The following is a 72,089-nucleotide window of genomic DNA, read 5'->3' on the forward strand; positions in this document are numbered from 1 at the left end:
GCATCTTTTTTACTTCTACTTGGATGCTCTCTCTGACATGGTCTGACTGCCTGCAGATTTTGTTTTTGACAGGTAAGCTGTTGCCAGAGTCTACTTCGTGGGTACACCAGTTATTCATACCAAGGGTCAAAGAGAATGAATCAGCATACTGGTTGAGGATCTACCGGCCATCAGCTTGCTGTTGGCCTGTGAGGGTGTCTAATAAGACCACTCCATCCATAGAACCATCTTCTGGGTTGCTGAAGAGGAGATCAGGGAGCGGTTCAATCTCTCCTTCCTGCCCCTCATTAGTAACCATGAGCATGGTCACATCAGTTTTATAAAAATCAGGCAGTTGACATATATTATCCTTTTGAGATTTGTATAACTGGCAAAGTCAACCAGGTAGGTGACTCACCCCCCCTACATTTTCTCTCAAGTATGGGGTAGGGCCAAGACCACTTGTCTTGGAGAGCCCTAGGAGCCATAGGCTCCAAAACCCAAACTTTCTTCCCTGGTTGAAACACCACTGTTACAGCTTATTGGTCAAACCAGTGCTTATGGAGATCCTGCTTGGCCTGAATGTTTTTGCTTGCTTTCTCCATATACTCAGCCATCCTGGAGAAAAGGCCTAGTACATAATCCACAATTTCTTGTTTAGGCTCTTTGAGAGGCCTTTCCCACCTTCCATCACAAGACTTAATGAACCTCTAACAGGATTCCCAAACAAAAGTTCAAATGGGGAAATCCTACTTCCCAAAAAAAGCAGACATGGAAGTAAAACATTGCATCTCCTTCTAAGATTTTCAGGGAGTCCTCCAGTCCTGGCTTTTAATGTCTGGTTGAACCTTTCAACCAGTCCATTGGTCTGTGAATGTTATGGGGTAGTGAACTTGTAAGTTACTCCACACTCCTGTCACATATGTTTTAAGTATGCAGAAATGAAGTTTGAACCCCTCTCTGATACTACCTCCTTAAGAAAGCCAACTCTGATAAAATACCCAGGAAGGCCTTAGCCACTGCAGGGGCAGAGATGCTCCTTGGTGGAATTGCTTTAAGGTATCTAGTGGCATGAATCACTACCACCAAAATGTATCTGTTTCCTGAAGCTCTCTGAGAGTCAAGGGGGCAAACAGTATCAACCTCTACACTATGGGCACCCCAACCACACGGAGTGGTATTAAGGAGGCCTTCAGGTGGCATCCTGCTTTACCAGTGGCTTGGCAGGTGACACAGGACTGACAAAAGTCCTTCACCTTATGGGACATTCCATGCCAGTAAAAGTGATTGACTAGCCTGCTCTAGGTTTTGTGGTCTCCGTGAATCTAATTCTGTACTCTTCAGTTATTATCCCAAAGTCTTAAATCAGGGTAGCTTTCATGAGGTCATAGGACTTGGCATCTGCCTCATTCAAGGTCAGGAGTCTATCCCTGCACTTGCCTGAGAACATTTCCAATAACAGAGAGTCCCAGTGTCTTCCATCTACTTCCCTGGTTATGCAGGCTCTCCCATAGGCAGAAAATCACTTGGTTACATCATCAACCTCTGCAAAAGGTTGGACACCTTTTGGGGGTTTTAGTCAGTCAGTCAGTCAAAAACATATACTTATTTAGGCCATAGCCTTTAAAAGACTTCAAAAACACTTTGGCCCTCATTATGACTTCGGCTGTCTATTCCGTAGACCGCCAAAGTCACCACCACCATTGGTGGTTTTCAGACTTATGGTTGCTGGCTGCTCTCCGCCACTATCTGGTGGTCAGCAGTCTAGTGGAGCTTGCTCTGTCGCCACCACCATGTCACTACAACACCACCCGCCATATTACAACATTTTAAACGGCATGACGGTGTTGTGCTGGCAGGGCGCTGGTGTCGGAGCAAACTCCATGGACCCCGTTTCCTCCCAGATGACTACGGCGACCACTAGATAAGAAGATCGTCCAACACAGAAGGGGGGGTGTTGAGTGTTGTGTGCATGAATGGGTGTGTATGTGTGTGTGAATGGAGGGGGTGGGGTGTTGTGTGTGTTTGTGTGTGTATGCAAGTATCTGTGTGCTTGTGTGAATGCTTGTATGTGAGGTGGTGGGGGTGTACCATGGCTGTGTGTACATGTGTGTGAATGAGTGAGTGTAGATGTGTGGGTGTATGTAAGTGTGGTTTGTGCGTGCGTGGTTGGGGGGTCAGAATGGAGACCGGGGGAGGAGGGGTGTCGCTGCTTGAGGGGGTAGGGGCAGCTGATGGGGTCAGATGGTGGTGGGGCTCCTTCATGGAGGAGGGTGTGGGAGTCCTGTTGTAGTGACAGGAATGAGTATTCCTGTCACCAGTATCCTTACCATCAGGAATTACGTGGTGGGGCTGCCACGACAGAATCCCTGGCAGTAAGGATACTTAAAATTCCCCAGTCGGTGTTAGGTGGACCACAGGGTCAAAGGTGGTCAACCTTCCACCAGGCGGTCCCACCCCTCTGGCTGTACAGGTAGTTAAATGACTGCGATGCAGCCAATTCACTAGCGCTATCATAATTTGGCGGCCCTGCAATGCCACCCTGTCGGCGGTCTGACCGCGACCACTGGTGTGGTGGGGCATGACCACCAAGGTCATAATGACCACCTTTATCACATAATTGCAGTATGCACAATTAAATACTGTACCATAAAATGCAATAAACATATCCCAACCATGTAAAACTACAATATACAAAATCCTGTTATATTAAATCATTTTTCTCCCTTAACCTGGTGAATAAATCACATTATTGTCTTTTAAAGTGATACCAACTGAAATTAAAAAACCAACCCACAGCATACGTCACATTTAAGAATCTCATGTGCATCAATAGGTCATTTGCTTGTCCCCTATCTCTAATACCATATTTAAAAAAAATAGGCTTTAGAAACTTCACCCGGTAAAAACCACATTAAGACCACATTGCCAGATTTTCCCTTCATTTTGTAGAACCTTCCAATTCCCTGACATAAAGACTTGGTTTATTCCACACCGAAACCTTAATATACTATGACACATCTTAATGATCGGAATCTTTTACAAATAGGGGAAAATGTATTTGTTCTCCGAAGAATTTAGCAAATGTGAGACCGAACATTTATTATTCAGGTACAAAAGTTCCTCTTCCACAGAGACATGCTTTAATAATCTTTTAAACTCTGCCTTACTTACTCCCATCTCATCAATACTCCTTGTTACCTATATTTTTAATGCCCTAGTGTAAGCCTGAATTCTTCCTCTTACCCCCCGTTCCCAAGAGAGTTTGCTTTGTAGTATTTCCTTTTTGCATAACAGGGAGATTTTCAATATTCCTGCATTGTCAATTCCTGTCTAAAATTGTAATATCTCTACACAAGCAATCTGTGTCCTCCCTAATAGACCTGTCTCCTCCCCATGTTGGAGGATGGAAGGCAGAGTAGCTTTTTCAAGCACCTTCCTTCTTCCAGGTCCCAGCACTTTTTACCCCATATGTGCATTACATCATCCCTACACATGAACTGTGGTCTTACCATGGCTTGATAAGCCCGCAGTACCATTCAAAGAGAAGGACCTTCATATTGTTTGTCAAATTTCCTTAGCCCGGCTATTGTGAAGAGGCAAGGTGGTCCTTCCAACCTAAATTATGCAAAAACCATATACCTAGGTATCTATATTTATTCACTCTCTCTATTTTGGCTTTATTAATTACCCATCTCATACTCTTCCCATAGTTTTCTATTGGGAGCACTTTGTTTTTTCCACATTTATTTTCATTTTTTTCTCAATGCAGTAATCCCTGAATATATTTAATTTTTGTTGTAGTCTGATTCCTGACCAATCGAAAATCATTAAATCATCCACATATGAAAGACAACTAATATGTCTGCCATTCATTTTAGGGCTGAGAGCATTTGGCAGGCCTAAAACCTTGTGAAGATTATCCAGAAACAGGGAAAACAACGTTAGGGCCAATACACACCTTTGCTTAAAGCCTTTTCTTAAACAAATGTCCCTCAAGAGTGAGCCACCACTATCCAGCTTCACTTGGGCCCAGTTGTCTCTGTGGAGTTCCTGCAGAATTAAAATCAGGTACTTGGGTATCCCATATCCCTTTAATACCTCCCACAGCAATACCTAATCAACAAAGTCAAAAAGGGGAAGTAAAATCAAAAAACAATAATACAGTGTCCGCCCTGCTCCAGGGCTTTCTTTGCAGTGGCCCACAAACTAAAACAGTGATAAGTTGTCTCTCCTTGAAACCACCCTGCTCTTGGGGTATGATAGAGTTTACACCCACCCACTTCTTAATGATCTCCAATAAAATTTTGGAAAAAATCTTAACACCTAGGTCCAACAAATTAATTTGCCAATAGTTTCCTGGGAGGGTATAGTCACCTTTTTTATGGATTGGTTTAATCACTTTTCTTCTTCCAACTATACGGAAATCTTCCCATTGGCAGGATTTCCTGGAAGAGGGTATAGAACAGCATGGACCACCCTACAATATTAGTTTTTTATTACCACTGCAGGCATATTATCTGGGCCAGCAGCCCTTGTAAGCTTTATCCTCTCAATAGTTTCCTTAATTATTGCCTCTGAGAATCCCTTCTTTGTTTCCTTATCAATACTGAAAGGGGTGAGGCTCTGTTCTGTTAGGATAGCTTGATTTTACACCTTCTCTTGATATTTTACCCACACGTCCGCTCCCTCCTGCCACATGGACCCCTTTTGCGAGTAACCTGCCCCACACTGTATCAACCTCCAATCGCATCCCAACATTTTGCATTTGTTCCTGTTTCTATCAAGCTACAAAAATCCTAAAATTCCTTTTTAAACTAAGGAGCTGGCAACTCCTCCTGAATTTGTTGAGCACCTTTGGTACCTTTCCAATTTCCTAATATTACTGTTTAATATCCTACATTCTTTATCGAACCAAATATTTATTTCATGCTTCCCAGCTTCATTTTTAAGTTGTCTAGAATTAAAAATCCTAACTTTGTTTTTAAGGCACGCAAACTTTGTTTATTACATTCACATACCAGCTAAGGGATCTGAGGGAACCACCCCACAATCTAGGTCACTATAATTTTATTGCAATTCCTTTAACAAGCTTAGGTGCTTTTCTGAAAGTCTTGTTCATAACTGCTTTGAGCAATCAATATTCAGCGTTAAATCCCTCATCTGTCTTGGGGCAATATCCATTTTAATGATAGTTCTTAGCGAATAATAATCTTTTCCCTCCACCCGCAGGACCTCAAAGTTCATAGCCAGATCAAATGCTCATAACAGCACAAACACATAATCAATTGAGCACATCTGATAGCCTTGTATAAAAGTTTTTCTACCCGGGTTATCTGTGGGCACATGACTATTTAAATTCACTAGTCCATTTGACAAAAGAAAATCTAATAGGGCAATATTCTTCCCGGATGCCACCCTAAGTGGCATACAAACATGTTGCATATTAAAGGTAACTAAGCACTCCCCTTACTTTTCATCCACAAACTCGGAGAGCAATTTGTGATTAAAATCTACCATCATAATGGTCAGAGTTTGGGGGTAGGAAACACCTATGGCAATAACATCATCCTTAAACAATTCAATCTGTCCGATATAATCGGAGATACCAGTCATGTTCATATATACATTTACAATTATGATATTTTTCTTTCTTCTACCTATATACAACAATTGCATGCCACAGGCTGATATCCAGTTACACCGAGTTTCAATCTTGCATACCCTGGAGGCATTTTGGGTAGAGACCAGAGTAAGCAATCCCCTTGAAGGCTGACCTGCGTTATTTTCTGTGGTGTTAGAATTGGCATCCTTGGCGTGATCTCCCCTAACATTTTGCCTCTGTTTCCCAGGTTGTTGATGTGTGCTGTTTTTTTGATACTCTGGACACTTTACCACTGCCATCCAGTGCTAAAGTGCAAGTACTCCTATGTAAAGTGTATGTATAATTGGCTTTCCATGATTGGCATATTTGATTTTCTACTAAGTCCCTAGTACAGCGCACTACTGGTTCCCAGGGCCTGTAAATCAAATACTACTAGTGGCCCTGCAGCACTGGTTGTGCCATCCACATGTGTAGCCCTGTAAACATGGCTCAGAACTGCCACTGCAGTGTCTGTGTGTACAGCTTTAAACTGCCAATTCGACTTGGCAAGTGTACCCACTTGGCTAGCCTAAACCTTCCCTTTTCATATATGTAAGGCACCCCTAAGGTAGGCCCTAGGTAGCCCCATGGGCAGGGGCAGTGTCTTTAAGGGCACACCATAAGTAGTCCGAGAAATAAATCCGAAGTGGAAAGAAGAGTCCAGAGTCCAATCAATGTGTATAGATTGATGAGGATTCCTGGTAGATATAGTATAGCCTGTGAACAGCCGACACTTGTTTCGTCACATGGACTTTTTCAAGGCCGAAATGTTGATGTGGGTAGCTCTTGCGAAGAGATCTGGAATGTTTCCGAGAAACCAAATTATTTCATGTGGTCAATCTGGGAGAATATGCACCATGAACTAAAGGCAGTCATGGCAGTAGGGTTCTGAACGTGGAGTCTCTGATATCATTAAATGAGATATCGAAAAGAGAGCAGAGCCGTGATAAGCTTGAAATGAACTTCAAAAGTTGGTCCACGAAACAGGGAAGTTAGGATAGAGATTGAGGCACAAATGCCTTGAAAAAGTCCATGTGACGAAATACGTGTTGGCTGTTCGTAGACTATACTATATCTACAAGGAATAAAGGGCCATATGTATGAACACTTTTTCCCATAGACACAGAATGGGTAAAAACCTTTGCTACATCTGGCCCAAAATCCTCATCAACCTCTAAGCATTGATTGGACGCTGGACTCTTCTTTCCACTTTGGATTTATTTCTCGGACTACTTATGGTGTGCCCTCGTTTTCTTTGATTTTCCTCTAGCACAGATTGATTTTTTGATCAGTGCACTAACACCCGTGGTGGTTGGGTGTCTTACCAGGTTGGCAGCCACAGCAATTATATTGAACTTGAATCTACTTGTCAGACATCTGAATGCGGATGTGCAAACATTGAGCATTAACCACCAATTTCTGTTTTGTTTTATGCAGTGTATTTAAGGTAGGACATATACTAATGTGTTTTATATGTCCTAACAGTAAAATACTGCCAAATTTGTTTTTCACTGTGCAAAGCCTATCTCTCTCATAGGTTAACATGTGGGCTGCCTTTAAATATTATTAAAGTGTGGAGTTTAGGTTCTCTGAACTCACAATTTAAAAATACATCTTTTGGTAAAGGTTGCTTTTAGATTGTGTGTTTGAAAATGCCACTTTTAGAAATTAGGCATTTTCTTGCCAAAACCATTCTGTGACTCTGCCTCTTTGTGGATTCCCTGTCTGGGTCAGTTTAACAGTTGAGCTGTTTACACCTCTCCTCTAGACAGTGACACAAAGGGAGCTGGGGTGTAGCCTGCATATCCTGATGAGCCATCTGTGCTGGGAGTGAGGGGAGGAGTGGTCACTTACACCTGAAAGGGCTGTGCCTGTCCTCACACAATGCAGTCTCCAACCACCTGGTGTGTGTCTGGAGCCTGGCTTGGGCAAGGGATCTTACAACCAAGAGAGACTTTCCTTTGAAGTTTGTCTACTTCAAAGGCAGAAAGGGGTATAATTAGTGGACCCAAACACCTTGAAAATTAGATCACTTCTGGAATCAAGAGGAACTTCTGTCACGGAGAAGAGCTGAAGAGATGAGGAGACGTGCTGCTCCTGCCTGTCACTGTGCTTTGTTGGGCTATTCTGCAGTTACTGCTTCTGCCTGTGAAAAGGGGAAAAGACTGGACTTTGTTGTTCATGCCTGCTTGAGAATAATCTCCAAGGGCTTGAACTGAGCTTGCTTCCTGTTGTTGAAGTCTCAGGGCCATCAAAGACTTCCCCTGCCAGCACCTGGCTGATACTCCTGCCCTGCCAAGTAGTGCCCTATCCAGTCTCTGGGCTCTTGAAAGGTGAAGTTGACAGACAAGAGCTAAAAATCCACTCAGAGAATGTCGTGAGGGGATATTTTCGACGCGCCTTCCGCAACGCGGCTGATAAACAACGAGCCACTGGCCTCGTGGCTAAAATCGATGCTCCACCTGCATCGCAGCTGGGAGATCGAAGCATTACAGTTGCAGAATGGCGAGCAACACCCGCCTACGCAGGATGATAACGACACAAACCTCATGCAGTGCAGTTTTCTGATACCGTTCAACCGGATTTTCCACACATAATCCCTGGACATCCAAGTCAACCCGACTGTGCATGGATCTGAGGTGCCCCATCCAGAAATCGATGCATCGCTCTCTTGCGTGGGAGAAAAACAATGCATCGCTGACCCAACCAGAGAAGGAAAAGACACACGGCCTCACTTGCGAATAAGAAATCGACACATCGCTACCTTTTTCGGATGCACACTCGCCCGTGCGGCTTTATTTCTTATGATAACCTGGTACTTTGTGTGACAACAGCATTCTCACTGTTTTCTAAGGATAAAGACTCTTAGGGCCAGATGTACAAACCTTTTTGCATGGAATTCGCTGTTTGCGACGTGCAAAAAGCACATTGCTATGCCCAATCCCCGTATTGCGAGTCGGTAACCTGGTTACCGACTCGCAAAACGGGACTGCGAGTCGCAATTAGGAAGGGGTATTCCCCTTCCTAACTGCGAGTTGCAGCGTGATGATGTATTGTTTAGTGGTCGCGAACGTGGTCGCAAAGCAATCGCAGTTACCACCAGTGTCACTCTGGTGGTTACCCATTCGAAAAAAGGGAAGGGGTCAATTTGCGAGTCGCAATCCAGATTCTTGCTACATCTGGCCCTTGCTCTTTTGAAAATTCATAGCTTGACTTGTGTATGTTGGATTTTTGTTGTTTTGGTCTTGTTTGATTCGGATAAATATTAACTATTTTTCTAAACTGGTGTGTTGCCCATTTTGTGGTGTTTTCACTGTATTACTCTGTGTTGGTAAAAATACACAATTCTTTTGAAGTTAAGCCTGCCTGCTCGTGCCAGGCCACCAATGGGGTGAGCAGGAGTTAACAGAGTGTGATTCTATTTTACACTGACTAGAGTGAGTGTCCTTGCTTGGACAGGGGGTAGCCTGATTGCCAACCAGAGACCCCATTTCTAACATACAGCCTCTTATAAATCCCCAAGAAACCATCTGACCATGGGGGTTCTCTACACAGCCATGTCTCCTGGAAACATAAAATAGTATACTGCCTTATAATTCCATCAACCACTTGTGGTTTCCTTGGTGTATTAAACCCATGTATGTTCCAGGAGGACAAACTAATGCTGTGCAGAGAAGCCTGCCCCTAATCCACCTCACTTAAATCATGTGACACCTCCTCCTCTCCAAACAGTCATATCTATTCAGTTCAGAAGGAGTCTCCCATATTCATGTTCATCCTCTATAGGGATATGACTTTAATCCTACCTACTCTATTTTTATAACTAATCTATTATTAATAGAATATTCCTGCAGCCCCCATTTTACTTGGTTTACCTTAAGGCTGCTCTGATGATTAAAAAAACAGAGGTTGTGATTTAAGGGATGTTCCCCATCTATTTCCCCAGCCAATTCCCCAGATATTTTCACACCATGAACCTATAACTTGCTTTCTGAATTGAAAATGATATCTCTTAGTAATCCTGAATACAACAGCAGCTTTGTTATACCTCTACCATCTCTATTCTGCAGAAAGCCTACCCGTTTCAGGTCAGTTGTTGAGACTGACTTTAAGTTGGGGGACAGGGAAAATGCTTTGAGGAGCCATGACCTATTTAAGGGATATAACTTCCTTACCCGTTTCCCTTGACATCTGCCTGGTGTTGGCGCCAGATAAACCCAGAGTTTACCTCCTTCTCTTTACCTTTAAATCTACTCAGGGTTGGACCCCCTTCCTCGGGTAGCCCACTAAAACATTGCTCCTGTAAATATATACTTCTTGTCTCAGTGGTGTGAACTTTTCTACACCCTTTTGCCTGACCCCAAATTTCACGTTCATCGCATGGTGCCACCCACTGCTCATCTTCACATGCTACCTGTCCTTTTGGGCATCTATAGCTCAAGTCTACTTGTGAAAGTACAATTCTTTATCATATGTATACAAGCACGTTCCTTAACCTTAGCCTTAACCTTAGTCAGGGCCAGAGTAGTTGAACCTCATTTAACCGAGGTACCACCTTTACTCTTTGTGCTACCACTCAATAGGTCACCCCCTATAGATTTCCATACTGGCTTCCCCTTCTTTTTATTAACATATACCATTTAGAGATACACACAGAGGGCTTCTCCTCTAATGCCGGGGCTTGATCCCTTGGTCTAATGGATTCACTCTCCTCACACATAGAGCTTCCAGTTTCACCCTCAGCTGCCAGACCTCAACAGGTCTCACTAGGTTAGGCAAATTATTTATTTGCTTTAATTCTTGGGTTATGCATTGCAAGTAAACCTTATGTGACTTCAGCGTATCTGAATTTCATACCACAGCTTTAAGAGTATCCTGTAAGGTCACATCTAACATTGATGCCAAGGAGCAAGGACCAATCGCAAAGTCTTATGTAAAAAAGGAAGTGAGATTTTCATTCCCCCCAAGCAAATTGGACTAAGAGGCAATTCCCTCAGCTCCCCAATTGCACTGTGGCCAGTGTCCTGAGTTTTGGGTGGGGCTCCACTCACAGCAGATTCCTCCAAACTCAATATTTCTTGGCCCCACAAATCTTGCAGATCCTTGTGAGAATGAACTCTCCTAGAGCCCTGAGTTAAAGACAATGTGACAAGGATAATATTGGTGCGTACTCTCCTCCATTGGGGTATGGGACGTGAAGCTCCAGGTCTTTCCTTATCTAGTGACTGGGAGGTAACACTGTGGGACGTAAGTGACATTATTTTAGACCCCTTTCTAGATTGCACTTGGGAAGTTTACTTGAATGCTTAGTTTCCTCCCCTTCCTCGCTCCTGCGGCCCTTAGGGCTTTACCAAGCACCATTATGTATAGAGTATATATTCATGACTCCAGCACCGCTTACCTGACCATCACCTCCACCCCCTAAGTCACCACCAAGTCCAAAAAACCAAGAACCAGTCACTTGAGTGTTAGCTGTATCAATAATCAATACACTCGGTTTGCTGTAGGATATGTAAAGTTTTTTGCCAGTCCTTTCAAGGATCTCACAGCCAAGCAAATGTGGTTTAAATACCCAAAATGTCTGAAGCAGAGTACCAGTCACAGGAGCTTAACCTAGCCCCATGGATGGAATTGAAGTATTCCTAAGGGATCTCTGCAAAGGGTACCAAATCCAAACTGATGCTCATGCTACCACAGAAAAGCTTGGACAGCTTGTGACAGAATATGAGACCGCTAACCCATTGGAAGAGGGAGAACCCCCAGGTACTCAAGACAACTCAAAAGAAGCAGAGGAGGAGGAGGTAGAATCCTCTGTCTCACAAGTGAGAGCCCCCCCTCAGAGGAGCATTAGGCTCTAGTTAGGTTGACCAAAAGGATGGCTTGAGAAGCTCAACTTGGGAAACAGAGATAAAAAGAAGGAAAGTGGGCCTAGGACCCATCTCTGGTGGCAGCATTCAAGTACATAGGGAGAAGGAGAAGTCTTTTAACTTAAAACTCCCAGAGAATCATCAATCCAAGCACACATCAATCATTTCCAACATTTTGCTTTCTAAAGTAGGGAGCTTTTTAACTTTTTGGAAAACTTTTGCAAACTTTCAAAAACTTTGCAGACTTTTACTAAGGCCGTACTGTAGTAAAATACTTTTTAAATTCTAATCAGTGTATTAGGGACCTCACCAGGGCTCTAGCACTTAACTGAAGAAAAAAAAATAGTCCAATTGCAAAAAATACAACTACAGACAATTTATTGTCACTTAGTGACAGAGTGGTATCAGTAAATGCAAAGTTTTGTATCCCACCACTGTCCCACCAAATGTATAAGCCTGGTTCTCTATATAGTGTACAAACATTATGTGCACTGTGCAGATAACCCCAGCAACCCCACCTTGGTATCCAGAGGTATTAAGTAGACTACCTAATGCTCTATTTTGTTTTATCCTTGTAATTGTTTAAGACTAAGATCATCAAAACCAAGTTAGTATGTTTTTTAGTTAATATTTGTCAAAGTTTAGTAAAAATAGTCTTTTGGCGTAATTACACACCATGGAACTCAATGGGAGAAAACGTTAAAAATGCATATAAAATCAATAGTTCTCACAAGTGTCACCTTCTGTTTTTAGGTTGAGGTCATCATGAAGTCCTGTGGGCCAGCTGGAGAAGTTCAGGCGGTTCCAGGTTCAAGCTGGAGCAGCCGCTGAAAGCCTTGGAGATGGTGCAGAATGGAAAAGGGAACAACTTGAAAACACACTGCACAGGAGGACTTAAGTCTGGTGGGTCCCCTTAGAATGTAGAGGTCACAAGGGGTTAGGGATCCCTAAAGCACAGCTGGTTTTCCACTGCAGGGGCCAGGGAGGCAAGGTGGAGTGCAGACAGGTCAGCCAAGGGTCATGCATCCTAGGGTCCTTGGAGCCAGGTGCAGGTTACTTTGAGGGTGGATTGAAGGTTCGTAGGGCCACTAAGGGAGTGGTTTTTGGGTGTCCTAAAGTCCCTCAACTGGAGCTTGCTTCTGGTCCTTGGAGAGCCCAGAGTGGACTTTTCTTCTGGGTGTCCGATGTTTGGGGTCCAGTACCCCAGACTACAGCACGTCTCACCCACTGGAGGTTGCAGTGACACCAAATTTGGCACACTGGCAGGGTGTGTCCTCCTGGTTCAATGGGCAGAATTTGGCCCAGCTGCTGTGTATGGTTTGTTGATCAGCAACCGGTCAGTGAACTGGACTTCATTGGATCTTGCTCGCTGGGTGCAGAGAATGATGCCTTGACTCTGGAGGGAGGTTCTCGGCAATTTGTAGAAGGTTAGAGGCCTTCTGGGTTTACTAAGAGTTTGTCTGATGTCCAGTCGTCCCCTCAGCCACGATTGTTAAGACCTCTGTGCAGCAGGAAAGTTTAAGCACCTTTCTCTTCTTGCAGCAGGAGTTCTGTTCTCGAGTCTTGGTCTTCTTTGTCGCTGGCCATCTTGTGTCCATCAAATCTCATCTTTAGGTCTAGGGATGCCCACTAAATATTACTTACAAAGGGTAGCCAAAGTGCCAATGTATGGTACAGTTTTGGGGAAAGAGATCTGGCCTTGGGAACCTCTTTAGCAGGGGCCCAGAGCTCTTACAATTTTGAAACCACATCATTTTCCAGGCAAAAAATGAGGGCTAATCATGCAAAAAGAGGCCCTTTCTCCCAGTTAATCATTTTATCAAATAATATATACCTTACTGCACAGGGTGTTTAAGAGGAACTGAAACTCTGCATCCACTCTTATGTGTACTAATCATATACACGCAATAAACACTAAAGCTCTTCTTAGAGCCACCCTATTTCCCAAACACTGTTTAAATTGGCATGAGGGGGCATGAGTATCTGAATGTGTCTGTGAGTTAGTGCATGAGTGTTCCAGTGGATCTGTGGTTGGGTGCATGAGTCTGTGATTGGGTCTGTGAGTGGGTGCATCGTCTGAGTGAGTCTGTGAGTAGCTGTGACTGTTTCAGTTGGTATGTGAGTGGGAGTATGACTTTCTGTGTGGGTCTGTGAATGGGTGTCTGAGTGGGCCTGTGAGGCGTGTACAAGTATATGTAATGGTCTGTAAGTGCGTGTGTAAGTGTGAGTTTCTCAGTGACTGGGTGCATGAGTGTATGAATTTGTCTGTGAGTAGGTGTGTGAGTGTCTTAGAGGGTCTGTGAGTTGATACTTAACTGAGTGGGTCTGTGAGTGGGTATGTAAGTGTGTGAGTGGGTATGTGAGTAGGTGTATGAGTATTTCAGTGGATTTGTGACTCGGCTCATAAGTCTTTGAGCAGGTCTGTGAGTGGGTGCATGAGTGTGTGAGTGGGTTTGTGAGTGGGTGTACAAGTGTCTGTGTGGGTCTGTGAGTGTCTAAGTGGGTCTATCAGTTGGTGTACAAGTGCCTGCATGGGTCTGTGACTGTGTGAGTGTGAATAGGTCCCTGAGTAGTTTTGTGAGTGTGTGAGTGGCACTGTGAGTATATGTGTGAGTGTCTGAGGGGGTCTCTGAGTGGGTGTGTGAAAGTGAGTAGGTCTGTGAGTGGGTGCATTAGTGTAAGAGTTGGTCTGTGAGTGAGTGCATGAGGGTGTAAATGGGTCTGTAAATGGGTGTGTTAGTGTCTCAGTGTCTCTCTGAGGGGGTTTGTGAGTGTAAGTAGGTCTGTGAGTGAGTCTATGGGTGAGTGTGTGAATGGGCTTTGAGTGCGTGCATGCATTTGTAAATGGGTCTGTAAGTGGATGTGTGAGTGTCTGAGTGGCTTTCTGAGTAGGGGTGTGAGTGTGAGTAGGTCTGTGAGTGAGTATATAAGTGTCTGAGTGGGTCTGTGAGTGGGTGTACAACTGTTTGTGTGTGTCCATGAGTGGGTGTGTGAGTGTCTGTGTAGTTCTGTGAGTACATGCATTAGTGTATGTGTGTGTGTGTGGGTAAATGGATTTTTGTTTCTGTAGGGTTTGTGACTGTCACAACATTACACAGGTGCCGCACTAAGCACTGTGTCAGAGTCATGACTCCACTCACGTAGAAAAAAGTAGTGTTTTCAGTTTTTTTAAACTAATGATTAGTCTCTTAAACACCCACTATATACACTCAATGGGTCAGAGTATCTCTACCTGACACCTTCTAACCTTTTTAGCCTCTGTTGTCATCCCCCAGGACTGTGCCCCAGTTCACAAAATGGCAGCCATAACTTTCTTTACAGGTTTCGGCCAGACAACTACAGTAATGCTACTGGTGTCCGGAGCATGTGACGCTTTGCGCAGGAGTGTTGCTGGATCTTTGTTTGTTTTTCATTTAATAATTAGAAAACCAATGACCGTATTTACACCAAATCACAAAGAGTCACTTTCTGGACCAAGAGCTAGCTTTCTACCAAATTTGGTATAAATCCTGGTGTAAATTTAGTGTAGCTTTAACATAGAGAAAACACATTTTGAGACCCCCCTTTTTTCCTCAGTCCCCGCTTCATGGATCACCCCAGTATTTTCCAGACAGCAGCTGACATGAGCATCAAATATTAGGGGAAAATCTTTGTGAAGGTTCATCAACTGGCACCAAAGATATAGGCAAGTAAGAAAATGCTTTTTCTATCAAAATTAGGTACTAACTATAACTAGCTAGTGATGAACACCACTAAGTTTTAGATATATATATATATATATATCGACACACACACAGATACATTTAAATTGCCTACCCAGGGTGTAATAATATTTTTGAGTGTGATAGAGATGATGAATAGAAGGTAAATTATGATTTATTATTGTGAAGAAAAGTTGTCAAATGGCAGAAAATGTTTCTCTAAAAGCTATGTTGCAATAATCTATGTTTATTCATCCGTGTTTTGTGTTGTAGAGAATACATTAACCAATCAGTTGTATATAAAAAAGTATGACTCGCCGCAAGATGCCGACACTGACAAAGGTGCTTGTCAACACATTTGTTTACTTCGCCAGTGTTCAAATAAAGAACTAAGGGCCAGATGTATCAACTGATTTTGCACTCGCAAACTGCGAAATCGGCTGTTTGCGAGTGCAAAATCGGGGTCTGCACTGCATCAAATGCATTCGCAGACCAAAAAATGAAAATCGCAAAAATTGCGATTTTCTGTGTTGCGACCTGGATTTTGCGAATCACAATTTGCGATTCGCAAAATCCAGGTCGCAAACCAATTCTGCAAAAAATCGCAAATTGCGATTTTTCACAGAATGGTATTTTGCAATTGCAAAATACCATGACCTGCAACCAGGTGGTAACCTGGTGCAAAATTTAAAAATGCAGTATCAGAAATCGCAATTTAGGAAATGCAAAAAATTTGCAGCTATGGGCCAACAGGCCCATAGCTGCGAAAGGGGCCAGTATCGCAATTTGCGATTCGGTAATTGCATTTGCGATTTTTAAGAAATCGCAATTACCGACTCGCAAATGTGATACATGGCCCTTTGCGAGTCGGTAATTGCGATTTCTTAAAAATCGCAATTACCGAATCGCAATGGGCCAGATTCATACATCTGGCACTAAGAATATATTCCCTGGATTGCGGTCTCATTCTGTTTTGTGAAGAGTATTTCTGCTGCGAGTCCACCCTCGCATGAGACTCCACCCGCTGGAGAGTGCAGAAGCAATTGGTGACCCACAACAGGAGATAACATATATATATACACATATATATATATATATATATATATATATATATATATATATATATATATATATATCCAGAAAAATGGTGTATTTAAATCGCACACCAAGGGCTGCACATCATTCAATACCAGCTGGTAAAATACTCAAAAAACCACTTATTCTCGATAGATTCATCGGCTGCTGTTTATTGAAAAAAGATTAGATTGCAGGTAAATCACACCAGCAAAAGTTGGTACAAAAAGCACAAAAAAACGGTCGACAATGTGCTCACCATTCAAAAGACACACACGCTGTCCCAACCAAATGTCTACGCGTTTCGGCCGAAGCCTTCAACAGGACATTGGCAGACATTTTACACTCAACTATTTAAACCATATAGTCCTTCTTTGATGTTCATTGCATAGCTCAAGAGAAGTGCAAATGGAGCGGCCATTTTATAACGTCACAATTTCAACTTAAAAATGAGAAACTCCTAATCCTGTGCATGTTTTGAAATAAACTATGAACTAAAAATGTGACATTATATATTTCTCTCATATTATAATACATTATCACAAATATAGTCTGGTCACCTGTGAACACTAAAAAATTAATTAATTGTAATCACAGTCTACAATTCTTGAATACAAAACAAATCCCATGTATGCTATTTTTTTCTCTTCTCTTTCTCAATTTTCATTTTTCCTTTTTCCTTTTACTCTTGATGTCCACATATTGCCCACTTATACCTAATAATTTTAATTTTGATTTTGATTTCAATTATAATTTTAATTTTAAAAGCCTGATATATAAATGTAATTAATTAATAATATAAATAAATATATAAATATATAAATATATGTACTGCCAATTGATTGCAATACATCCACTTCATATACAGGCTATAAATAGATAACAAATGATGACAAATAAATAGAGTAAATTCAGTCAATTCTGAAAATACAAAATAAAATACAGGTAAAAGCGATTTCAACGTGGAATAAATAAATAAATGGATATTCATCATCATAATTCATTAAATTAGTCATAGTCCTATAAATTAGTATATTCTAAAAGGAATCTGAAGAGATTAATTAATAGATCCATATCATAGGTCAAATTGTTATCGATTAGGAAATTGTAAATAAACCCCACAAATTCAGCAACAGGAGAATGTATATGTGCGCCGCTATCCTCCCCAAGGACCTATGCAACAGTATAGGAATAAAATAGATGAGTATGACACCCTAAAAGTGAATAAATTATTAATAAAAAATTATTACCAAAATACACTAAGTTTCAATCCGGCAACATGCTAATAATAGTAATAATAACAATAATGATAAAATCAATCAGTAAGGATCCTAACAAAGCACAATATTCTAAAAAAGTCATCAATTTCATTTCATGTTTTCTATTGGACAAAATCTATGTGTGAGAAAATGTAAAAAAATGTGTGTATATCTCTGTATGGGAAAATCTAAAAATTTACAGATGTACATGAAGCTCTGCGTCCAAGTTGTGACCCCAAGGGTGTTCTGTACCTAAACGTAAAATAGTTTTGGACTCCATTTGTCTCAAATGTGCAATTCTATTGCCTCCTCGGGGATGGGCCGCAATGTTTTTAACACCATAAAATGTTAGGGAACTACAGTTACCTTCATGTACATCCCAAAAGTGTTTAGCTAAAGGATAAGATGGATCATGATTCTTAATGGCTCTGAGATGTTGCAGGAACCTGACTTTCAGTTTATGAATGGTACTGCCCACATATTTTTTGCGACACCCACATTCAATGACATATACAACGTATTCAGTTTCGCATGTGATACGTTCAGTTATGTCACAAATTTTTCCTTCGAACGTGGTGTATGTCTGAGTATTTTGTGCATACAAACATGATTTACAATGTCCACATTTCCAAAAGCCCAAGCTTTTTTTAGCCAACCATGACATATTAGTTTTGGGACTCTGAAATAGGCTTCTGGTAAGATGGTTACCCAAAGATTGAGTTTTGCGATATGTGATACATGGATGTGGACCTATACTGTCCTTGATGGCAGAATCATGTCTCAAGACATGCCAATTTTTCTGTATGATATTATTTAAATGCGAATGTTGAGAACTAAACTCTAAGAACAGTCTAGGTGATGATACCTTATTGTGATCTTGATTCTGAATATTATCAGGCTTGAAAAGCAATTTTTCTCGAGACATATTCAAGACCCTCAAGTGTGCATCTTTAAGGATCTTCAAAGGATATCCTCTCTCTAAAAATCTCTGTGTCATCGTCATGATTTCAGTCTTGAAGCAATCATCATTAGAACAGATTCTACGAGCCCGTAGAAATTGACTATATGGAATACTCCATTTCAAAGCTTTTGGATGACCACTATTGCCATGCAAGATTGAATTACAGGCTGTTGGTTTACGAAAAATGGTTGTCTGTAAGACATCTTTTTCAATAGAGATCTGGACATCAAGAAATTCTATAGTTTGTGCACTATATTTCAAGTCTAAGTGAATGTTCAGCTCATTGTTGTTCAAGATATCAACATATTGTTTGAGAGAAATCTCGTCACCATCCCAGATAAGAAAGAGATCATCAATATATCTGACCCATAGTATCACTTGTTCCATGTATTTACCATTAGAGTCAGACCAAGCTATCTCCTTTTCCCTCCAGCCCATGTAAAGGTTGGCGTACGTGGGAGCAAATGAAGCTCCCATTGCAGTCCCTTGTTTCTGCAAGTAATGTTGATTGTCAAATAGAAAGGCGTTGTGGGTGAGGCAAAATCTTAACATGCTGATTAGCATGTTAGTGTGTTGAAGAAATTCAATTTTACGAGTGCCCAAGAAGTGACAACATGCTTGAATGCCAAATTCATGCTTGATGGAAGTGTATAATGCAGTCACATCCATGGTTACCAATAGATAGTTGGGTTGCCATCGAACATTGTGAATCTTAGCAAGAAAATCATTGGTGTCTCGAAGATAAGACGGTAATTCGGTGACAAAAGGACATAAGAAAAGGTCCAAGAAACGGGAGGTATTTTCTAATAGGGATGAGTTCATACTCACTATAGGTCGACCCATAGCTGCGAAAGGGGCCAGTATCGCAATTTGCGATTCGGTAATTTCATTTGCGATTTTTAAGAAATCGCAATTACCGACTCGCAAATGTGATACATGGCCCTTTGCGAGTCGGTAATTGCGATTTCTTAAAAATCGCAATTACCGAATCGCAATGGGCCAGATTCATACATCTGGCACTAAGAATATATTCCCTGGATTGCGGTCTCATTCTGTTTTGTGAAGAGTATTTCTGCTGCGAGTCCACCCTCGCATGAGACTCCACCCGCTGGAGAGTGCAGAAGCAATTGGTGACCCACAACAGGAGATAACATATATATATACACATATATATATATATATATATATATACACACACACACACACATATATATATATATATTTATTTTTTTTCACTGAAAAAAACAAAGCTCACAGGGGCTTAATAGTTAGGTTCTGAATTTACTTGTATACAAACATGGAAATTCAGCAGTTAAAGAGTTATTTCAAGTAACTATAACTCGCGCCCTAAGGTAACTATAACTTGTGCCCTTGCCATGCACAGTTTTCTTATCAATAATTTTACTGCAAATGTTGCGGTGATAATATCAAAGATGCCACACAAGATTTCATCAATGATATAATATCTGGAGTAATTATCTGTGCATGGTGAAGGTGCGAGTTCTCGATAACTTATGGTGCAAGTTATAGTTAATTGAAAGAAATCTAACTATAACTGCTGAATTTTTATGGTTGTGCACAAGTAAATTCAGAACCTAACTCTAACCTTTGTTTATTGCAGTGAATTTCTATGGTTTGAATGTAAAGTAATTTTAAGTATAATACTTTATTCCAAACTTTGGCCGTGCGCAGCAGGAGTTGATCACAAGGCCTGCCCTGTAGCCAGGCCTTGCAGCCAAGCCCTTATAACCACCAAACCCCATGCCATGCACGCCCGTTGGACATGCCCAGCTCAGGTTGGCCACATGGCCTATCTCTCTCATTGGATCTGTGAGTGAGTGTCTGAGTGTCTGAGTGGGTCTGAAAGTGGGTGTGTCAGTCTCAGAGTGGGTCTGAGTGGATGTATGAGTGTCTGAGAGGCTGTGTGAGTTGGTGCATGAGTCTCTGAGTGCATGTATGAAAGAATGGATTAGTGTTTGAATGAGTCTGTGATTTCTCTTTCACATTTGTTTCACATTCGAGAATATTTTGTGAATAATATTGTGCATGTGACACAAAATTATTTTAAACCCATAATTTGCCTCTAAAACACATCTACATTACACCTCTGGTGTCAGGGTACCTTCACCCTGACCCCTTCTTCCACTTTCAATTAGTATTTTCACTCCTTGAGACCGTGTCCCATGAAATAAAATGGTGGGCACAACGTGTTAGTCGGGTTGTAGTCAGCAAATTACAGTGCTTCTTTTCGTATGTGCATTTGTGAAAATTCACAACTTTTTCGCAAAAGTCAGAGATATACACATTTGGATTTCCCTAAATTTCTCAAAAACTACTTAGTGGACTTACATCAAATAGGCAAAAGCACAAGCTGCATACCAAAAGCTAGCTTTCTACGCAATTTGGTGTAATTCCGTCTAGTGGTGCGGGCTGTAGACGTGTCTAAAAGTCCTATGGGAATTAACATGGGAAACACAACTTTTTTTACATCCCCTTCTTGTCAGCCCTGCTTTACAGATCCCCCTGAAACTTTCCATGCGCAACAAGGATCACTGAAACACTTTTTTGGGGGAAATTTCATTGAGGTTTGTCAAACGGTGCAAAAGATATAGGCAAATCAAGAAAAATATGGGCCTTACTATAACTACCTAGCGGCAACCGCCACTTGGTTTTATATATATATATATATATATAGGTAGATAGATAGATATTTTATTTTTATTTTTATTTTTAGTTTTAATTTTATTTTTATTTTTATTTTTAAAATTTTCCACTAAAAAACAAAGGTTACATTGATGCTATGCTTAACTTCAGATTTTTGACACATAAAACTATAGAACCTCAGCAGTTAAAGGTATCTCAAGAAACTATAACTTGTGACCTAATGTAACTATACCTCGAGCCCCGGCCATGCAATGTTCTCATCAATAATTTTACTGTAAATGTTGCTGTGCTATTATCAATGATGTCATAGAAGATGTCATGACTTATGTAATATGTGGGGTAATTAGTGGTGCATGGCGAGGGCGCAAGTTAAAGTTACCTTAAGGCACGAGTAATAGTTTCTTGTGATAACTACAACTATAACTGCTGAATTGCTATGGTTTTATGTGCGTAAAATCTGAACCCAACTATGACGTCTTTGTAGCCTTTGTTTATAACCAGCGGCAGCTGGTAATTTTAGGAGGGATGGTGGCGGACGGGATACTAATACACATACACACTGACACTCATTCATACAGATATATACGCACACGCACACACCTCCAGTCACAACTCTCATTACCAAATGTTCTAACATACAGGCATGCACGCACCAAACATTCATTAAAAAAACACATTTACCTCTAGCTCTTCCTCAAAGGTCCCAGGAGGTTTTGAACTGCTGCCTTTCCTCATTGGGTGACCTTAGGTCACCCAATGAGGTAAGGCAGCAGTCCCAACCCTAGTCATAGAGTGGGATGGGGTCAGTGAGACTGCTGACCCAACCCACTCTGTGACGATGTGTCACCGATTGAAACACAGTCATGGGCGCTTCAGCTGAAGCACCATGTCTGAGGAAATAAGTGACGTTCCCCCTCATCACTGGGGGAGGGCCTCAAGGACCTTTGCTGAGCTGAGGAGGTCACGCCCCCAGGAGTTGTGACCTCATCAGCTCAGGCAGCCAGGAGCCTGCACAAATAGCACATACTTAGCTACTGGCTGCCTGACCTGAAAATGAAAAGTGTCCCTTGATCAGCCTGACAGACACTCTTCAGAGGGGCAAAAGTGGTGGGGGTGTGGTCCCTCAGCCCCAAAGGACGGGCCATGACTGCCTCTAACATCCCTGTAACCTTTGTTTTTTTTCAGTGAAACTCTAAGTTTTTTACATGTAAAGTAACATTTAATTATTATACGTCAATCCAACTGCCACCAGCCATGGACCCCCTCCCAGGGGGCCTGGCAACATATTTCAGAGGGAGGGAGCATGCGGCCTCCCTCCCCAGGCTGATTCCTGCCCTGGGGACACCATCCTCTGGGGCCTAGCACCATATTTAATGGGGAAGGGGACATATGTCCGCTTTCCCCCCAGCAGATTTCAGCCTCAGTAACCTCATCTCCTGGGTCCCAGAGTTTTTTTTGTTACGGAGGTACACACTCCCTCCTGTTCTGATTTTTGCCCCGGGGACCCCATCCCCTGGGCCTGGTGTATTTCTTTAGGGGGAGGGGGACATGTGGCCCCCTTCCTGAGCTGATTTTGACCAAGAGGACCCCACCCCGGGGGTCCACCACTATATTTATTTGGCAGGGGGGCACACAGCCCACTCCCTAGGCTAGCTTTTTCCCAAGGGACCCCATCCACTGGGGCCTGGCCATGGAGGGGAAGGTACCTTGTAACCACACAGGGCACCTACCACACTTTTATTGGGGGGTTGTGGGGGGAGCAACCAAGCCCAAAAGACCCTAGCCAGCTCCTCAGCTCCGGCATGAGCCAGCATTGCTCCTGCCTGCAGGAAGCAGATAGAAATGCTGCTCCCTGTGGATGGAAGCAATCTTTCCTTCTGTTTCCACAGATTAAAAGTCTGCTCCCTACCAGCAGGAGCATCTTTCATGCTCCTGCCCACTGGGAGTGGACTTGGTGTTTGCTCCCACCTGGCAGGAGTTCTGAAATTACCCCCACTAAGCAAGAGCAAACAGGTTTCCCTGCCCATGCCAGTGAGGGCTGGAAACCACATGTTTGCTATGTCCCAGAGGTGTGCACCACAGGACATAGCATAAACCAGCCCTGTGGTATTGGGTCCCCAGAACCATTAATAGATCAGGGAGTGGGTCACCCTCCTTTGTAGATGCTGCCAGGCCTGGGAGATATAGGCCCTCATTATGACCTTGGCGGGCGGCTACAGCCGCCCGCCAAGATCTGACCGCCATGCGGCCGCCAATGCGGCCGCACCCCGCCGCGGTCATTAGGAGATCCCCGCTGGGCTGGCGGACGGAAACCTGGTTTCCGCCCGCCGGGCCAGCGGGGATCTCGGCCGCAACGTAGGAGCCGGCTTCAAATGGAGCCGGCTGTGTTGCGCCCGTGCGACGGGTGCAGTTGCACCCGTCGCACTTTTCACTGTCTGCTGAAAAGCCGCATGGGGCCCTGTCAGGGGGCCCCTGCACTGCCCATGCCAGTGGCATCGGCAGTGCAGGGGCCCCCAGGGGCCCCTCGACTCCCCATACAGCCAGCCTTTTCCTGCCGGTTTAAATCGCCAGGAAAAGGCTGACGGTAGGGGGACTCGTAATCCCCTGGGCAGCGCTGCCCTGGCGGATTACTACCGCTGGGGCCATTGTGGCGGGAAACCGCCGCTCCCGGCGGTGCGACAGTGGCGCTTCCGCCGCAGTAGTAATGTTCAGGGAAGCACCGCCAGCCTGTTTGCGGTGCTTCCGTCATTTCAGCCCTGGCGGTCCTGTACCGCCAGGGTTGAAATTACCCCATTACGCCCATAGTCCCGGACCCGAATTCAGTCCAGGGTGGGGGGGCTGCATTCCCTCTTTTTCAATAGGGCTATGAAATTGGTCCAGGAGTGCGGAAGGGTGCCCCTCCTACTTTTTTTTTATAAGGGTGGGCCCCATGGTATATGGTCTGTGAGTATAAAATTGGCCCAAGGAGGAGCTCCTTGTGGCCTACCTTCCCCTTCTCAAAATAGGCCAGGACATGGGGGATGGGGTCCAAATGGTCGAAATCAGTCTGGGGAGGGGGCCCACATACTCCCCCCAAACATATATTATTTTCTCTCTGGGACCTTCACCTCCCCGGATGCGGTTAAAAAACTCAAGTGCAGGAGACTGCTCTAGTTATTTTTAATTTTTATTTTCTTACAAATACATGGATTCTCTGTGAATTTATTGCAAAATTTAAATAAACATATTTTAGGTGCCAAGTGGGTTCTGGGCATCGCTACCGTGCCCCCATGTCTTTTTTCCATTGTTTATTAGGACTCTGATCCGAGTCCCCAGCTCTAATATGGCTGCCACCACATCCTGGTTGACATTATGGTAGCCAATCAGATCCCACTTTCAGATATGTCGGATCTGCAGACCCTCGCATCTCTCTCTCTCCATATATATATATATATATATATATATATATATATATATATATATATATATCAAACCAAGGCCCTTTCAGATATATTTCATATATATATGTTTTTCTTTTTTACTCCAAAACTACTGAATAGATTTACACCAAATTGCAAAAAGCACTCTTTCTTGACCACGATCTAGCTTTTTGCCAAATTTGGTGGAATATGGGACAACCCTTTTTCTCAGCCCCACTTGACGAATCACCCCAAAACTTTCCAGACAGCAGTTGAAGTGATTGCAACACTAGTTTTGAAAATTCCATGAAAATTCATCAAACGGCACCAAAATTATCAGCGAAACAAACAACACTTTTCCTATGGAAAGTGCATCCTAACTATAACTGACTACTGGCAAGTGTCAGTAGGTAAAATATGTGGTTATAGCGACATATATCTTTATCTCTCTCTCTCTCGCGCTCTCTCTCTCTCTCGGGGTACAATTACTTTGGATTGCAGCTGCTGATTCTGCAGCCAAGTGCATAGAATTCATATTGACCTGCAACTATTTCACATTCCAACTTACATGTGCCACCAACTGGATTGACCAGTTGTGGGGACATGGATGCAGTACAGTTTACCAACCTGTTCATGCCATGACCTAGAGAGAGACTTCTATGTCCCCTGTGACCACTGAGACACAAGCACTATTCAGATTATGTTCTCCTAATTTGGACTTTTGAATCACAGGACTTCTTAAAGTTCCACCAATTAAACAGATTTCATTAAACCATCAATTTTAATGTGTCTTCTCTTGAGAAAGAATATATTTATTTGACACTGCAATTACAATAAAAGACAGCCAGGTACATACCACCGTATACTGTAAAGCAATAGACAGAACCACCTATCTGAAAAATGACATATTTCACCCAAAGCACATAAAGAATGCCACAATATTCAGGTGATACAATCAGATTTACTGTAGCACTTTAGAGCAAGAACAAAATATAGAGGGTCTAACTTATGAAAAGTTAGCACCGCCTTTGCATAATTTTTTGATGCAAAAGTGGTGCAAACTTACAAAATAATTATATTTTGTAAGTTTGAGACGCTTTTGCATAAAGAAATGACGCAAAGGTGGCGCTAACTTTTCATAAATCGGGCCCACAGTATCTAAGATCTGACTTAAAACAGAGGTACATCCACAGAATTGTGGGAAACAATATCTACAGAACAACCAGGATCTGTCTTAGTAACCTCTTGGAATACAAAGCCAAACAAGCATTTGCAATACAATGGGCCTCGAGTTTGCTTGAGTTAAAGCTATTAGTGTTGTAAACTCCTAACCAGACTTTTCTTGCCACATAAACTGAAAATGAAAAGTAAAACAGTTTCACATAACTGAGCTGACGGTCACCATGAGTGCAAAGCAGACACACAAAAGGAAACAGAAGTTTGCTTGCAGTGAAACGCATCGGTAAAAGTGCAACTATCCATATAACCAGCAAAAGTGCAATTATCCATGTAACCGGCAAAAGTGCAAATATCCATGTAAAAGGGTTGATGTCATGCCCAGCGAGATCATGCTGCCTACGAAATAAAGAGAAAAAGTACCCCAGAAACCATACTAAAAACATGGGGACTCGTATGTTTTCAGTAGTTGGCCGGTGCACTCGAGGCGGGCTAAACACCGGAAAAAGCATGGCATATGCATGCCTTTCACCAATTAAATCAAGCAAATTTTAAAAGGCAAGCCCACGATCCAAGCAAACTGATGGGCGTGACATGGGCATGGTTAATAGCCCACAGAGAGATTACACCAGGGACAGAGCCCTAAAAAGGACAAAGATAGGGTCCCATTAGTTGTCGTACAACTCCCATTTGCAAACCCTGCACAAGATTGGCAGAGATTCACATCCCATTCCACAGATAGACACTTAGCTTGTGGTTATCATGTTGGAGAAAAAAGCCAAGGACTATATTAGCAAATTAATCTCCACACACAAAGCCTCAAGAAACCAGGCAAGCACAGCACTGTGGGTGAGCATGTTTGGGACTCATCCACAGCATCCAAGATCTAAAGATTGCAATAATCAAAGCTAATCTTCAATACACGGTTGTTTGTACAAGCACCAAGCCTTCTTGCATCACAATCTGGCCTGAAAAACTCCCATCCCTTTTCCTCTACCCTCAAAGATGTGCATTCTGGTCGACACCTCATACCCTTTTAGAGACACTCATCCAACATTAAATTACCCTGCCCCAGATTTTAGGGCCTACGGAGATACGGGCCGGATATGTAAGTAGCTTCACTCAAGCCTGTCCAGTTTTTCACAGACACGGACTTAAAATGCAACTGACTGTATCAAAGCTCTGTCAGAAAGACAGAGGCATTCACCTTGCATGTGGGTAAACTTGCACAGCCCCTAGCCCTCTAGATGCACACACTTTGGCTTGATATGCAATTGAACTCTCCTCAGCTCCATCAGTCTTCAATTATCAAAAGCAGGAGAGATGCCTAACTAGGTCCGACCCAGCTACCTCATTAAGAGACTAACGTTACTTATTTTGACCCTGCCTCACCCTTTTTTCTGTGACAGCATAGGCGTTTATTGCTAAATCTTCTGCACCTATGGAGGCACTGACCTACAATATAATTAAATATCTAGCGCGATAGATCCACCGTCAGCCTAACCAGACATTAGTGCTACTTATCCTCCCAGTGTCTTTTTCTGCATATCACACACTGATACTCATGATATGTGGGACTCATTGGTACATCTAGACTCTATTTCAGCTCTACAGGCCTTCATTGTAACTAATCTGCCTTGGCTGATTCCTTCTTAGACATGCAGCCCTTCAATAGTTCAAAAAAGACATCCGGCTGAATGGAGACTTCTGATGGGGGTATCTTAGAGTCATCAACTTATAATTGTATCTCTGATACAGAATGAATACCATCTCAGAAACACCTGCAAATTGTATGGTTGACTCTGCCTCATTCATACCAGCCTCTCAAAAATTAAATTGCTGCCTGAAGAATTCAAGCTTCCATATCTGTGTCAGAGGTGTGCCATATTGAAAGAAGACTTTGCACACACCGCATATTTTCTAAGTTCCACTGCGTGCAATATATAACTTCTCTGTGACTGAATATTATGGAATCGTGAATGTCTTTTGCAGATGAGAACTAAAAATCGAGACTGATGTTTTGGGAGGATGCAGTTTACAAGAAATCCACAATGCATTCTCTCTCTCTCTCTCTCTCTCTCTCTCTCTCTCTCGTTGAAATTCTGTTTACCAGCTTCCTATAACACAAATGAGATTTAGTTCACCCCCTTTACATATTCATATACATTAAGTCATTTTAAGTCTAAACCTAACCCAAAACAATCCAAAGAACAAAAACATGAAAATAAATTAGGGGCATAAATTCTGCAACCAACATCCCTACATGGTAAATTAAGGGGATGCAATTTTGTATGAGTTACCTTGTGTCTTTTTCATCTATGCTGTGGACTTTCCTGTGGAGAGCAAGAAGTAAACAACGTCCCAATGTTTCCACCCACAATTGCTTCCACTAGAAGCAGTGCTTTAAATGGGCCGGTACTGTCCGGTACTGAGTACCGGCACTTTTTTGTTTTGAGAGGGGGAGTACCGGCACATCTCAAGAAAAACGTAATACTTTTAATTGGAGAGTACCGGCACTTCTCAGGAACAAGCAGGTACTCTGGCACAGAGTACCGGCACTTTAATGTTTCCATTTCAAGCACTGACTAGAAGTACACAAACAACGGAATTCAAAGGGATGGTCTGTAGCCAGTGCATAAATCCATCCTCTTTGCGTTGTTTTTTCAATAGAGGTGTCTGAATAAAGAAGCTATGTATATTTGTTTTGTGTTCGTTAACAGTAACTACAAAACGACCAAGAAGAAATGTTTTTTCAGCAAGTAAGGAGTGATGGGTACTGTTCACTATTGGTGCATCCTGCGCAGTATAGACAGGTCCAATATATCTGTCTGTCTGCTCAGAGAACTAATAAATGCAAAGCCTGCCCTGTAGCTGGAATACCTCTCTTGTGACATCTCCTACGCATAAAGATACGTACAAACAGCAAGACCCAAAATTGTACAGAAGTGTAAAATAGCCCCAATTATCACCCGAGGGCCCCACATTAAAACTGTAACACGCGTAAAATAGTAACTGGGTAACATCACCATTGGAAGACGAATTACAATAATTTTTTCCATCGAAGCAAAAGTTTTCCAGGTTGCATTTTTTTGGCACTGTGCAAACGTGGTAAGTCCTAATTATCATGGCCATATTTTGTGAACAGATAAAAATGTAGGCTCTTGAATGTTCATTTATTTATTATAATAGTTCAAAAAGTAGAACAATAATCCAATACTTTCATTCTGACAATCATTTCATATTGAATTAAGAGGCAGAAATGTAGAAGGATGTAGAAGGAGGGAGTGAGAGATAGAGGATGGGAGGAATGATAATAGCCTTTGTATTATTTTACCTTAGATTGTTTTGTCAAGGTTAAGTAAAACCATGATATAAAATTAATTGTTGTCCTCATCTGTTTCCAGGTACTAAAATAACAGTATGAAAGTGTTTTAATGCTTAGGCTGCATTAAACAAAGAAAATCCACATTTCAATACCATGTACAAAAACCCTAGGGGCCTTCATATGGGCAAATAAGTATTTTAATTGTCTCAACTCACAAACACACCAACCAACCCAGATGTATTCACACACTATATGAGTGTAACCTATTTGGTCACAGTTAACTCCAGGAGACAGAAATTAAAGTTCAAAGAGGTATTACCAAGTAAGTAGCCAAGGTTTTGTAAACAAATCTCAAAAACATGTTCTATAAGTACAAAATCACCAAAAGTGAAGTAAAGCATCAAATGAGATTAAATCATTCAAGCATAAGGCATACAAGAATTTCAGCTGCAGCAATACAAAAGATAGGAAACAAGAGTTGATGATCAGTATATACATTTCAGTCCTCTTGGCTAATCATTGGAGACTTAAATTAATCTAAGTCCCCTAACCTACACTTAAGGAAATCCTAATTAAGTTGCAGGAAAATATAAGAAAGAGTGTGCATAGCAGAATCCTCAGTACAAGTTCAGATATAGAGAGGTGTTGTGCAGCATAAAGTCACACAAAGGGATAAAGAGTAGAGAGGTTAACACCCCTCTCATTCTCAAAGAGATCTGCTCTCATCAGAGACCAAAGAGAATCTGCCCTTGTGAATACAAATTAAACCCACAGAGCTTTCGATGTGTCTACATCATCACCAAAATATCTCCTACCACTTCTCCAGCACTAATACCTCTTTTAGTTCTAGACTTTGTTTCCCATACAGGATCATTGAAATGTTCCACATGGTAAATCTTCAGGAAGACTAACCAAAATAACATGTACCATGCCATCCCTTGGGCAATTTAAAATAAGCATACTGTCCAAACACAAAGTATACTTCAGGAATCACAAGATCGTTCTAGTCTAAAAATAATTATTTCTTTCAACATCAAATATGTGTTTGCATTCACTCTTCCCTATAAATAACGAGTCCAAATAACTTTAGTCAATGTGTATGCACAACTTTCCGTTTTGCTGCCAATCCAGAGCTAATACTGGTTGGTTTCACTTCACTTGATGTTCAATTTCTTCTCTATTCCACCTGTGTTGTTTCATAAGACCCACATCAGTCTCAGATTTAGACTCTAATTCTCTCCTGTCTTCCACTAGATTAAAAAGTTTTTAGTGGCTTGAGAGATACAAAATGTTTGTGTGCTATTTCAGTACATTTAAAATAAAGATTTTTATTCAAATGTTTCAACATCGGAATTTTTAAAGAACTAAGGGGGTCATTACAACCCTGGCGGACGGCGGAGAAGCGGCGGTAAGACCGCCAACAGGCTGGCGGTAAATATTTTGCAATTATGATCATGGCGGTTACCACCATGGTCATCCGCCACTTCTCCGTTCCGCCCACCAGGGTGGAGACGACCGCTGGGCTGGAGACCTGGGTCTCCAGCCCGGCGGGCGTCACAATACCACCGGCGATATTTTGACCCGGCTGACCGCCATGGATTTCATGCGGTTTGGAACCGCCATGAAATCCATGGTGGTAAGCACTATCAGTGCCAGGGAATTCCTTCCCTGGCACTGATAGGGGTCTCCCCCACCCTCCACCCCCACCCCGAGTCCTTCCCCTACACCCCCCACCACCCCTGCCACCCCCCAAAGGTGGCAGTACCCCCCCTCCCCACTCCTACCCCCAACATGACATCACACATACACACCCCACACGCATGCAGGCACCACCAACACACATACACACACACACAAACATACATGCCTACAGCCACACACACAGTCATACACGCACACCCACATTCAGACATACACGCACACATCCATACAGACATACCTACAGACATACACGCACTCATTTCCAAACACACAACACCCCAGCAAGCATACACGCACTCCACACCCCCTCTACATACACACACGCACACCCCATGCCCCCACACAACACCACCCCACCCCCCTCCCCTCCCGGAGGATCAACTTACCTGGTCCGTTGATCCTCCGGGAGGGGACGGAATCCATGGGGGCTGCTCCGCCGCCACCACACCGTCAACAGAACACCACCACGCCGAATCACAGGACATGATTCGGTGGGCGGTGTTCTGTTGATGTGGAGGTGGAGCAACCTCCACTTCCCCGCTGCCCGCCAGTATGGCTGCTGGCGCCTCTCCGTCCGAAAAAGGACGGAGAGCTGCCAGCAGTCATAATACACCGAGCGGAAAACCGCCATCACTGGCGGTCTTCAGCACGGCGGTCCCTCGGCGGTCTTGGCAAAAGACCGCTGAGGTCAAAATGACCCCCCAAATTAGAATTTGAAAAATAATATTGGAAGCTACACTGTTTCTAAATGTGCTCAATAAAAGGCTACAGGAAACTCCATAAGTCAAAGTAATGTGATGGTCAGTGTTGCCTTCTGAAACGGGGGCAGGTAATTGCGTACAGACGTAGCAATCCCTTGCATCCATAGTGTCAACATACTCAAAAAGCAGCCTAAAATATACATTCACAGAATAATCTATTCTAGAATCATCTATGTGCAAAGCCTTATCATCTAATCTATATAAGCCACTATCTCTAGGACTCAGTGTTCATGGGGGAACACTAGACGACAACTCATTTACTACATAAGGTGTAGGAGAAATACTGCTATCAATAAAATGATAAATACTACAAGGGAAACAGGCAACATTGCACCTAATATGTATTTGCATCTACGAGTTTGGCTAGATTCTATTGCTTCTCTAAAATCTGATCTTTAGGGTAGAATGCAATAGAGTATCCTCTGTCGAGCTCCACCTGTGCAATGTGGCAAAACAAAGTCAAAGTGATGAATAGCAACAGATTTAATTACAAGGTCTTTGTGAGACTTCCGTAGCCCTACTCCATGCTCTTCTAAAGGACAACCTTCTCTTCTTCTGAAGACTCAGCCCTTGATACTCTTCTTAATTCCCTAACAAAGTCAATGCAAAGTCTCTAAATCAGGCACAGTCGAAAGTCACAAGTAATCAAATGCAGAATTAAATGTCTCTGTCTGTTCAACAGTAAAGGATACTCAAAATGGATTGTGAACACAATGTTCAGTTCAAGGAGGTTCAGTTGGGTCTCCAGAGTTATCCCAAAAGTCCCAAAACCATAATCTGCAGCAAAGTATGTACATTCAGGTGAGGAGTACCTGTGACAGAGCACTCTAGTACATTTAAATCTCCCCAGTGAAGATCCCTCATTCTCACTCTCACTGAAATCAGAAATTGCAGTGTCCTCTGGGATTGTTTGAGGCACATGCTTCTCGGGCAATTTCAGCTTTTCTCTTTCTTTTCTTCTGGGCCAACTGTCTCCAGTTTCCACTTGCTTTTTTACACCACTAGGTAGTTTGTCAGGGACTGAATCTGAACTCAGCTCATTCACCACTACAGGATGAGAATCTTTTGTCTCATCTTCAGTTGTGGATCCCTCCAGACCCCCAAAAGCTTGCCTAACCTATTCCCATTGTTTCTTGGTCACCACTCGTACTGCTGGATCAGGTGCTGTCACATCAAGGGGACACTAAGCTCTGTGAGTATGGTAAGTGTGTATCTAATTAAGGATACAGCCACAATTAACAGCAATGTTTGTCACCAAGATGACTTGATATGACCCACTCGAACAAGGCTCCAAACATGTCTTTCTTATGTGTTTCTTCATCAGAACCCAGTCATCAGGATTGAGGTCAAGGCACTGTTCTTGATGCTTAGGGACTGTGGCTGCTGCACCCTGATGAGAAACAGAATGCACCACATTACCTAGCCCTTTGTCCTAATCAAGGATCATGTCATGTCATCTGTTAATTTTACAGGTGCATTCACAAGTTTATCTGGTAATCTCATAGCTTTGCCCAGGAGGATCTCATGGGGAGACAGTCCTGTCTCCCAGTCAGGTACACTGTGAAGACTCCTCAACACAAGAAGCAAAGCATCAGGCCATATCAAAGATGTTGAAGCACACGCTTTTGCTAATCTGGATTTCAGTGTCCCATTATCCTGTTCTACAAGACCTGTATCCTCAGTCTATAACTGCAATGAAGTCTCTGCTCTGCCTGCAATCCTGTGCAGAACAATCTTAGGACCTCATTATTAAAATGAGCCCCTTGATCCAATTTCAGAGGAGCCGGAAAGCCAAACCTGGGTAGCAGTTCTCTTAACAACAGTTTTGGCACAGTGAGACTCTCATTTATTCCGGTCATGTAAGCTGCAACCCAACACAAGAAGATGCATATGAGAGAGCGTAGCTTATATAATCTATATTAACATGAAATGTTTATGAATTAATGTGTGATAATGCTGCCTAGAAACAGATGTAGTGAATTTTGCTTAAACGTGCACTTGAAATGTGACCACGGGGAGTGGCCACCAATGTATACATGGACTAATAATAATGACTAAAATGTTTATAAATTGTTATACTGAATAAGTTTATACTAATTATTAATGATTGTATTATTGAATGTTGTGCTGAAATCCTTGTAGGCCTTAAGTTATCGTGAGCCTGAGCTTAACTGCTTGGCTCTCATATTAAATGTATTTTTCCTATCTTGCAGTGTGCTGACTCGCAAAAGGACATGACCCCTTGTTTTCTTCAAACTAGAAGCTGAACGTAACCATAGCAGATCCATTCTCACGAATTCTTCATTGCTTGCAGGATGATATTAGACAAAATGCAACAGTGTAGATTAATGTAATGTACAAGGTCATCTTAACCCGGTAAAGACAATGGAGCTACTGACCAAAAGATGTGCAAAGAATTACAGAAGGATGAAATCATACCGGACATGCTACCTCTGAAGACGTTAATCATGTAGACCAATGAAGTGTCTGTAAAATTATATGGGGTGAAAGATTAATGACCTAATGTATTTTCCAATTGGATAAAGATAGTGGGGTATAACCAACGACCAATGACATTATAGGGGAATGTACAACAAAAGAGGGATAAAAACCCATGACACGGGGAGCCAGAGAGAATTAGTTAGGGAATGCTATTCCTTAGATTGCCCATTTTACACTTTACCTCCTTATGAGGGAAGTCCCCTTTTTTCCCCCGGAGCTGAGTTCTGACTGATAGCGATTTGACTGATGTCCTGAAGACGAAGACTGAACATCTGCGCTGACCTAAACTTTGGAGGGTAATTATGACGATGCATTTGTGATTTGTCTGTTTGCTTTTCCTTTCTTGGTACCAACTACTTACTTTTGACAGAGACCATAGTTAGATGTTTTCCAAATTGGTGTTCTAAATTGTTTTGCATGAAGCCCAACATGCCAATGCTAATTAGCGGTTAGGACAGGTGTTCACCAAATTGACACAAATAGACAAACAACCGAAACTATGCTTTGTTGAACTGACGCATTATTGACACTCTGCTAAATTGATCTATGTTTACGCCGTGTTATGTTTTGATGTTTGTGATTCTTGCTTTAATGAAATCTTATCAGAGTTGCCATATCGTGACTATGCTATTATGTTTCTTGGTTTTGAGATTAACGCATCTGCTCTTAGAATTGTAACTAATAGGGAATACATCTCATAGAAATTCTACTAAACTGGTGTGGTTATTCATGACTGCAAGTTCATGGTAGTGTCTTGAATTGATTAATGACTTTGACTAAAGTGAAATGTATTGTTGTGATAAATATTGATGACATTATTGACGTATTGATTTACATATTGATTAGCTATCTCGTCCTAAGGTGTCTCTCAACTGGGTCAAAAGATTAATTGGCCTAAAACAAGTCCTGATGTATAATAAATTATCATAAAGGGACGCGTTAACAGTTCTGGTAGCAGAGCAATGGTTTGGCCCTTTGGGGCCCTAGGATGGAAAATTATTGTTTAGATTATTTTTTTGAGAAAATGCTAATTGGAGGTATGATGTGTTTCTAAATTCACCATGACTTTCCCGGGATCTCGGAGCCTGCCTAATTGAGTTGGGAATGTTCTCTGCGTCTTAGCATGTGTGGTGTTGGATTTGCGCTTACTCAGCTTATGCATTTTTGCAGGTGATTTGTGAAATTTGTGTGTATTTAGGCCAGGTAATGTTGTTCTAGCTGGAGTGTGCGTACTCCGCAGTATGAGAGCGGGGAAGTCGGCGTACTTCATATGAGTGTGGCGCTTTGGGCTCAAAATTATCCACGTGGTTGGTTGTTAATGTACGGACCCGTCGCGGTCTAAGACTCCGGAGTATATTGACAAGTGTAGGAGACACTTGGGTTTATGTTGTAATTTGTGCAGTTTAATTAGGTCAATTGGGCGTGGTTGACAAGTCGAGTTTGAGTCAAATTGTATGTGTGAAGCCTTCAATGGAGATTTGGCAAGTTCTAAAGTGCACTAGAACGAACCATTGACAAGTCGAGAATAGGACTTGCAGGTCGAATTCTGCTTGCAGGTGTGGGAACTGAGAAGGAGAGAGTAGGGGCCAAGCCTTCAAGTGAAATCTCTGTACGGTTCTGAAGCAAATGTGTTACCTTTCCTGTAGTAAACCGTCAAATTTGAGTTGTTGTTGTTAAAGGTGCTCGCAATATGTTGCATTAGCTTGGTGTGAATCCAGTAAAGGCGGACGAGCCGCAAGACTTTGTCAGCTGCAGTGTGTGAGTGTGGCATCAGTGGTGCTGCGCTGAGATAGGTCAGTTGCCGAGAGGGGTCGCGCACGGATTGGCTGCCGTCCGTGAGAGGCAATAGGTTGAGAAAGGTGGGTGAAAAGTGTCCTGGGAATTAAAGTCACTTTCTGATTAATACAAATAAAAGAAAAAGCCATAAAGATGAACTTTATCAAAGCTTTTAAGAGCGCTCTGAAAGGGGAAGCATACATTATGGTGAGTGAAGGGGAGCCTACACCGCCTGAGGGTACTCCAGCTTCTATAGTCATGGAGGAAAAGGGTGTCGAGCCTTGCTTGTGGATGAAACAGTGGCGCAAACTGACAGAAAAAGAGGGATGGTTGGCGCTCCCGGAGCACGGAACGTTCAATACGAGAGTTCTAGAGAAGTTGAGGTGGATGTTAAGTGTACAAAAGCCACCTCCAAGGCCAGCTCAGTACGAGGCATTAGCAGTCTGCGATTTAATGGCTATTAAATATTAAACAAAGACAGCAGAAATTTGAAAGGAGAATAAAAAGAGCAGAAAAGACTTTAGCTGAGGCTAGATGGGACAATGAGAGCAAAATGTGGTGACGAGGAATAGTTGACGGACTCAAATTGTTCCCAGCAATAGCACAAGGAGACGAGACGCAGGGGAAGAAAGCCACATGTAAAACACACAAAGACTCTAGTAAGCCTAAAGAAACTAAGAGATCTTGGATAGAAGAAGATGATTCAGACGATGGAGCATTTCTAAATCAGATATTGCATGATCGCCCGCCACCTTATGCGGTAAGAGACAATGTCCCAAGCACTAGTGCGGGTCCTGGGAACCAGACACAGGAGAAGGGAGTTACCGATACAGTACAGACTAGTAATACGGGTTTGATACAGAATGGTGTCAGTGTACCCACTGCGCCAGACATGCAGATACAGTTGCAACCTCCACCACAGATACAGAGAATCTATCCAGACGTCCCAGTACTAGAGACTACTACAAATCTGATAGTGCCGCCTGACCCGATATATACAAAATCGAGGTTAGTGCAGCTTGAGCCAACTCCACAATTGCTGCCCCAGCCGCAGCAACAGTTGATACCAGGGTATAATCCAGCAGCAGGACCTCTATTAGTACCTGCCCCGGCTTCAGAGAATCAAACTTTTGGAGTTGCTGCTCCACGGAGTTTGGGACCAGGTCAGACACAAGCTGCCATATCATTGCTGTTAGAAATGGGGTCTTTGGTTGACAGTCAGGTTACCCCCTGTTCAAGCAAGGACCCTCACTCTAGTTAGGATAAAAGAGAATCACCCTCAGCTAACCCCTGCTTACCCCCTTGGTAGCTTGGCAGAGCAGTAGGCTTAACCTCAGAGTGCTGGGCGTAAAGTATTTGTACCAACACACACAGTAACTTAATGAAAACACTACAAAATGACACAACACCAGTTTAGAAAAATAGGAAATATTTATCTAGACAAAACAAGACCAAAACGATAAAAATCCAACATACACAAGTCAAGTTATGATTTTTTAAAGGTTTAAAATAAAAAGAGTCTTTAGGTAGTTGTAACACCACACTAGCGCTGCTAGCGTGAAAATGTACCTGGTTTGCGTCAAAAATAACCCCGCACGGGCGTGTGCGTCGAAAGTAACCCTGCACGGCTGTGTGCGTCGAAAACAACTCGGCACGGCGGTGCGCGTTGACAAAGCCAGCCACACGACGATCCGAAAGTCCCGCGGCGCAGGGTGCGATCTCTCAGCCTCCGTCAGCGATGCTGCGCGTCGTTTCTCCTGCTCCGGGCGTCGGTTTTTCGGTCGCGTTTCCTGCGGCGTCGTTTCTCAGCTGCGGAACCGGCGTCGCGTCGTTTTCTCAGCCACGATCGGATTCGCGTCGATCTTTTCTCCGCACGGCGCTCGGTGCGTGTATTTTTGTCCTTAGGCTGCCAGCCTCTCCTTTCAGGGTCCCAGGAACTGGAAGGGCACCACAGAGCAGAGTAGGGGTCTCTCCAGAGACTCCAGGTGCTGGCAGGAAGAAGTCTTTGCTATCCCTGAGACTTCAACAACAGGAGGCAAGCTCTACATCAAGCCCTTGGAGATTTCTTCTTCAAGATGGAAGGCACACAAAGTCCAGTCTTTGCCCTCTTACTCTGGCAGAAGCAGCACTGCAGGAAAGCTCCACAAAGCACAGTCACAGGCAGGGCAGCACGTTTTCCTCAGCTATCAGCTCTTCTCCAGGCAGAGGTTCCTCTTGGTTCCAGAAGTGTTTCTAAAGTTTGTAAGTTTGGATGCCCTTCTTATACCCATTTTAGTCTTTGAAGTCACCTTCCTTCAAAGGGGACTCACACCTTCTTGTGAAATCCTGCCTTGCCCAGGCAAGGCCTCAGACACACACCAGGGGGCTGGAGACAGCATTGTCAGAGGCAGGCACAGTCCTTTCAGATGAGAGTGACCACTCCACCCCTCCCTCCTAGCAGAGATGGCTAATCAGGAAATGCAGATCACACCCCAGCTCCCTTTGTGTCACTGTCTGGTGTGAGGTGAAAAACAACCCAACTGTCAACTGACCCAGACAGGGAATCCACAAACAAGGCAGAGTCACAGAATGGTTTAAGCAAGAAAATGCTCACTTTCTAAAAGTGGCATTTCCAAACTCACAATCTCAAAATCAACTTTACCAAAAGATGCATTTTTAAATTGTGAGTTCAGGGATCCCAAACTCCACCTGTCCATCTCTTCTCTAGGGGAATCTACACTTTAATCATATTTAAAGGTAGCCCCCATATTATCCTATGAGAGAGAGACAGACCTTGCAACAGTGAAAACGAAATTGGCAGTATTTCACTGTCAGGACATATAAACCACATTACTATATGTCCTACCTTATCCATACACTGCACCCTGCCCTTGGGGCTACCTAGGGCCTACTTTAGGGGTGCCTTACATGTAAGGAAAGGGAAGGTTTAGGCCTGGCAAGTGGGTACACTTGCCAAGTCGAATTTACAGTGTAAAAATACACATACAGACACTGCAGTGGCAGGTCTGAGACATGATTACAGAGCTACTTATGTGGGTGGCACAACCAGTGCTGCAGGCCCACTAGTAGCATTTGATTTACAGGCCCTGGCACCTCTAGTGCACCTTACTAGGGACTTACTAGTAAATCAAATATGCCAATCATGGATAAACCACTTACATACAATTTAAACAGGAGAGCATATGCACTTTAGCACTGGATAGCAGTGGTAAAGTGCCCAGAGTAACAAAAACAGCAAAATCAGAGTCCAGCACACATCAACAACCTGGGGAACAGAGGCAAAAAGTTAAGGGAGACCACGCCAAGGATGAAAAGTCTAACACGTGTCCCCCCCAGCTAAAAGTGGGGAGCAACTACCCAACCTCATGGGAGTTCTCATCACTAAGGCGGAAGAACCTGGACAGACCATCAGCATTGGCGTGTTCTGTACCGGGTCGATGTTCCACCGTAAAGTCCATCCCCTGTAGGGAAATGGACCACCTCAACAGTTTTGGGTTCTCACCCCTCATCTGCATTAACCATCTGAGGGGTCTGTGGTCGGTCTGAACTCGGAAGTGAGTCCCAAACAAGTAGGGTCTTAGCTTCTTCAGTGCCCAGACCACAGCAAACGCTTCACGTTCTATGGCACTCCACCTACGTTCCCTGGGTAGTAACCTCCTGCTAATGAAGGCTACGGGTTGATCTAGGCCCTCTTCATTCAGCTGTGAGAGTACTGCTCCAATACCATGCTCTGAGGCGTCTGTCTGTACAACAAACTCCGTGGAGTAGTCAGGTGCCTTCAGCACAGGTGCTGTGCACATGGCAGCCTTCAGGGCATCAAAAGCGTTCTGGCAAGCCTCTGTCCAGATCACTTTCTTGGGTTGCTTCTTAGAAGTCAACTCAGTTAAGGGGGTAACAATGGTACCATATCCCTTAACGAACCTCCTATAGTATCCTGTGAGACCTAAAAAGGCTCTCACTTCAGTCTGGGTCTTGGGAGGCTCCCAAGCCAGAATGGTGTCAATCTTAGGCTGTAGGGGTGCCACCTGGCCACTCCCCACCTGGTGTCCTAAGTACACAACAGAACCCTGCCCTATTTGGCACTTGCTCGCCTTAATAGTGAGGCCTGCCTTCTGCAGGGCCTCTAACACTCTCCAGAGGTGTTGCAGGTGTTCCTCCCATGTGGAACTAAACACAGCAATGTCATCCAGGTAGGCGGCACTGAACTCATCCAGTCCTGCCAACACCTGGTTGACCAACCTCTGAAAGGTGGCAGGGGCATTCTTCATCCCAAAGGGCATCACATTGAAGTGGAAGTGCCCATCGGGGGTAGAGAATGCTGACCTCTCCTTTGCCCCTTCAGTTAAGGCAATCTGCCAGTACCCAGATGTTAAATCAAACGTACTGAGGTACTTGGCAGCTCCTAACCGATCAATGAGCTCATCAGCTCGGGGGATGGGGTGTGCGTCAGTCTTGCTGACCGCATTGAGACCCCGGTAGTCCACACAGAACCTAAGTTCTGGAGTGGCACCAGGAGCAGTAGCCTTTGGGACCAAGACCACTGGGCTGGCCCAAGGACTGCTGGAGTGCTCAATAACCCTTAGGGCTAACATTTTGGAGACTTCCTCCTTAATGCAAGCCCTCACCCTGTCAGTCACCCTGTAAACCTTATGTTTAACAGGTGTACTGTCCCCAGTGTCCACATCATGTGTGCACAGGTGTGTGACTCCTGGGATCAGGGAAAACAGTGAGGCGAACTGTCCCAGCACGTGGCGACAGTCCCTCTGCTGTTCCTCAGTCAGGGAGGGGGAGAGGATCACTCCCTCCACAGACCCATCTTTCTCTCCTGCAGACAGGAGGTCAGGAAGAGGCTCACTCTCTTCCTCCACCCCGTCATCTGTCGCTAGGAGCATGGATAGCTCAGTTCGCTCAAAGTGGGGTTTGAGGCGGTTGACATGTAGGACCCTCAAGGGGTTCCTGGGGGATTGCAAGTCTACCAGATAGGTGACCTCGCTCTTTCTTTCCACCACCTCAAAAGGCCCAGTCCACTTATCTTGGAGAGCCCTAGGCTCTACTGGTGCCATGACCCACACTTTTTGTCCAGGCTGAAACTCAACCAGAGTGGCATTCTGGTCGTACCACCGTTTCATGTCCTCCTGGCTTGCTTCCAGGTTCTCCTGAGCGAGACGCCTGAAGCGGGCAGTCTGGTTTCTTAGTGCCAGCATGTAGCTAAATACATCCTGGGGTGGTTTACTAGGAGCTTTCTCCAAAGCCTCCTTCACCAGACTGAGCGGTCCCCTCACAGGGTGGCCATAGATGAGCTCAAAGGGGCTAAAGCCAAGTCCCTTTTGAGGCACCTCCCTGTAAGCGAACAGAAGGCATGGCAAGAGGACGTCCCACTTACGCCTCAAGGGCTCTGACAGGCCCTGAATCATGCCTTTCAAGGTGCGGTTGAATCTCTCAACCAGACCATTACTTTGGGGGTGGTAAGGGGTGGTGAACTTGTAGGTTACCCCACACACCTTCCACAGAGACTTCATATAAGTGGATATGAAGTTTGTACCCCTATCAGATACTACCTCCTTGGGGAACCCCATGCGGGTAAAAACCCCCATCAAGGCACGTCCCACCACGGGGGCGGTGACCGTCCTTAGAGGAATAGCTTCTGGGTACCGTGTGGCATGGTCCACCAAGACCAGGATGAACCTGTTGCCCAGGGCTGTCTTGGGATCCAGAGGCCCCACAATGTCAATTCCTACCCTTTCAAAGGGAGTACTGACTACCGGTAAAGGTTGGAGGGGAGCTTTGCATTTCCCCCCACTCTTGCCACTTGCCTGACAAGTCTGACAAGATCTACAATAAGCAGCTGACTGCTTGTTCATCAAGGGCCAGTAAAAGTGGGAGACAAGCCTCTTATAGGTCTTGTCCTGCCCTAGATGTCCTGCCAAAGGCACATCATGAGCCAAACCCAGTAGGAAGGTCCTGAAGCCCTGGGGTACCACCAGCATACGAGCTGACCCCGGCTCAGGAACCTTAGGCTCACTATACAGGAGGCCATCCTCCCAATAAATCAGGTGAGTACCTGGCGCCCCGCCAGCCGCCTGGGCTGCAGCCTGCTGCCGCAGTCCCTCAAGAGTAGGGCATTCCTTCTGCGCTGTGCAGAATACTTCCCTGGTGGGTCCCCCTTCCTGCTGCCACTGCGACAGCTCAGGGACCTCCCCCAGTTCAGCCACCTGTTCCCCTGTAGGTTCCGGGGCATCACCCTCAGGCTCTGCCTCCTCCCGGACCATGGGAACTTCTGGGGCGGGTTTCCCGCGCCTCCTGCCTTTCCTCTTCTTGGCGGTCCCCTGGGCCACTGTTTCAGGCTCCAGGGGCTCTTGACTACCCTGATTGGTTGCCATAGACCGGGTGGATACGCATACCCACCCAGGCAGACCCAACATCTCCAAGTGAGACCTGTGTTCCACCTCCTTCCAAGGGGAATCCTCCAGGTCGTTGCCTAGCAAACAATCAACAGGCATGGTTGGACTCACAGCTACTTTCCAGGAACCTGAGACCCCCCCCCATTCAAAGGGAACCTGCGCCACTCTGCAGAGGCGCTCAGAGTTGTCTACTGCAACTACTTGGTGAAGTACCCGGGGATCAATCTGCTCTTCAGACACCAGGTGACTCCTCACTGTAGTCACACTGGCTCCTGTGTCTCTCAGAGCCTCCACCCTCTGTCCATTGATGGTCACCCATTGCCTGTACTTCTTAGTGTTATCAGGCACTAGGTTTCTCTGGACCATCTCACTGTCCCCTAGTGAGACAAGGGTCATTTCTGCTGGTTCCCACCCACCTGAAACCAACTCCTCCCCAAGCGCTACACTGGCCAAACCCTGGGACGGCGCACCAGTGGGTGCCGGTGTACTTTTGGGGCATTTGGGGTCCCCCCTCACATGACCCACCTGGTCACATGAATAGCACTTACGTAGGGGACCACCTGCCATTGGTTTCCCTTTGGAGAACCATGTCTTCTTTTCACTGGGGGGTTGGGAATCCTTACCCTGGGAATCAGTTTGGGGCCCTTTAGAGAACTCATCCTGTTTGCCCTTACCCCCCCCTTTCTTCTGAGAGGGACCCTGCCCACCCTTGGCGTGGTCTCCCCCATACCTCTTTTGGACCCTGGTGCTCTCCCAGCGGTCCGCTTCCTGTGCAAGCTTCCTGGGGTCAGTCAGCTTGCTGTCAATGAGGTGCTGGCGCAGCTCTGGAAAACATAAACTGTACAAGTGCTCCCAAGCAATTAAATTGTAAAGCCCCTCATACGTGTTTACCTTACTGCCCTTCACCCAACCATCCAGTGACCTGCAACAAGAATCAACACATTCCAACCATGTTTGGGATTCCTTTCTCTTGTAGGATCTAAACTTCTCTTTGTACTGCTCAGGGGTGAGACCATACCTGGTAAGTAAGGCCTCCTTCATGGCAGGGTAGGTGAGACTCTGAGCATCCCCTAAGGCCGTCAGTGTGTCCCTCCCCTCTGCCTCAAAATGCTTCCACAGGGCTGCCCCCCAATGAGCTTCAGGGACCAGGTTCATGTGGAGAGCTGACTCATAACCCTTGAACCACAAGTAGATATCATCCTCCCTCTTATAATCCCTCACAAGGTCTTTTGGGATGTGTACCCTTCTCTCAGGCTGCACTGTAGAATTGCTGCCACCATCCCTACTGGACTGGCTTCTATGATCTATCTCTTTCAAGCTAAGCTCATGAGCCATTGTTATCTTCTTCTCCTCAAGGGCTAGCATTCTCTGCTCCAATTGGTACTCCCTTTCTGCCTGTCTGTCCTGTAACTCTTCAGGTGTCAGACCCTTGGAGGATACACTGCTACTTGCCCTAGAGATTCTCCCCTGAGACATAGCAGGCCCACCCACTACATCAGTGTGAGTGACTTGCAACTCCTCTTCCCCCTCTGGCTCCTCATCTATGTGCCCCTCAGCTGCTTTGGCTGTCACCCAGGCCCTCAGCGCCTTTTGCAGCTCATCCTTCTTGGATGAGCTCTTAATGGGACAGCCAACATTACTACAAAACTGCTTCAACTGAGCCACCTTGTAGCTCTCCAATTTCTCCAAGTCAAAAGCAGCTTCAGCTAGGGCATCTCCAGACTGAGACATGATGAGAGGTTAAAAAAATATGCACAGTTCCAAAAACAGAAAAGCAAGTTCTCAAATGAAGTTTCAGCAAGGTCAATCCCGGGATCAGCGAAAAAAAAGAAACTAAATGCAGAGAAAAACAGTCCAAGTAAAAACAAAAATCACAAGACTAGTAGTATGTGGTCACGTAGTGGTCTGAGATCAAAAACAGTAGTGTACACTTAATTACTGTATGTCAAGTACAAATACAAGTCCAAATCCCGACCGCTGGTCACCAATGTTAGAAATGGGGTCTTTGGTTGACAGTCAGGTTACCCCCTGTTCAAGCAAGGACCCTCACTCTAGTTAGGATAAAAGAGAATCACCCTCAGCTAACCCCTGCTTACCCCCTTGGTAGCTTGGCAGAGCAGTAGGCTTAACCTCAGAGTGCGGGGCGTAAAGTATTTGTACCAACACACACAGTAACTTAATGAAAACACTACAAAATGACACAACACCAGTTTAGAAAAATAGGAAATATTTATCTAGACAAAACAAGACCAAAACGATAAAAATCCAACATACACAAGTCAAGTTATGATTTTTTAAAGGTTTAAAATAAAAAGAGTCTTTAGGTAGTTGTAACACCACACTAGCGCTGCTAGCGTGAAAATGTACCTGGTTTGCGTCAAAAATAACACCGCACGGGCGTGTGCGTCGAAAGTAACCCTGCACGGCTGTGTGCGTCGAAAACAACTCGGCACGGCGGTGCGCGTTGACAAAGCCAGCCACACGACGATCCGAAAGTCCCGCGGCGCAGGGTGCGATCTCTCAGCCTCCGTCAGCGATGCTGCGCGTCGTTTCTCCTGCTCCGGGCGTCGGTTTTTCGGTCGCGTTTCCTGCGGCGTCGTTTCTCAGCTGCGGAACCGGCGTCGCGTCGTTTTCTCAGCCACGATCGGATTCGCGTCGATCTTTTCTCCGCACGGCGCTCGGTGCGTGTATTTTTGTCCTTAGGCTGCCAGCCTCTCCTTTCAGGGTCCCAGGAACTGGAAGGGCACCACAGAGCAGAGTAGGGGTCTCTCCAGAGACTCCAGGTGCTGGCAGGAAGAAGTCTTTGCTATCCCTGAGACTTCAACAACAGGAGGCAAGCTCTACATCAAGCCCTTGGAGATTTCTTCTTCAAGATGGAAGGCACACAAAGTCCAGTCTTTGCCCTCTTACTCTGGCAGAAGCAGCACTGCAGGAAAGCTCCACAAAGCACAGTCACAGGCAGGGCAGCACGTTTTCCTCAGCTATCAGCTCTTCTCCAGGCAGAGGTTCCTCTTGGTTCCAGAAGTGTTTCTAAAGTTTGTAAGTTTGGATGCCCTTCTTATACCCATTTTAGTCTTTGAAGTCACCTTCCTTCAAAGGGGACTCACACCTTCTTGTGAAATCCTGCCTTGCCCAGGCAAGGCCTCAGACACACACCAGGGGGCTGGAGACAGCATTGTCAGAGGCAGGCACAGTCCTTTCAGATGAGAGTGACCACTCCACCCCTCCCTCCTAGCAGAGATGGCTAATCAGGAAATGCAGATCACACCCCAGCTCCCTTTGTGTCACTGTCTGGTGTGAGGTGAAAAACAACCCAACTGTCAACTGACCCAGACAGGGAATCCACAAACAAGGCAGAGTCACAGAATGGTTTAAGCAAGAAAATGCTCACTTTCTAAAAGTGGCATTTCCAAACTCACAATCTCAAAATCAACTTTACCAAAAGATGCATTTTTAAATTGTGAGTTCAGGGATCCCAAACTCCACCTGTCCATCTCTTCTCTAGGGGAATCTACACTTTAATCATATTTAAAGGTAGCCCCCATATTATCCTATGAGAGAGAGACAGACCTTGCAACAGTGAAAACGAAATTGGCAGTATTTCACTGTCAGGACATATAAACCACATTACTATATGTCCTACCTTATCCATACACTGCACCCTGCCCTTGGGGCTACCTAGGGCCTACTTTAGGGGTGCCTTACATGTAAGGAAAGGGAAGGTTTAGGCCTGGCAAGTGGGTACACTTGCCAAGTCGAATTTACAGTGTAAAAATACACATACAGACACTGCAGTGGCAGGTCTGAGACATGATTACAGAGCTACTTATGTGGGTGGCACAACCAGTGCTGCAGGCCCACTAGTAGCATTTGATTTACAGGCCCTGGCACCTCTAGTGCACCTTACTAGGGACTTACTAGTAAATCAAATATGCCAATCATGGATAAACCACTTACATACAATTTAAACAGGAGAGCATATGCACTTTAGCACTGGATAGCAGTGGTAAAGTGCCCAGAGTAACAAAAACAGCAAAATCAGAGTCCAGCACACATCAACAACCTGGGGAACAGAGGCAAAAAGTTAAGGGAGACCACGCCAAGGATGAAAAGTCTAACAATTGCCAATTACTGTCGGTCCATTGGTGCCCTTGTATGTGCAAGGTAAGCCTGGCATGTGTGATCAGGGAGTAATGACCCAAGATGCAATAAGAGGAGGGTCCATAGGAACCCCCCAGTTAATGGCCCCAGGAGAGCAATTAATCGAAAGACCAAGGTCTTTGTTAGACCTTAGCCCGGTTGAAGCCCCGTTGGAGTCAATGAGACAGGCAGGGCTTCACAGTCGCCAATGATGCATGCAGGGAATATTTCACTGCAAGGTTTTTCGGTGCAACAGTTAAATGAGCGGTTAGACAAGACTTATGCTTCACAAAAGACTGCAGTAACTGCAGAGAAACCAGAAAGGTCAGAGAAAGATGAGTACTTGAATTTTGTGAGACTGGGTGTGGAAGCTGCTGAACTAGTGGAGGGGACAATAGGGGTAAACAGATTAGAGTCGTACACAGAAGCAGACTTAAGGTATCTGTGCCACAAGATTACTAAAGAAGTGGGCAAAGTGCACCAGTGGTTGGCGAACCTGGCAGACAAATACAATATTGACATTGAGAATACTAAGCATTTGAAAAGAAGTTACAGACTAGACTTCGACTCTAAAGATTTTGACCATATGAGGTCAGCCGGAATAAAAGCGCATCTTAAAGAAATATTGCAGAGTGCACAGATCTGGGGAGCCTTAGAAAAGTGGGAAGGAAGATGGGCAAAGAAAAAAGACAAGGAGAAAAGTGACAGTCCGGGATCAAGTCCGACTAAAGCTTCATCGGATATTCGGAAAGTAAAAATATTACCAATGAGAAAAACCGCTGGAGGGGTTTTAGTCCATGTACCATGGTCCAGGGGAGACATTCTGTCTTTCACAAATGATTACCCCAGACCAAGGGAGAAACCGATAGAGTGGTATCAGCAGACAGATAGGTTTGTGAAGCTTGCAAAGTGTCTCTGGGAAGACTTAAATACTTTGTTTGAGATCATTGTTCTGCCCGACTTATGGCTTGAGTGCAAGAGAGGTGTGGACTGGCCGACACAGGAACCGGCAAGGGATAAGGTGACCGGAGCACCCTATTAGGAGGTGATGAAGTACTATCAAAAAGTGATTGAGTTTTTGAAGCAGAAAGTGTAGCCGAAAGTGACTGATTGGCAGAAAATCGACCGCACCTCACAGGAGGTTAAAGAATCGATCCATGCTTACTATGAGAGGTTGTTGAAAGCGTTTAAACATTACAGTGGCACTGAGACTATTGAGCTGAAAGACATGAACCACCTTGTGTTTAGGTTTGTGGAAGGGCTGAGACCAGAGGTTAGCCAGATGATTAAGAATCATTTGATCTGTTGGCAAGCAAAGCCGATTGATGAGGTGTTGCAGTATGCGAAATACTATAGTGACGAGATTGAGCTGAAGCAGAGAAAGTTGAAGGAGAAAGTGATGGTGATGCAGATAAGGGCAGCGCAGGCAGGCAGGTATGCAGGGAAATGGAATCCAGCAGATGATACAGCAGCAACCGCAAGGGAATGGTGTGTTTCAGGCGCAACCGAGAGGCCGAGGTCGAAGTTTTGTGAATCGCGGTCCAGACTTGAACACTGTTGTAGTTCAAAATGACGCACAAGGGATGAAAAGGATGTCACCATGTCACACATGAGGGGGCGTGGGGCATTGGAAGCGGGAATGTCCGAATGTGGTGCAGGATGGTGTCGTTCAACAAAGCACAAATGTCGATACATTTCAATATGCGAGAGGTCCAAAATTGAGAAGTCAAAATCAGAACTTCCAAAATAACATGGTTCAGATGCAGGGGCTACAGCCCATGCAGCAAATGCAAATGCTGTGTGTTCAGCCAGCACAAATGCAGCAAGTACAACAGCAGGTTCCCATGGTACCTAGACAGCAAATGCAATTACCATTAGCTCCAATTGGACAGCAACAGGTGATGCATCCTCAGCAGGTCACAGATCAAGTAGTGAGCCAAAATAATACAGTACAGCAATTCCCATTCAGTGGTGAAGATGGATTGAATGAGGAATGGTCGGATGACAGTTCAGACAGTGAAGAATGCAGGCTTGCAGCATCCCTAGAAGTAGATCAGAGGGGACCCTATGTAGAGGGAAAGGTAATGGGTCGCAAGGTTTCTTTCTTGGTTGACACAGGAGCTACACGCTCTATGGTCAGAAGTGCTGAAGTTCCAAAACTGTCACTTTCAGGGCGTACCATGAGGGTGGTAGTAGTAGGAAACCAGTACTTGACAAATCCGATTACTGACCCGGTTCAGGTTGAGATTGGCAACTTTCAGGGACTGCGTAAGTTTGTAGTCTGCGATTCTAGTCCAGTATCCCTACTGGGAAGAGACTTGCTGTGCAAGACAAAATGTTCGATTACCTGTTCTAATGATGGAATTGAGGTGCAGACAAACAGTGATGATGAAGGGGATGATGGGCAATTTACAGAATCAGAAACAGAGACTGCAAATGAAGATTACCCTTTGATAACCTTATTCCCAATGCTTACAGTGACTGACTTGCCACCTGAGTTACAAGGGACAGTGACAGAGAAGGTGTGGGATCTAACAGGAAAGGAAGTGGGACTGATAAAAGTGGTAGAACCGGTTAAGGTGCAAGTGAATCCGAATGCAGTGTTTCCCCAGGTGCCGCAGTACCACATGGCATAAGATGTCCTTATTCAGGTGTCACAAATAATTGCAGATTTTGTAAAGCAAGGAGTCCTGAAAGAGGTATTGAGTAGCCCATGTAATTCACCAATAATGGGTCTGAAAAAGCCTTGTAGGAAGGTTCGAATTGTGCAGGATTTAAGGGAAATAAACAAGATTGTGGTAAAGTGTTGCCCTATAGTGCCGAACCCAGCAGTGATTATGTTCCAGGTTCCTTGTGATGCAGAGTGGTTCACCATTGTGGACTTGTCACAAGCCTTCTTTTCGGTGCCTCTTCATGAGGACAGCCAGTTTTTATTCAGTTTCAAATTCCTGGACAAGGTGTACAGTTGGTGCAGAATTCCTCAAGGGTTTTCTGAGTCACCGTCCATCTTCAGTCAGATATTGAAAAAGGACTTAGAGTCCTTAGAACTGCCTTTCAGTTCGACTCTAGGCAGTACATTGACGACTTACTGATTGCATCCAGAACAAAAGATGACTGCAGGTATGACACAATTGCCTTACTGAATCATTTGGGAAAGAACAGACATAAAGTGTCCCCAAAGAAGTTGCAGTACTGTCAAAGAGAGGTGAAGTACTTAGGACACTTGATTGAAAAAGGGTCCAGGAGATTATCAAAAGAAAGGGTGACAGCCATATTGCAGATGAACCCCCCGACAACAAAGAGAGATGTCAGGATGTTTTTGGGAATGGTGGGATACTGTCGCCAGTAGATACACAACTTTACAATTATCTCTAAACCACTGATAAAGCTGACAGGAAAAGAAACTAAGGATGAACCGTATACCATAACCCTATCCAAGGAAGAGCTTGAGTTACTCATGGAATTGAGAGAGTGCATGTGCAGGGCACCAAGCTTTGGGTATGCCTGATTACACAAAGCCTTTTCTACTGTTTTGTCATGAACGTGATGCTTGTTCTTTGTCTGTCTTGACACAGGTCCATGGAGGTGCAAACCGCCCTGTAGCATATTTTTCAGCTACCTTGGACCCAGTTGCAGCAGCCTTACCGCGGTTGTTTGCGCGCAGTTGCAGCAGTTGGTCAAAGCCTCACGCAGTGTGAAGGCATAGTGATGGGACACCCCTTAACAGTAATGGTTCCCCATTCGGTTGAAATCCTGTTGACTCAAACTAAAACCCAGCATATGACAAATGCCCAACTTACCCGATATGAGACAATTATTTTGGGGTCACCTAATGTCTCCTTGAAGCGATGTACTGTATTGAACCCGGCAACTCTACGTTCTGTTGAAACTACCGAGATTAATAATGAAGAGGAAGTGGAGCATTATTGTCTTGAGGTAACAGAACTATGTACCAAGCCCCGACCTGACATTCAAGATACACAGTTAAAAGAAAATGACTGCATTTTGTTTGTTGATGGAACCTGTTTGAGAGACTCAGTCGTAATACTGTCGAAATACTGAGAGCCGGTTATGCTGTATGTACAATAGCTGGTATTATTGAAGCTTCCTGGCTCGAGAGAGTGGTTTCCGCACAAGTGGCAGAGCTAATTGCCCTTACTAAGGCATGCCACGCGGCTGAAAATCTGAAAGTCACATGCTTGAACTTTGCATTGAGGGTGGTTGATACACTAGATGAGCTAAAATCACTACAGGGTCGTGCTAGCAGGGAAGAGAAAAGCTCCTGGCAGAGAATGCAATGTGTACAGAGAGCTGTGGACTTATGGGTCTCAGAGGAGGGGAAACTGGTTTTACCCAACAGTCTTTTGTCACAATTTGCAAGGCTTTATCATGGACAGGCACATCTTGGGAGAGATGCAATGATCAGGCCATTCAAGATTGACTGGTTTAACCCAAAATTCAGACAAGCCTCAGAGGTTACCTGTCACAGGTGCATCATCTGTCAACAGATGAATGCGGGAAAGAGAACTGTGGTAACTTTGAGCCACATAGGGAGAGTTGTCGGTCCATTTTGCAGAATGCAAATGGATTTCATTGAGATGCCAGTTTGTGGAGGATTGAGGTACGTGTTGGTGATTGTGTGTATTTTCAGCCATTGGATTGAAGCTTACCCCACACATAGAAATGACAGTCTCACAGTTGCAAAGATGTTGCTTAGAGAACTAATACCAGGTTCGGTTTTCCGGTCTCTTTAGAATCAGATAGGGGCAGACACTTCGACAATGAGGTGATTAAGCTCTTGTGTGCTGCATTAGACATCGAACAGAAGCTGCATTGTAGCTACCGTCCTGAAGCCTCAGGACTAGTAGAACAAATGAATGGTACCTTGAAGTCGAGAATGGCAAAGATGTGCGCAGCCACCCATATGAAATGGCCAGATGCATTAACCTTAGTACTGATGTCGATGAGAAACACCCCTGATAAGAAGACAGGACTATTACCCCATGAGATCCTTATGGGCAGAGCTATGAGGCTACCCGCAATACCTGCAAATGCTCTTGTGAATATCACGGATGATATGGTGTTGGACTACTGCAAAGGTTTGGCTGATGTGGTTTGCTCTTTTTCCCACCAGGTGGAGGCCAACACATTGCCACCGGTCAGTGATCCAGGTCACAACCTGCAAACCGGTGACTTGGTGGTTGTCAAGAAGCACATGAGAAAGTTGTGTTTGGATCCGCGCTGAAAGGGGCCATATCAAGTAATACTGACAACAACCACTGCTGTGAAATGTGCAGGTATTCCAAACTGGACACATGCCAGTCACACAAAGAAGGTAACATGTCCAACTGATGAGGAACTTGAAGTTTCCGACTCAGCACTTCTCAGGGCCAGAAAACAGCCAAGGGGAAACTGAGACTGCAGGAGAGCCCACTGAGAACAGCCTACTCCCTCAAACAGTGAACGAGTTTGAGAGAGGTGACAATGAGCCTATCTCAGTAGAGGCAACAGGAGAACTAAATCAAGGAGAGGTTCTCCCAGAAGTAGACAGATACGGGTTAGAGCTTGAACCTGTTACAGACCCAGAAGAAGAAGAAGGGGCAATAGTAGAGAAAGGCCAAAGAACACCGGCATCCCCTGAACCAGTTGCAGGTCCGTCAAGAGAAAACACCATAGCACAAGAGGAGGGTGCTGTTCAGCGTCCTGAAAGGACAAGCAGGACAAGACGCTTAAAGGTGATAACTGGCCAGAGAAGCAGGCTGCAAAAGAAAAGGTCGTGCCAGGTGAAACAATAACAGAAGAAATTGATACATCCCGAGTAGAGGATCTAAGTGAAGGAGAATTGCAAAGTGAACGCAGGTTGAAAAGAAATAGAACTGCAAATAGAAGATACGCAGGTCCTGAATGGGCATATGCAACGACATCTGAATGGCAACAAGAATTTCTAGCGTTCTGTTTTGATCAAGAGGTACCAGGCCAACACTACGGTACCTGAAATCAATCAGGGAAAGAGACTGGGTTAAAACTATAATTGAAATTAAAAGCTGAGAAGCTGAGAAAGAGACTTATAAACTACCGGATGTGACACTGATAACCTGAATTGACTTTGAAACCCGATTATGAAAAGCTGCTAATCTGATTGACAAAAGGGTCCTGGAGTGAGTGAAACGCTGTAAATACACACAGAGAAGAAAGAGAGATTTTGCATCAAGAAAAAAAAAAAAGCTTTTAAATTGTCCGCAAGTTGATTGTTTGCTTTGAGTTATTCTGCCTTCTGATTCTATATGGACCATGGCTTATAATAGAGGTAGTAACAAGAAGGGTAAAGTGTGTGGTTAGTTAAGCCTTATTTTAGGTATCGTGTGTGAAATAATAATTGTAGGTGTGATTGTGGGAATGCCATGGTTGGATAAGAAAGCGACTAACAATGCTTCTAAACCTGAAACTATAACACTGACACCGTGGGAAAGGTTTGAGCAAGATACAAAACACTTGCATGAGGGAACTAACTCAAAAGGGGAACTCTCCACTAACGTCTTCTATCGCTTTCTGAATGAGTATCTTGAAACCATGGACGCGAAAAACTGTTATGTGTGCACAAAGATTCCTTCATCAGTACAAGAAGGGGTCACTTATCATAGTCTTCCATTAACTTACGGGATACGTTGTAGTTTGCTACTAACAAGATTCTATAATCAAGAGCATGTGCAATACTTTTGTTCAAATTTGGATTCGGTGTTTTCTTTTGTGCCAGTGATTGAGTTCCTGAATAAATTAGCTAAGGAGCATAGTATAAAAATAGTTAGAGGTTTCTTTGAACCAACACTTACATTTGGGACAGCTTATGCACACCGCAACAATCTGACTTGCTTATTAACACCTGTAGAGAAAAGCTTCTTAGATCACACTGATGATAGACGCAAAGCACTGAAAGAGAGACTAGAAAAGGGGCAAGAGAAACGCACATATGCAAATGATTATGCTTACACTGCAATAAAGACACAAGGCAAATTAGCTATAGATGCACTACATGTAGGAAGGCTTTGTATATATAGGCCGAAATCTGAACATAACACTTTATTTGTGGGAACGAGTGAATGCAGACATGTGTTTTTGTTTCAGAGTAAATGGACATTCATGTTAAATGGACAGGATCCAGCGATCCCTGGGATGTATTATATCTGTGGACTTAATGCTTATTACCGTCTCCCTAAGGGATGGTATGGGACATGCTATTTGGGGATAGTTTTCCAAAAGATTTACCAGATTGATGACTTAAAACAAATACCTAAAGCTTCTGAATTACAACATGCTAGACAAATACGAGAGACAGCGGCTGCTGTCGTTGGTGACATATTTGGAGCCATAATTCCTTCAGTAGGGGTTATCTTAAACTCCATAAAGATTTGAAATTTGTCTACTATTGTGGATAACATGCTGACAAATTTTACAGGGGCCATACTCCTGATGGATACTGAACTTGCTGCGGAAAGAGCTATGACTCTTCAAAATCGGCTTGCTTTAGACATTCTTTTAGCAAAGAGCGGCGGAGTCTGCAAGATGCTCAACAAGCGTCATTGTTGCTCGTATATACCAGATAATAGTAAAAAGATTAGAGGTATGCTTACTAACCTAACTAAAGATAGTGCAGATTTAAAGGATTTTAAGGAACCAGGAGTGTGGGAGAAAGTGCGAAAAGGAATTGCCAGAGTAGGGAGCTGGTTTAGCAATATCTGGAATGGGGTTCTTGCAAAAATATTAGGGGGTCTATTAATTGTTCTGGCTAGTTTATTAGGTTTATGGGGAGCATGCAAAATTAATGACAAAATTAAGAGAAATTGGACAAAGAGAAAAAAAAGGAATGAGGAAAGCGAAAGGGAGAAAATGTTGAATGAAATTTCGGAGAGTTCACATAAGGGACAAGATGTTGAAATGCGCATTATGCGCAAGGTGAAAAATTAAAGTGAAAGGTTGAAAGGGAAAGGTTTGTGTGATGACGAACGTCATCAGAGAAGGGACTGAGAGAGCGTAGCTTATATAATCTATATTAACATGAAATGTTTATGAATTAATGTGTGATAATGCTGCCTAGAAACAGATGTAGTGAATTTTGCTTAAACGTGCACTTGAAATGTGGCACCGGGGAGTGGCCACCAATGTATACATGGACTAATAATAATGACTACAATGTTTATAAATTGTTATACTGAATAGGTTTATACTAATTATTAATGATTGTATTATTGAATGTTGTGCTGAAATCCTTGTAGACCTTAAGTTAGCGTGAGCCGAAGCTTAACTGCTTGGCTCTCATATTAAATGTATTTTTCCTATCTTGCAGTCTGCTGACTCGCAAAAGGACATGGCCCCTTGTTTTCTTCAAACTAGAAGCTGAATGTAACTATAGCAGATCTGTTATCATGAATTCTTCATTGCTTGCAGGATGATATTAGACAAAATGCAACAGTGTAGATTAATGTAATGTACAAGGTCATCTAAACTGGTAAAGACTGGTAAAGACAATGGAGCTACTGACCAAAAGATGGACAGAAGGATAAAATCATACCGGATGTGCTACCTCGGAAGACGTTAATCATGTGGACCAATGAAGTGTCTGTAAAATAATATGGGGTGAAAGATTAATGACCTAATGTATTTTCCAAGATAGTGGGGTATAACCAACGACCAATGACATTTTAGGGGAACAAAAAGGGATAAAAACCCATGACACGGGGAGCCAGAGAGAATTAGGTAGGGAATGCTATTGATTTTATCCAGAAACTTCGGCACTCTGTTTGGTGACTTTTCTGATTTTACTTAGAACCATCCTCTTCCTTGGATTGCCCATTTTACACTTTACCTCCTTATGAGGTAAGTGCCCATTTTTGCCCCGGAGCTGAGTTCTGACTGATGGCGATTTGACTGATGTCCTGAAGACGAAGACTGAACCTGTGCGCTGACCTAAACTTTGGAGGGTAATTATGATGATGCATTTGTAATTTGTCTGTTTGCTTTTCCTTTCCAGGTACCAACTGCTTACTTTTGACAGAGACCATAGTTAGATGTTTTTCAAATTGGTGTTCTAAATTGTTTTGCATGAAGCCCAACATGCCAATGCTAATTAGCGGTTAGGACAGGTGTTCACCAAATTGACACAAATAGACAAACGACGGAAACTATGCTTTGTTGAACTGACGCGTTATTGACACTCTGCTAAATTGATCTATGTTTACGCCGTGTTATGTTTTGATGTTTGTGATTCTTGCTGTAATGAAATCTTATCAGAGTTGCCATGCAGTGACTATGCTATTATGTTTCTTGGTTTTGAGATTAACGCATCTGCTCTTAGAATTGTAACTAATAGGGAATAAATCTCATAAAAATTCTACTAAACTGGTGTGGTTATTCATGACTGCAAGGTCATGGCAGTGTCTTGAATTGTTTAATGACTTTGACTAAAGTGAAATGTATTGTTGTGATAAATATTGATGACATTATTGACGTATTGATTGACATATTGAATGCTATCTCGTCCTAAAGTGTCTCTCAACTTTGTCAAAAGATTCATTGACCTAAAACGAGTCCTGATGTGTAATAAATTATCATAAAGGGACGCGTTAACACATACATTCGCCAGGACTTATCTCACCTTGTTACACACAGGCATCTTGATAAAGTCCAACTGCATCCTATTAAAGGTTCCTCCTGATTTTCCTATGTGACAGTGTTACTGCAGTTCTCTTTCCAAAATTGTTCAGCTGGCACACAACACATTTGGGACATACCACGCTTCAGCCATCAACCTGAAATTGGGATAAAACCTTGTGTGTCTAAACAATTGATCAATCTCATCTCTACCAACATGAGATGAAACATGAAAATGCCTAGTCACTGGAGGCAACACGTTATTTGGCACCAGGGACCTCCCATCTATTGAAACCCAAATGTCATCATCCTCTCTCTTGATGGAGCCTGCTCTGACCCAACTCTGCTGTTCTTCCTCTGACACCTCTTCCTGAAGCTTCTTTACCTCTTCCCATGTGTCTACAGATGTTAGCAAAAGGTTGTAATTGGTGTCATCTCATTGGTATACTCTCCATTAAATGTACAGATATTGTGAGCACAGTATATTGCGACCTCATCAGCATACTTATTGTCCACTGTAACATGATCGTTGCCATTACATTGTGCAGGGCACTTGACCATTGCCATCTGTGCAGCCAACTGTAATTTCTCAAGGAGATTTCTCACTTGTTCGCCATTTTGGATTAGGTATCTAAAGTATGTTATAAACCCCCTCTGGGACCATTATTGTCAGAAGTCATCATAACACCAAAGTCATACTGACTATTGGTAAAAAAAAAATTCTCTTTCAGCTAGCCCGAAACATAGCATGTTCTAGTGAAAGCAATCATTTCAGTTACTTGTGTAGAACATATTCCTTGAAACCAGGAAATTTTAACAACTCCTGAAATTGTGTAAACTGCATAGGCAGCTCTCAAACCTCTTCCATTGTCTCCTAAGCACAAGCTATCCACATATATCAAAAAATCAGACTCAGATAGTGACTCATCTTATATATCAGGGATCAGCTTGGTGCATAGTTCAGTGACATTGAGACAGCCGTGCTCTACTTCACAATCACCATTTTCATCTTCTGGTTCAGGCAACAGTGCAGCAGGATTTAGAACATGACAGTGCTTGACAGCCACATTCTCTGCCACAAGTATGATTTGCTCATACTTATTAAGGTGACTACTTCTCAAATCCTGGGTTCTAGTCCTTGTCAACAATACCTTAATCAAATGCAGAAAGTAAGCAGTTAATGGATTTGCAATGACTATGGGCCAGATTACGACCTTGGTGGAAGGGATTATTCCGTCCCAAACATAACGAATGTCCCGCCTGCCGTATTACAAGTTTCATTATGCCTATGGAACTTGTAATATGACGGAAGGGATATCCGTCACATTTGGGATTGTAGTGCTTCACTACTTATCTCGTTTTCAGCACTTACTTAACATATCAGGAATGCACTTTTGAGTTCAAAGAAGACTTTTATTGTTGTTAATTCTTACCCAACCGCTATTTCGTAAATGACGAATCAGTAGATTTCAAGCACACGTTAATGCACAGTTTGCAATATACACAGCAGGTTATATTTATAAGATATTGAATGCAAAGCAAAACAAATACTTCACCGTGTGAGAAACTATTTACAGCTTCATCTTTCTAGGGTCTGCAAGTTGATGACTCCTTGTCAACTGCGAGAAAGAGATATATCTACCCACACGGGATGCTGGCAACTGGCGCCAAGTTCCAGCACGAAGTCAGGCAGATTCGAATCTAATTCTCTGAAGCCTGTGAGCCACCCTTAGAACAGCGTTCCCCCTCCTCTCAGACCCGGGAAAACTACGCAAGCCTTTGGAGATTGGCCAGATCTCCTAGACTGCTCCTCTTCCCAGGCTCAAGCAGTGAGAAAAACACTCAATGTACCCTCTCTTATCAGGTCTAGTCTACTGTGAGAAGAAAACAGCTTGGTTCATCTTATGCAAAAACACAGCTTGGAAAAATACAGCTTGGATTCTCAACTGCAATGTCTAACTCCACGTTAAAGGCAATAGGCAGCTAACCTAAATATCAAATGCAATGTCTAATGTCATATCAAAGCCAATAGGCAGCTGAGCTGAATACAAAATGCAATGTATAATATCATGTCAAAGCCCGTAGGCAGCTAAGCTGAATACAAAATGTCATGTCAAAGCCAATAGGCAGAATACAGAATGTAATGGCTAATGCAATGTCAAAGCCAATAGCCGGCTAAACTGAATACAGAAAGTAATGGCTAATGCCATGTCAAAGCCAATAAGCGGCTAAACTGAACAAAACATACCATGTGCTACTGGTGAACATTGAGCAACTAATATGCGCAGTGGTGAAACACAAAGTCATTGGTCAAACAAACTTAATCAATGGCAGGACATTCCACCCTTTGACCAATGAATTTTTGTTTCACATATCTCTTGTTTCAAACAAAAACAAAAAAACAAAAAACATCAGCACAAAAAAACATGATCAGCAAGTCACATTTGAATGATCAAAGCAATCCCTGTAAAGCAATAGAAGTGGATTAGCATATAGATGCCATAACCTTTCACCTCAGATACATCTAAACAGAAAAGACTGAGTGTCTCTAATTCAACAGTGTTAGCAATTTGATGTAGCATGAGTACTACTCATGTAAAGGTGCACGGTCCACCTGAAAGGTTTGCTGGAAGGTAAGCAAAAGTCAGAGTTCCATACGAAAAAACACAGACAGTTTAGTTCCAGTGGAAGAATGCAATCAAACAAGTTGAACTTGAACTGAAGGCGCCATTTGCGCAAAATGGATCCATGGTGATGGCACTTTACTCAGCCAGGTTCAGGTTGGGGGTTCGGTCCCTTCCCCGACACCACACGCACACACCCGAAGGGGGACCACACAGCACACTCAGGGACAGTGGCGAAACGTGGTAGGATCTGCAAAAGAAACAAGTATGACTTTTCTTGCAAATAACATTTGTCATTTAAAATGTACCCTTCCTCTTCCTTTCCCTGTTTTATAATCAGCAGGACGTTTTTGGGGCCCTTTGTTATAATTTCTGCAGATTCTGGAGGGTCATCTGGGGCTTCAACCCACACCTCAGCACAGAGGGTTTTATCTGCTGCACCACAGCTTCCCTTTTCTTGCACTGTCAGAAGGGCTGAGGCAGACTCATTCTTTACCAAACCTCCATTCACTGCACTTTTGACAAGTTGGGCCATTCTGTCTCCAATTTGTATGAATGAATCAGATTCTTTTCTAGTTATCAGCATAATTTCGATTTTTCCTTGGTAATTTGCAGCAATCACTCTCCCTAAAACCTGCTCAATTTGCCATTTCTGTCCTGGTAACTTTCCTCTCCCCAACTGCTCTATGACTGCTTGCATAACAGATTGCTTTTGTGCGTGCTGCACAGTTTCTTTCAAATCTAGGGGAATGTGCATCTCTCTCATCTCTGCCCACCTGTAAGTGGCTTTTTCTCCCAGCTGTTCACATTCCTGGGGCACCCACTTAGCCATCCCCACTAAGGCAGAATTCTGGGTGTACACTTCTCTCTCTGAATTTTTCTCATTAACATCTGCAAGGGAATTTAACCAGTTAGGTGCAAGCCATGTGGAAAAACAAACAGCTAAAACATTAGCAAGAAACCAAAAATCAGCATAAAAATTACACATCTCATGTAGCTCTTGCTTTAAAATCTGACACACATTGTACAACGCTGTTCCTTCTCCTGTGCCAGAAAATAACATTTCAGTCAATGAATCATTAGTAAAACAAACATGCTTTTTATCTTCAGTGGACACGAATTCAAATGGTGCACTCAATTTCACTAGTGACTCTTTTACCTGTGGTACTCTAGCCCTGTCTTGCAATTACCAGATCCATTGTATGATTCTAGCTAGGGGCACTCTTTTCTTCCCTTGTTCTTGACTTACATGCACATCAGTTTTTACCTCTTGCACTGCGCAAAAACCTAAAGTCTGCATTATTTCATTTGCCAAATCACAAGCGCGCAGCTGCATATTATTTTTCACAGTGACCATATACCAAAGTGTTAGGATTTCACTCAAATGAGGGCTATTCTGTTTCCAAAAATCAAACAAGCTAATGAAACTCGGTGTCTCTTGCTTAGTGCAAACACTAAACAACCCTAAAATCTTTCTTTTTACTTCCTTTTGCAGTAAATCACATTCTGAGCTCTCTCGTTCTCGTCCGTGTTATCAGTTAAGGAATGCATTTTGGCTGCCAAAAACCCTGGCTCACACGAAGGCTCAAAGCAGCTTGAAGCTGTCTTAACCCCCTCATTACTGGAATGGGAAAAGAAAGATTCTTCTAAAACAGCATTTTTATAACTTTCAGCATTATCTTGAATTAATGTATTCTGGCAAATTTGCTCACGTAAATTCTCATTTTCATGTTTCAACTGCCTACATTTCTCCTGCATTTCTCTGTAAGCAGATAAAGGTATCCAAACCTTTCTGTCATCATTGCTTCCAAAAGGCACATTTTCTAAATATGCTTTATCACAATAAAAAATATTTCTCAAAGCACTATCAGGCAGTTTAGCTTCACATGCATTTTCAAACATGGTCTGCCGTGCTTCTGTAATTCTCCAAACAGAAAACAATTCACAGTTTTTCATAGCACCATCGGGCAGTTTAACAACACATGCATTTTCAAACATGGTCTGCCGTGCTTCTGTGATTCTCCAAACAGAAAACAATTTCTGTAATTCTCCAAACAACAAAAAACAATTACACTTTTAAAGTGTGCACGTAGAAATCTATTAATTCGTCAACGCCCCACTTCTGGTACCAAATGTAGTGCTTCACTACTTATCCCGTTTTCAGCACTTACATAACATTTCAGGAATGCATTTCTGAGTTCAAAGAAGACTTTTATTGTTGTTAATTCTTCCCCAACCGCTATTTCGTAAATGACGAATCAGTAGATTTCAAGCACACGTTAATGCACAGTTTGCAATATACACAGCAGGTTATATTTATAAGATATTGAATGCAAAGCAAAACAAATACTTCACCATGTGAGAAACTATTTACAGCTTCATCTTTCTAGTGTCTGCAAGTTGATGACTCCTTGTCAACTGCGAGAAAGAGATATATCTACCCACACGGGATGCTGGCAACTGGCGCCAAGTTCCAGCACGAAGTCAGGCAGATTCGAATCTAATTCTCTGAAGCCTGTGAGCCACCCTTAGAACAGCGTTCCCCCTCCTCTCAGACCCAGGAAAACTACGCAAGCCTTTGGAGATTGGCCAGATCTCCTAGACTGCTCCTCTTCCCAGGCTCAAGCAGAGAGAAAAACACTCAATGTACCCTCTCTTATCAGGTCTGGTCTACTGTGAGAAGAAAACAGCTTGGTTCATCTTGTGCAAAAACACAGCTTGGAAAAATACAGCTTGGATTCTCAACTGCAATGTCTAACTCCACATTAAAGGCAATAGGCAGCTAACCTAAATATCAAATGCAATGTCTAATGTCATATCAAAGCCAATAGGCAGCTGAGCTGAATACAAAATGCAATGTATAATATCATGTCAAAGCCCGTAGGCAGCTAAGCTGAATACAAAATGTCATGTCAAAGCCAATAGGCAGAATACAGAATGTAATGGCTAATGCAATGTCAAAGCCAATAGCCGGCTAAACTGAATACAGAAAGTAATGGCTAATGCCATGTCAAAGCCAATAAGCGGCTAAACTGAACAAAACATACCATGTGCTACTGGTGAACATTGAGCAACTAATATGCGCAGTGGTGAAACACAAAGTCATTGGTCAAACAAACTTAATCAATGGCAGGACAGGAATGGAGTAATCCCCTCCACCATGGTCGTAATCTGGCCCTGAGTTTTCACACCTCTCAATGCTGACACTGACAGCTGTCACTGCTTTAAGGCAACCTGGCAGAGCAGAAGCCACGGGATCAAGAGTAGCCAGAGAAGTAGGCCACAGGCCTTCTGGCATTTTCATGTAACTGTGTAAACACTGAGAGAGACAAGTCCTCCCTCTCACTGCAGAAAGGGGCAAATGACTTATTGTAATCAGGCATTCCCAGTACTGGGGCACAACAGAGACTTTCTCTCAGCTCTACGAAGGCAATCAAGCAATCAGTAACCCAGGGTACTGGATCAGACACATCCTTGTTTGCCAGCCTCTGCTAAGGCTTAGCCACTAAGAAAAAGTTGGATATCCACTGGTGACAGTAGCCCACCATTACCAAAAACATCCGGACTTCTCTCTGGGTAGTTGGCGGATTCATTTTCAAAATTGCTGAAATCTTCTCTTGTGACACTTTCCTTTGCTCCTTTCACAATGTGATGCCTGAGATCCTGGACCTCTTTCTGATAATATTACAACTTGCCTGGGTGACACTTTGTATCCATTCTCAGCCAGGTGATTTAAAAACAGAATGGTGTCTTTCTTACAGGATTCTTGAGTGTTCAACTGCACAAATAGATCGTTGATGTATTGGACCAGGACTGAGTTCAAATACAGAATGAAGGACTGCAGATTCTTCTTGAGAATCTGTTTAAAAATAGAGGAACTCAGCAATATTCCAAAACACAATTGCTCACACAAAATGCAAAGAGGAACTGACTGTCCTCATTCAGTGGTATAGAGGAGAAACCCTGGCACAAATCAATACCCATGAACCACTCTGCCTTACATGGAATCTGAAACAAAACCACAGCTGGACTCAGTACCATGGGACAACAGTGGACAACAATCTTGTTCACTTTTTACAAGTCGTAGACTACACAATATTTCTGACATGGCTTCTGTTAGGCCTAATAGGCGAACTGCAAGGATTCTCCATAATCTCCTTCAGGATACCTTGTTGGTTTATAGACTCAAATACTGGTGTAATCCTGACATTAGTCCAGGTGTCAAATTGCAATGGGGTGTTCTGGGACATTTAGAATTTAGTTTCAGTAATGCCAACAGCTTCAACACCTTTGATCAACCCAATATCCTTTCCTGAAAAATGACAAATCTCAGAACTGGCTGCGTCTTTAAGGTCTGGTCGCAATGGTGATCATGTTAAATAATGCAGTTCAAGAACATCACTCGCCAGTTTGAAGGTAACATCCTCATCATGCGTCTGCATCTCTATTCCTCTTGGTGTACAATAGATGACACAGTTGAATTTGGAAAGGAGATCTCTTCCCATGAGACTCACTGGACTAGAGTCAAATACTACAAATCACTGATTCTCATCAAAAGTCTTAGGCCCGTATTTATACTTTTTTTGCGCCGCATTTGTGTCGTTTTTTGACGCAAAAACGGCGCAAACTTGCAAAATACCATTGTATTTTGTTGGTTTGCGCAGTTTTGCGTCAAAAAGCGGCACAAATGTGGCGCAAAAAAAAGTATAAATACGGGCCTTATTTTCACACAAACTTCTGTTGTTTCTTTGGGTTTCATTTGTTTATTTGCAACTTCTAGAACTTGGATCATTTTTCCTGAGGGGGTAGGGTTGGGACTTCTACTGTTCTCAGAGTAGAACATTGAGCGCCAGTGTCAACCAAGAATGACACAGGGTGGGTATTCACTTCACCATCCACAAATGGACCACTCTGGCCTGCCTCCAAGACAGTGCCAACTATGCAATCTTCCTGCCACCTCAGCACTGTCAGTCTGACTGATCGGAGCTATAGCACTCTAATATCTCAAACATGGGAAACTTCTAAAGGGGATTATTGTTTTGACATGCATCTGAATTCATGTTTGAAACTTGATTAGAATTCAATCCAGAGTCTTTCACAGTTTGTTGTGGCATTGGGGGCTGTGGTGCCTACATCACTGGAGCTTGGGGGCATACAAATTCTGTCCTCTCTGTCTCTGCACATTTTGTACCTGCACAGAGTTGTTAATCTGGGGCTGTACAAACCCTGAATTTTGAAGAAGATTAGCTGGATTAAGATGACATTGCTGCTTCCAATGCCCCAACTTGTTGCAGAAATGATAAGGGTTTGTCTTCTTCAGACTATCCACATCTATCCCTGTTCTGGGATTAACTAGGACAACTCGACCGCTACCCTGCATCATATTAGTTCGTTAATGATACACTGCTTGCATAGAACCAACATTCCCTACAAATGGCTGGATCTGACTACTTCTATGAATAGCGTTCATCTGAGAAACATTAACTTCTCCTTCAGCTTCTTCTGTTTCATCTGTATTTCATCACTGCAGTACTTCGCATATCACAAGATGTCATCAAATTACTTAGTCTACCAACAGATCACATGCTGCACGAATCATTATGCTAGTTTCAGGTCTCAATCCTGCCCAAACATCGACACAAAGTATCCTGTATCCTTGAGCTCAAGCGTCTCCATTATACTATACTGCTTGAACACTTGCAACAATCTCTCATAATAAGAGTGAATTGACTCATTGGGTTCCTGGCTTGTCCTATCAATCTTGATCCAATCAATATCACTGAGTGACACCTTTGACTTTAAGAATGTCATCACCTGTTGATACTTTTTCCTCACCACTGGCAAAGGACCTTTTATCACTAGGTTCATCGGCGGTTCTGACACAGGCCATTCAACAGCTTTCTTACATTCAGCCCACAAGTCACTTGGAACCACAGTGTCAAAGTATTCAAGTTGACCCACAACACTCGTGAAATATTCAATATGTTTGTGCCACTCTACTGGCTTTTCCCCTCAGCTTTGGAAAGTCATTAATGAATGATTCAAGATTACTTCTACCTCAAGGTGCATGAACATAACCTCCACCAGACACTTCTCTCAATGGCAAATTTGACGCACTTGCCTCTTCCCCTACAGATCGATGTGGTTAATTCTTTCTCGCCTATTGACTTTCCCACTTACCAAACTCATTCCATTTTTGAATATTGTGAATTAGGTATTTAATTTGTATTTTCATACCTGAAGTTCTCATACAGGCTATGCCTTTCTTCACTAAAACACACAAGATAACTCCTCTACAATGCTTTGGTCTTATTGAAGTCTAGCTCATATTTTTGAGCCAACACAGACAGTTTATCACAAACCTACCCAGCACATCTGGTAACATCCTTAAACATAAATACAAGCTCATTTTACTGATGAGTCTAAACTAGCCATTTCAAGATGGAAATCTAATGAGATGATTAGTGGAAGCTAATCATCTCAACCTGCTCTAACTTCAGCTTAGCCACATTCATCAGGTTCTCTCACACAGGTGACTGAATCATTGCCTGACTCAACTCAGTACTCCTGCTATCACTTGAAGGAGAACTATTATTGAAAAGCTTCACCCACTCATCTATTTCCTTAACGCTATCACTCTGTGACACTATAGAGACCATAGACATATTCCCACCTCCGTGGGCACTGCCAGTGGAATTTAAAGGTGGCTCTCACATGGGTGTACCAGAAGTTGGCATTCCCTGAGGTGTACCCCTGGAATTGCACCCTGTACTAATCAAAGTTGAGTTAACACTCACCACACATGGAAAGCTTGTGTTTATTGGTAGTAGGGGAAAAGATGATCTCCTATCAGAACTTGTAACAGCATTACCTGAAGCACCTGCTGCGCTGGGGACTGCCAAATTATATGGTGTCTTTCCTGGGAAATCATGCTTTTACATGGGAACCACAGAACCAATAGCAACTGGGACAGTAAGAGCATCAGTAGTATTTGGAATAGTAGGGTTAGGAGGAATACAAATTCCTGAACCATTTACCATCATTTCATCAGGCACATTCACCTAAGTAACCCCCACTGAACCAGGATTCACATCTATTGAGACAGTAGCTGATCCAGTATTTCCACCACTATCCATATATAGAGGGGTGGACATTCTGACAATAGTTTATCCAAAAAGCTATTGCCAGAATCACTATCACTGATCTACCCATGTCACCTATCTCTTTTTGCTTTCTGTCCTTTACTTTCTTGTCCTTTTTCTTTTCCTTCTCCATCTTGAATGTTTTACTCATTAAGGCTGGGTATGATCTAACTCCCTCTATCATGTCAAATATGCATCCCTTTTGCTCGACATCCCATCTAGCTTCAGCATGTGTATGCTATGCTTTTGAAGCTCTTCCCTGATACTTTTCTTTCTCTCTAGAATGAGCAGCACATTCCCAAGCATTTCACACCTTATATTGTGCATGTCTAGAAGGTGGTTTCATCCTGTTTATTATCCTCCTCAAATTTTCAATAATTTTCTGATTAAATGTGCTATAACGTGGAAACCTCAATCTGCCTTCTTTTTTGTGATCGTGTACCATTGACTAAGCCAAGTACATGTGTGGAACCCTACATTTATTAGCAAAACTAAGGTATCCTCAAGAGATGCCTTTTCTCCCTCTCTACTAGGTTTAGGCATGTCTCTTCAAAACAAGTCTCATATGACCTTGAAACAATTAATTTTCAGCCAAATATTAATAATCACAGATAGAATTTGGTTCTGGTTTAGGAAATAAATCTTTGTGCACAATTCTTGTTCAACAGCAATAGCCAATCGTAGCGCGACCTCTTATGATCTAGACAACCAATACCAGCGTTGCACCACACCAACCGGCCAGTACCAGCACAACACACTGTGATGTCAGTCTCACTCCTTTCAGCAGCTCATCCTCCATTACAATCTTCGTGGACCCACTCTACTGTGCTTGAAACACCTATAACAAAATAAAATGCAAATAATCTTTGTCTGCTCCACTAAAGAATTGACAGTATTCGGTCACGCAAAATTCGAAACAACCAAGCACTTTGAACGAAACCTCGACCTTGGGGTATCATTTATACTAGTACAGATTCACTCTGCACATAAGAGTCCCCTATACCAACCACCTCACATTCATAGAAATAATGTCCTTATCTCAATTGTACTGTCAACAACATCTCACAACAAGCACCACCAAACTTAGCAGACAATTTAAATATAGTGTCTTCTATACTTTTTATACTATCCCAAGATCTGAGGTCATGTCAGACCCTATACCAACTTCAACTTCTTTTACTAAACACCACACTCACACAACATTCACATCTCTGCAAAACAGTATACAAACTCATCAAAGCACCACATGCTAAACACAAATCACTGATACTCTCTCCCAAATCTCTGGAACTCCACCAATCCTCCAAGTTCTGGACATGTGCACCTGAGACTGGACTTTAGGTGCCTAATAATCTATGATAAATGGTTCTAGCTCCCCTTACTTCATTATCCAAACCACCCTCACTTTGCTATCATCTGATGACACTCTAGGCCCATATTCCTGCTTTTCTTCTTCTGATAAACCATTTTAGGGGTCTTGAGGGGTAAAAGGGAATTAAAATCAACGCTTCAAATCAATTAATAATGTAACCTATTTAGTTACAAATTAACTCCAGGAGATAGAAAATAAAGTTCAAAGATTTATGACAAATTAAGGGTTAAATCTATATAAAAGAATTTCAAAAACATGCTGTATAAGTACAAAATCACCAAAGGTAAAGTAAAGCGTTGAATGAGATGAAATCATGCATGCATAAGGCATACAAGAATTTGAGTTGCAGCAATACAAAAGATAAGAAGCAAGTGTTGGTAATCAGTATATACATTTCAGTCCTCTTGGCTAATTCATTGAAGACCTAAATTAATCTAAGTACCCTAAACTAAAGGAAATCCTAATTAAGTTGCAGGAAAATATAGGAAAGTGTCAACATAGCAGAAAACTCAGTACATGTTCTGATGTAGAGAGGTGTCACGCAGCATAAAGCCACTCAAAGGGATAAACAGTAGAGAGGTTAATACATCTCCAAGTCTCATGGAGATCTGCTCTCATAAAAGGCCAAAGAGAATCTACCTAGTCTAACAAAGTGAATGCCAATTAATCCCACAGAACCTTTGCGAAGTCTATGTCATGAACACCTGTAGTTTTCCATCTTCCTTGCACAGTTGAAGTTGGCAACACCCTTCAAGTTCAAAGTGAACATCAGGATGACCTTTAGTGCCTCTAGGAGCATGGTACACAAACAGGAGTATTTTCTTCTCAGTTTGCTAGCTCTCCTTTTTCCTTGCCAAAGTATTCTCCCGTACCTCACTACCGCAAATATACAATATGCCTTTCACCAACTATAGACTCAGATGGATGAACCTACAAATGAAGAATATTACAACACAACCAAAACTCCACGTGGAAAGTTAGAAACACGAAAGCACATTTCAGGCCACTGGTTATGCTCATTTAATATTACATTTCAATGCACATTCAAAATGCATGATTATAAGAGCATATCACAATTATAAACGAAAAAAGGATTATAAACGAGATGTGATTATAAGCAGTTACACCATAGTAGCATAATTAAAATGCACATGTCTAAATATGCACAAGTATTAAAAACGTGATGTTAAATTAAAACATTGGAACACATATATATTCAAATTACTATTTTTCTACTGTGGATGCACCTTTGGTAATATGATCTGGGTGCTCCACTTTACAATAGTAACGTTAAGGCACACAATATAGGTATTGTTAATTGCCTGGTGGTTTCACTTCTTTAACATATCATGGTTCAAGCAAACTTATGAGTGCCCATCTGATAAAGGCTCCATACAGCTATTTGTAATCAAAACTGCCTAAACATAACTACATAAAGTTAAGGCGATACAGACTGTATAGCCACCTAACGTCCACAGAAGTACTTATAGGCAGAGATAGAACAGGCTATGGTCCGTTACATTCATAAATACTGCATTACCACAAGATTGTAACCCTTCATACCACATCTACACATGGCCACTTTCCAGCTTTCGTATTTTCGCAACTTGTACTTTCCAGCAGTTACTATTTTAGGCCGACTGTACTGGAATTGATAAAAAATATATATATATTTGGCAGGCACATCGTTATTCGTATGTCAAAGTACATGGTGCCTTAAGAACACTGTGACGTGAAATTCTTAAAAGGGGTCCACTTCACCATAAAAAATAACACGTCATATGCCAAACTACAACTTTTAAATTGCAGGTGTGTGTAAAAAGAAGTAATTAGCTTAACAACAAAGATTTTGCACAGCTCACAATCCAATGCAAAGACGGCAGACGCAGAAACTATTGTAAAATTAAACATTAGCACCATTAGCAAAAGGGACCGGTAGGCGGCACAGATGGAAGGACAAACGGACCGGTAAGAGAAAGTGATGGTGACGCAATGGATATTTGTTACTGTCCTTTGTAATGCTCATTAACGTAGCGTATCACAACATAGACCTTAATGTCGTTTGAAAATGAAGAAATTCCAGCTTGTTCTCTTTAATAAATCTCTATTTATGTGCTTTACAGCAGTACACATTAATTAAAGGCTACGATGGACTCAGAGCTGCATGATGCCGGCGGTAAGAACCATTTGCGTTCGAGCTTGTGGAAGGACTTTTGCATATCTGTTTTGTACTGTTTCTCTCCAGATGAGGATGGGGTGGGAGAGTCCTAATATCAAAAGTCCTTTATGGCCCTAAACTGGAAAGCAGTTGCTACCTCGCTCAGTTTGAAATCTGAACTGGGTGGATTGAGTTTGCCATAGGCCAGTAAATAGAGTTAGGTAAGAAGCAGAACATTTTGACCTCTTCCGAGGGCAGTTTGTTTTGTTAATCCATCTTAATTTAAACGGTTGCGCTGGTGGGATTTATTAAACTGTTTGGTTGCCAGCCTTGCTTAGTATTGGTAAACGTATTACTGGGGAGCGTTTCATTATCAGTGGTGTGTAATTCAATTACACAGCAAGGGAAAATTTGAAGGCCTGGATGTTAGTCTCTCTGTGCGAGCAGGTGTGGATTATACTTGGGCTATCTGTTTTCTTATTGCTTATTTAATTATTCATAGACGCTGTCTTAGATTTGTTAATGGTATTGAAGGTTTCTCCATGTCAAACTCTAAAGCGCATAGTGCATTTCTTTAATCACGTGCTTGTGGTGCACAAAAGTATTTAATACTACATCTTTATTCGACAAACCTTTATTTCAATGTACCTTTAAATCACAACATGTAAAATGTATTTCATATATACCTTTAAAGAGATGTCAACACTGTTAGAAATGGAGTCTCTAGCTGGCAATATTTTGCACCCTCTGGAAGTAGTGACCCACACTCCAGTCAGGGTAAGGGAGTCACACACCTAAGATAACCTCTGCTCACCACCTTGGTAGGTTGGCTCAAGCAGTCAGGCTTTTCTCAGAGGCAATTTGTAAAGTATTTGTACACAAACAGTAACACAGTGAAAACTCCACAAAAGTATTCCACACCAATTTAGAGCAATAGCCAATATTTATCTGAGTAAAACAAGACAAAAACAACAAAAAGGCAACATACACAAGTAAAGATACAAATTGTCAAAGATTAAATCTTAGTATAGCGGTTAGAAACATAATAGCTCCAACTAGGGCTATCACGGCATCTTGACAGAGTAATTCCCAACAGTCTGATCCCACTCATAAGGGAGTGCGGGCCGGTCTGGGAGTCGCACGGACCCTAGGTACAGTACCTTGGAAAATAATGAGGAAACACAGTTGTTGCATGGAGTTGGGGAGGTGAGGCATCTCAGAGCCGGTGCTGCATCAGTTCCTTACTGCTCCTGGGGAGGTGAGGCATTGGTTTCTTACTACTGGACAGTGGAGGTGAGGCATCGGTCCCTTATGGATGCAGGGAAGGTGATGTGGCATCGGTGGCGAAGCGTCTGTTCCTTCCAACCCGGCGGGGTAGATGAATCCAGTAGGTGAAGATGCGAGACGTTGACTTCAGAGTGCCACAATCACAACATGGGGCCACAGGTCCTGCAGCAGAGTCAGAGTCGGGTGTCACGGACGATGGTGACACGGCACTCAGGACTCATGCTGTGACTGGACTTTGGAGGCACTGCAGCAGTATCGGGTCTAAGTTGCAGGTCGCGGCTGCTACACTCAGAGAGGCCACAGCTCCGGTGCAGACAGCAGCATGGAGTTGGACAGCAGCACCAGTTCCGAAGCCCTCTAGAGTTGATCTGCTTGTTTTCTTCTTGGTTGCACCAGAACTCCCTTCCAAGGGCCCAGGAACTGGATTTGGCACTACTTGGCAAGTTAGAACTCTCAGCAAGAGAGCACAGGTGCTGGCAAATAAAGTCTTTGATGTCCCTTAGATTTCCTAACAGGAGGAAAGCTTAGTCTAAGCCCTTGGAGAACCTTTGGAAGCAGGATGTAGAAATCAAAGTCCAGTTCTTTCACTCCCAGGACAGAATCAGCAAGCAGCAGGCCAGCAAAGGCAAGCAACAGGCAGAGTGGCAGAGTGGCAGTCTCTCCTACAGCATCCAGCTCTTCTTCTTGGCAGAACATTCTCAGTTCAGAAGGTTTTTAACAATGTGGGGTCGGGTGTCCAGTACTTATACCCATTTCTGTCTTTGAAGTCTTTGTAATGCACAAGACCCTGACTTTCCCTGCACTGGCCCCAGACAAACTCCAGGGGGTTGGAGACAGCTTTGTGTGAGTCCTATTCAGGTGCAAGTGTCAGCTCCTCCCACCACTCTAGCTCAGGAAGAAACATCGTGAAATGCAGGGCATTCCTCAGCTCCCTCTGTGTGTTTGTCCAGAGTGAATTCACAAAGAGCCCAACTGTCATCCTCACCCAGATGTGTATTCCATAGACAGGCAGAGGCACAGAATGGTTAAGCAAGAGAATGCCCATTTTCTAAAAGTGGCATTTTCAAACTTACAATTCAAAAACCAACTTCACTAAAAGTTGTATTTTTAAATTGTGAGTTCAGAGGCCCCAAAATCCAGGTCTCTATCTGCTCCCAATGGGAAATTACACTTAAAAGATATTTCAAGGCAATCCCCATGTTATTTCGAATTTAGCAGGATTTCACTATCAAGGCATGTAAAACACACCAGTACATATACACTGCACCCTGCCCATGGGGAGGCCTTGTAATAAAAAGGAAGGTTTGGGCCTGGCAAGTGGGTGCACTTGGCAGGTCAACATGGCAGTGTAAAACCGCACACATAGACACTGTAATTGCAGGTCAGGGAAATGTTTGCAAGCACTCGTGTAGGTGGCACTATCAGTGCTGCAGACCCACTAGCAGCTTTTGATTTACAGGCCCTGGGCCCACCTGGTGCACTAAACTAGGGACTTACTAGTAAATTAAATATGCCAATCATGGGTAAACCAA

This window comes from Pleurodeles waltl, chromosome 5 (assembly GCF_031143425.1).
Source record: "Pleurodeles waltl isolate 20211129_DDA chromosome 5, aPleWal1.hap1.20221129, whole genome shotgun sequence".
Lineage (NCBI taxonomy): Eukaryota > Metazoa > Chordata > Amphibia > Caudata > Salamandridae > Pleurodeles > Pleurodeles waltl.